This window comes from Dasypus novemcinctus, chromosome 17 (assembly GCF_030445035.2).
Source record: "Dasypus novemcinctus isolate mDasNov1 chromosome 17, mDasNov1.1.hap2, whole genome shotgun sequence".
In the NCBI taxonomy this organism is placed as follows: Eukaryota; Metazoa; Chordata; class Mammalia; order Cingulata; family Dasypodidae; genus Dasypus; species Dasypus novemcinctus.
Window position 1 is genome coordinate 55,939,479 of NC_080689.1, and position 72,089 is coordinate 56,011,567.

Sequence of the window (72,089 nt, forward strand, 5' to 3'; positions counted from 1 at the left end):
AGGGGAATCCCATATACCACATCCAGTCCCCCCCCCCCACTTTCCCCCATCAACAACATCCTTAATTAGTGTGGTACATCTGTTACAATTGATGAACACATATTGAAGCATTGCAACTAACCATGGTCTGTAGTTTCCATTATAGTCTATACTTTGTACTGCACAGTTTTATAGTTTTTGACAAAATGTATAATGGCCTGTATCCATCATTGCAGTGTCATGAAGGACAAGTCCCATGTCCCTAAAATGCCCCATGTTACGCCTATTATTCCCTCTCCCTCCCCTCAGAACCTCTGGTGGCCACTGCCTTTATAAAAATGATACAAGTTCTTCCATTGTTATAATAATAATAATAATTCTACTTTAGTTCATGTTTGTATTTCCCCATATGTTTGTTCATTCCTTAATCTTGAGAATTTGGGGATGGTAATGCCCACTCTCTTTCTGACTGAGAGGAGGTTTAGATCCCATGGGGTAGCTGGTTGGAACTGTCTTGCTTGCAGTTGTGGATACTCTCAGTTTTTAGGTATGGAAGTTGTCCATCATCATCCTATTGTTAGTTGTCCTGGGCAAGTCCAATGAACTGGAGAGTAAGTGTTGCAACCCTGCTGAGATTCAGGGCTCAATCAGCATATGAACAAATTGAAGATTTTAAATCTCTGGGACATATATTTCATGACTATAGTGCTAATTATAGGTTCAAATAAAAGGGGCAGAAGAACCCTGTGTAGGGAAATATAAATGACTCTAACTCTGTTACATTGGGGAGCATATATTCCAAGGTAAGGCCCACTGACAGAGTAACGAATTCTTGAGATTGCCTGCCCTGCCTATAATGTCTAGATGTCTCTAGGGCCCTGAGGAGCTCCACTGTTTGAGGCACTGTTTACTGTGGCAGTCAATGAGTTCCTGCTAAGATGTGCATAAGCATAACCTCTGGAATGACTTCTTGACTCACTTTGAAATTTCTTAGCCATAAAAATTCATTTGTATTTAATAATTCCCCTATTTGGTCAAGGTCTTTTTCCAAATGCATTGCTAGTTGGCACTTGATAATAATCCCTCAGTTGGTGCCAGGTAGGCTCATTCTCAGGAGTTGTCCCACACTGGAGGGAAGGCAGTGCATTTATATGCTGAGTTCGGCTTAGAGAGAGGCTTCATTTGAGCAACAAGGAGGCTTTCAGGAGGTAACGCTTAGGTAATACTAGGTTAAGTTTCAATTTCACAGGAACTAGGTTCATAAGTATAACTGTCAATATCAAGGGCTTGGCATAATGATCTGTCCTCCTTTGTTAGGCACCGCCCATGTACTTGGGGGATTCTTGCTGCTCTATTAGAGAATGTAGCAGGACTTCCTAGGATGGGAATTCAATATTCTTTTGGTTATTGTGTGGGTCTTCACCCACCAAGGCAGTGCTTCGTGACTGCTTGGACATATTCATATGCCAAAGAGGCATGCCCCAGATGCACCCTTCCCCACACATTCCCCCGTTACTGACACCCCACACCAGTGATCCTTGCCTACCACAGTTGTGACCCTTCTGTGATCCAAAACCTCCCCCCAAACAAGGCCAAAATAAACAAAATCATAAGAAATTAAAATAATGAAAATATTACATAATATACAAAAAATAAAATGAAATAATTTTGTGTGTGTGTCTTTCATCACCATAAGATCTGTTGTCTTTTATGTACAGTGACAATTTGTTCTATATGTTCCCCCAGTGTCTTATTTTTTCACTTTATCTTCAAAGAAGCTTTAGGTTACAGAAAAGTCACATAGGAAATATAGGAGATTCTCCTATACCCAATCTTCTCTCCCCTTTGACTCTCCCCTATTAATAACATTTTACATGTGTATGGTACCTTCGTTACAATTGATGTACAAATATTGAAGCATTGCTACTAACTGTGGTCAATGGTCTACATTATGGTTTGCTTTTTTTTTTTAAGGTAGACACTCAGGACCTCATATGTGGAAGGCAGGCTGTCAACCACCGAGCTACATCTGCTCCCCACTTTTATCAGTTTTGGCAAAATTTAAAAGAGCCTATATTTGTCATTGCAGGATCATGCAGAACAATTCCAATGCCCTACAAATGCCCTCCCTGACCTCTCAGAACCTATGGTAACCACTAAGTTTCAATTTTTGAAGAATAAGGTTCATTTTACATGCAGTAATACTGAGGGCTTGACATACTGGTCTGTTTTCTTTTATTAGGTATGTTCTTGAGAGATTCTTGATCCTCTAATTGAGAACATAGCAGGACACCCCAGGTTGGGAGTTTAATATATCCTTTTTAAAAAAATATTTATTTCATTTATTTCCCACCTCCCCCCCCCCATTCCCCCATTGTCTGCTCTCTGTCTGTTCATAGTGTGTTCTTCTGTGTTTGCTTGTATTCTCATTAGGTGGCTCTGGGAACTGATCCTGGGACCTTCCAGAGTGGGAGAGAGGCAATTACTCTCTTGCACCACCTCAACTCCCTGTTCTGCTACGTATTCTTATTTTCTCTTCCCTGTGTCTCTTGTTGTGTCATCTTGCTGCCCCAGCTCTCCATGTTGTCTGGCACTCCTGTGGGGGGTGGCTTTCCTGTTCTGAGTCGCATTCCCCTGCAGGGCACCACTCCTGCGTGGGATGGCATTTCTATGTGGGCCTGTGCTCTCTGTGGTCCAGCTCACCACTTGGGCCAGCTTGCCCTCACCAGGAGGCCCTGGGCATCAAATCCTGGACCTTCTATATGGTAGGTGGGAGCCCAATTGGTTGAGCCACATCCGTTTCCCTAATATTTTCTTGTATATTGTGTAGGTCTCCACCCACTGTGATAGCACACTATGACAAGATAAATTTCATATTCCATAGAAGCATACCCCAGGTGTGCCCTATCCTGCATATCCCCCCACCCCTGACACCCTGCATCTTATTTGCCAACAGTTACCTTCCCCTGCCATATTTGCCAAAAGAACATTCCCACCATTGTAGTTTTAACCATAGACCTCCAAACCTCAAGAGTTCGCTTGTTCCATCTTCCAGTCCTCCCCCCACTTCCATTGATAGTCCAACTCAACTGTCCCACCCTACTCCCCCTCACATACCAGCACTGTTGAACCCAATCACATCACTGCACCACTATCACCCCATCCCCTGCCCAACCACACCTTTCCACCTTATCATAGATTTTGCACATATTGAACATCAGCTCACCACCCTCTACTCCTTTTCTGTTTCTTGATAACCTATCTTCCAGGCTCTAGCTCTGTTAGTCTACTCAGTTTGCTTAAGTCATATCAGTGAGGTCATGTAATATTTGTCCTTCAGTGACTGGCTTACTTCACTCAACATAAAGTCTTGAAGATTCATCCATGTTATCCCATGTGTTAATACTGCATCCCTTCTTAGAGCTGAGTAATATTCCATTGCATTTATATACAATTTACTTATCCATTCACCTGTTGGTGGACACTTATTTTGCTTCCAATTTTTGACAATAGTGAATAATGCCACTATGAACATTGGTGTGCATATATCTGTTTGTGTCCCTGCTTTCAATTATTCTCAGTATATACCTAGAAGTGGGGTTGCTGGATCATATGGCAGTTTGTAGTTGGATTCCTAAGGAACCTCCAAACTGTCCTCCACAATGGCTGCCCCATTCCGCATTCTCACCAACAAAGAAGGATGTTACTATTTCTTCATAGCCTCTCCAACACTTGTAGTTCTGTTTTTTTTTTTTTAATTGCCACCAGTCTAAGGTGTAAGATGAATTCTCATTGTAGTTTTGATTTTCATTTCCATAATAGCTAATGATTGTGAACATCTTTTCATGTGCATTTTAGCCATTTGCATTTCTTCTTTTGAGAAGCATCTATTCAAATCTCTTGACTATGTTGTTAAGTGATGTGCTTGTATTTTTATTTTTGAAATGTAAGATTTCTTTATATATGCTAGATATTAAGCCCTTATTGGATAAATGGTTACCAAATATTTTCTCCCATTGAGTAGTCTGCCTTTTCACTTTCTTGACAAACTCCTTTGAAATGCAGAAGTTTTTAATTCTGAGGAAGTTCCATTTATCTATTTTATCTTTTATTGCTTGCACTTTGGGTGTAAAGTTTATGAAACCATTTTCTACTACAAGAGCTCATAGATGCTTCCCTACATTATATTCTAGGAACTTTATGGTCTTGGCTCTTACATTTAGGTCTTTGATCCATCTTGAGTTAATTTTTGTATAGGGTGTGAAATGGTGATCCTTTCTCATTCTTTTGGATATGGCTATCCAATTCTCCAAGCACCATTTGTTGAAGAGGCCATTTTTCTCCTGGTTGAGTGGGCTTAGTAGCCTTGTCAAATATTAGTTGACTGTATATGTGAGGATCTCAGAACTCTCAGTTCAGTTCCATTGTTCAGTATCTGTCTATCCTGTTGCCAATATCATGCAGTTTTGACCCCTGTAGTTTTGTAGTATGCTTTAAAGTCAGGTAGTGTGATTCCTCCAATTTCATTTTTTCTTTTTCAATGTTTTTGGCTATTTTGGGCCCCTTGTCCACCCAAATAAATTTCATAATTAGCTTTTCCTAGTCAGTAAAAAATGCTGTTGTAATTTTTATTGGGATTATGTTAACTCTGTAAATCAATTTGGGTAGGACAGACATCTTAATGATGTTTAATCTTCCAACCCATGAACATGGAATATTCTTCCATTTTTTAGGTCTTTGATTTCCTTTAACAATGTTGTATAGTTTTCTGTGTACAAATCCTTTACATCTTTAGTTAAGTTTTTTCCTAGGTATTTGAATCTTTTAGTTGCTGTTGTAAATGGAATTTTTTTCTTGATTTCCTCCTCAGATTTCTCATTATTGGTATACAGATATGCTACTGATTTTTGCACATTGATCTTATAACCTGCCACTTTGTCAAACTAATTTATAAGCTCTAGAAGCTTTGATGTAGATTTCTCAGGGCTTTTGAGGTATAGGATCATATCATCTGAAAATAGTGAATTTTTTTTACCTCTTCCTTTCCAATTTGGATGCCTTTTTAATCTTTTCTTGCCTAAGTGCTTGAGCAAGTACTACTAAAACAATGATAAATAAGAGTGGTGACAGTGGGCATCCTTGTCTTGTTCCAGATCTTAGAGGTAAAACTTTTAGCATTTCACCATTGAATATGATGTTGGCTGTGGATTTTTCATATATACCCTTTATCATATTGAGGAAGTTTCCTTTTAGTTCTATCTTTTGAAGTGTTTTTATCAAGTAAGGATGCTGTTTGTCAAATGTTTTTTCTGTATCAATAGAGATGATCATGTGATATTTTTCTTTCAATCTGTTAATGTGATGTATTATTACATTGATTTTCTTATGCTGAACCATCTTTGTATACCAGGGATACATCCCATTTGGTCATGATGTAAAATTCATTTGATGTGTTGTTGAATGTAATTAGCAATTAGCATCCAAGTTCATTAGAGAGATTGGTCTGTAGTTTTCTTTTCTTGTGGCATCTTTTTTTAAAAAAAAGATTTATTTATTTATTTATTTATTCTTCTCCCTTCCCCCCCCCGCTCCCCCCCCACTCCGGTTGTCTGTTCCCTGTGTCCATTTGCTGTGTCTTCTTCTTTGTCCACTTCTGTTTTTGTCAGCAGCACAGGAATCTGTGTTTCCTTTGTTGCCATTCCTAGGCAGGCTGAACTTTCCTTCGTGATGGGTGGCTCTCCTTACAGGACAAACTCCCTATGCGTGGGGCTCCCCTATGTGGGGACACCCCTGCGTGGCATGGTACTCTTTGCGCGCATCAGCACAGTGCGTGGGCCAGCTGCACACAGGTCAAGGAGGCCCGGGGTTTGAACCGCGGACCTCCCATGTGGTAGACAGATGCCCTAACCACTGTGCCAAGTCCACTTCACTCTTTTGATGTCTTTATATGGCTTTGGTATTAGGGTGATGTTAGCATAGAATGAGTTTGGCAATGTCCCCTCCACTTCTATTTTTTGGATGAGTTTAAGCAGGATTGCTGTTAATTCTTTCTGAACTCATTGGTAGAATTCATCTGTGAAGCCATCTGGTCCTGGGCTCTTCTTAATTGGGAGGTTTTAGATGACCAATTCAATCTTGTTACTTGTTATGGTCTGTTGAGTTCATCAATTTCTTTTTTATCAATGTAGGCTGCTTGTGTGTTTCTAGAAATTTGTCCATTTCATCTAAGTTATCCATTTTGTTGACATGCAATTTTTCAAAGTAACCTTTTATAATACTCTTTATTTCCATGTAATCAGTCGTAATATCCCCTCCCTCATTTTTTATTTTATGTATTCACATCTTCTCTCTTTTTTTCTTTGTTAGTCTAACAAGGGTTTGTCAATTTTATTAATCTTCTGAAGGAATCAGCTTTTGGTTTTGTTAATTTCTTCTAGTGTTATTTATTTATTTATTGTATTTTTTTGAAGAGAAACAAAAATGTTACATTTAAAAATATATAAGAGGTTCCCATACACCCCACATCCCCCCTTCACTCCTCCCACGTCAACAACTTCTTTCATCATTGTGGCACATTCATTGCATTTGGTGAATCCATTTTGGAGCACTGCTGCACCACATGGATAATAGTTTACATTGTAGTTTACACTCTCTTCCAATACATTCGGTGGGTTATTGCAGGATATATAATGTCCAGCATCTGTCCCTGCAATATCAGATGTGACATCTCTACACATGCCTCTTCTGTCACTTTTACTGAACCTGTGGTTGGCACTTTTACTGAACCTGTGGTTGGTGTATACTCAGGAGACTTGAATCTCTGGACTGGCTATGTGCCAGCTGGGCTCTGAGTCTCAGCAGAGTTGCAACTCCTACTCTCTGGTTTGTTGGACTTACTAACAAGGAGGTGAAGATGGTCAACCACCACACCAGGAACTGAGTACCTACAACTGTGAGCAGAAGAATTGTATCCATCAACCATGTGGGATCTAAGCCCCATCTCAATATAGAGGTGGAATGGACATCACCATCCCAGGGCTCACAGGATGGAGGAATAAAATATGCATTAGAGTAGACTTACTGGTATTCTACTATAGAACTGTTGTGACTAGTAATGGAAGAAATTGTAGTATTGATGTGGAGACAGTGGCCTTGGTAGTTGCTGAGGCCAGGAGAGGGAAGAAGAGATGTGATGTGGGGGCTTTTTTGGGACTTTGTGGGAGAATTTTTAAACTCTCAATTTTATTTAGCTCTGCTCTAATCTTTGTTACTTCCTTCTTTCTGCTTGCTTTGAGATTAACTTGTTCTTTATCTTCTTCTTCAAGGTGTACAATTAGGTTTTTGATTTTAGCTCTGTCTTCTTTTTTTAATATAGGCATTTATGAGTATAAATTTCCTTCTCAGCACTGCTTTTGCTGCATCCCATAGGTTTGTTTGTTTGCTTTTAGGTACTAGGTCTGGGGATTGAACGTGGGCTCTTGTATGTGGGAAATCTGATGCTTAACCACTGAACCACAATCACTCCCCTAAGTTGTTTTTTTGTTATTGTTGTTTGCTTGTTTTCTGTTGTATTTTTAGGAGGAACCAGGGACTGAACCTGGGACCACCCATGTGGGAAGCAGATGCTTACCTGCTTGAGCCACATCCACTCCCATCTCATAGGTTTTGATATGTTGTGTTCTCATTTTCATTCATTTAAATGTAGTTACTGATTTGCAATTTCTGCCTTGATCCACTGATTTTCTAAGAGTGTGTTGCTTAACTTCCATATCTTTGTGCCTATTCTGGTTCTCTGCCCTGTATTGATTTGTGGTCACAGAAATTACTTTGTATAATTTCAATCTTTCTGAATTTGTTGAGAGTTGCTCTGTGACCTAGCATGTGTTCTATCCTAAAGAATGATCCATGTGCACATTAGAAGAATGTATATCCCACTCTATTTAGGTGTAATGTTCTGTATATGTTTATTAGGTGTATGTCCTCTACTGTGTTATTTAAGGACTCTGTTTCTTTATTGACCCTCTGTCAAGATGTTTTGTCTAATGGTGATAGTGGTCTATTACAGTCCCCCACCATAATTGTAGAGACATTTTTTTCTCCACTTAGTTTTTCCAATGTTTGTCTCATGTATTTTGGGGCACCTTGTTTAGGTGTAAATATCAAAAATATTTATGATTGTTCTTTCTTCTTGATATATCATCCGTTTTATTACTATATAGTGTCCTTTGTCTCATACAATACTTTTGCATTTAAACTCTATTTTGCCTGCCCTTTTTTGTTTATTGTTTGCATGTAAAATAATTTTCCAGTCATTCACTTGCAAACTCCTTGCATGCCTGGGTTTAAGGTGAGTTTCTTGTAAACAGTATATAGATGGGTCATATTTCCTTATCCATTCTGCCAATCTGTGTCTTTTGATTGGAGAGTTTAATCTATTATCATTTATGGTTATTACTGTCAAGGCAGTAACTAAGTTTGCTGTATTTTCTTTAGGTTTATATATATCATATTTTGTTTTCATTTATCTTTTTTCTCTTTTTAGTTATTCTTACTAATAGTCTTCCTTTATACTCTCTCTTCCAACCCTCTCTTTCTTGTATTTTCCTTTTAACTTGCAAAACTCCATTTAGTATTTCTTGAAGGGCAGGTTTCTTGTTGACAAACTTTTAATTTCTGTTTATCTGTAAATATTTTGAACTCTTCTTAATTTTTGAATGCCAGATTTGCTGGATACATAATTCTTGGCTGACAGGTTTTTTTTTCTTTTTTTTAGCTTAACTATTTCATACTACTGCCTTCTCACCTCCATGGTTTCAGATGAGAAATCAGTGCTTAATCTTCCCTTGTATGTTATGGATCTCTTTTTCTCTTGTAGCTTTCAGTATTCTTTTTTTGTCTTGAGTGTTTGAGGATTTGATAGTATATGTCTCGGGGTAGGCCTATTAAGATTTATACTGTTTGGAGTGTGCTGCACTTCCTGGATATGTACATCCATGTCCCCTCAAAAGAGTTGGGAAGTTTTCAGCCATTATTTTCTCCAGCACTCCTTCTTCTCCCTTTCCCTTCTTTTCTCCCTCTGGGATGCCTATAATGTGTATGTTTGTGTGTTTCATGTTGTCATTCAATTCTCTGAGTCCCTGCTGAGTTTTTTCTCTTTTTATCTATCTGTTGTACTATCTGTCTGATTTCAGATGTACTATCTTCGATGTCATTAATTCTTTCCTCTGCCTGTTCAAATCTGCTGTTATGTGCTTCCAGTCTTCTTTTGTATGTTTACAATTTCTTCAGTACATTACTTCAGTGTTTTCTTAATATCATTTATCTCTTCCTTCATTTCATTAAGTTGATTCATGATATTTGTTTGAACATCCTTGATTAGTTGTTCTGCATTCTGCATTTCCTCCTGTTTTTCAGTGTGTTCTTTAGACTGGACCATGTCTTCCTGTTTCTTAGAATGGCCCATAATTTTTTTTTGGGTCCAGGCATCTGTTTAACTTAATGGGTTTATTCAGATGGTTAGCTTCTCTCTCTATTCTAGGGTTTTATTTTGTTTTGTGTTAATGTTCCTTTTGACACTTCATTCCATTTATACCATATCCTTGTATTGGTTTGTGTTCCCTTTAAAAAATATTAAGACCATAGAAAAGGAAGAGTGAAGAAGAGAAAAAGAATAGTAATAAAAAATGATAGAAATGGAACCATAAATGAGCCAGAAAAATAAAGAAGTAGTAAGAGTGAGAAACCATTTAAAAAAATACTAAGGAATAGGAATAAAAAAGTGCAATAAAAAATGAAACAATAAAAAATAGAATAAAAGACCAGAAAACTGAGAAAAAAGAAATGAAAAGAAAAATGAAGACCATACAATAAAACATGGAATGAAAGAAAAGTCATAGAAGAGGGAAAAATGAAAGAAAGAAAAGAAATAAAGAAGCTAAGGAGAAAAAAATACAGAAGAGAAAAAAAAAGGGGAAAAAAAGAAAGCAAAAAAAAAAAAACAACAAACAAAAATTTAAAAAACAACCCAGGAAAACAAGCTTCCTCTTAGGCCCCTAGGTATCATCTCAGGCTGCTATTGCTCATGAATTACCATGAAGCCTGCCCTCCACAAGTAAGGTACCCAGGTATAGTGACTAAAATAAAGAATAATGAAAAAATAAAAAATAACATCAAAAAACCTGAAACAAAAAAAAAATCTCCGTCTATAAATTCCTTGTCATAAGGTGATGGCTGGGTGCCTGACAACCCAGTGGATGACTCTCTGGGTCCCTCCTCTTAGGATTTACCAGAAATTGAACGAGGGACCTAGTGTATGCCAGGCAGGCTTTCCTACACTGAGCTGTACCCACTCCGCAGGTTAGATAGGCTTCTGAAAGCTTACATGGCTCTCTCTGCCCCTTTTCCTTCAGGTGAGTTGGGTTTCTAACAGTTTGCAGGCTATCTCTTGTGGCTTCCTTCTTTCCCAGTTTGGTTAGGCACCTAGCTCCCCCTATCCCATAGCTGATTTAATCCCTCTCTCCCAGGGTGGTTGGGCATGACTGCCTGCCTGATCTGATCCCCCCTCCCCTCTCCCTGGAGCCCCTTCAGTGCTGGCTGGGGTCTTTTTTGAGATTCAAAAAGGGGCTCATCTGGCCAAACCCCCTGAAGAGAACTCACTCTCCACCCTCCACCAGACCCCTTTTCTTCCCAGGGACAAGAATGATCTTTCCCACTCAGTTGGCTGCAGTGAGCCAGGGGTTTTACCAAGGCTTTTTCTTGAGGGTGGGGTATATGTGCCCTTTCCAGCAACTGGGGGAGTAACTCACAGTTTTTATTTGGCCTCTTTGTCTCTCTGTCCTTCTTCCTCCTGAATGATGTGCAGCTCTCTTGGATAGCTTTTTGCACTTCCTCCATTGTTTTTGTGAGAATTGAGCCCTGCCTACCTACTTTGATACTATCTTCCAAGAAGTCTCTTTATTTTATTAATTTGGCATATCAAATTGATTAATTTTCATATGTTGAACCACTCTTGCATTCTGGAATTAATCCCACTTTGTCATGGTGTATAATCCTTTTTATATGTTGCCAGATTTGACTTGCTGGCATTTTGTTGAAGATTTTTGCATTATAAATAAGAAATATTGGTCTGTAGTTTTATTTTCTTGTGATGTCATTACCTGATTTTGGTATCAGGGAAATACTGGCCTCATAGAATGAATTGAAAACTGCTCCTCCTCTTATATTTTTTTGGAAGAATTTGGAAGGATTAGTTCAGTTCTTTCTTAGGTAGATCACTGTTACAGAAGTGGAGGAAGGTCTGAAAGTGCTTATATGGCATTTATTACTCATGCCAGACTTTTGGGTATTTGTATAACTATCTTATTTTCCTATCATACTATAGAGTCATTCATCTATTAAACAAATACTTAATGAACATCTACTATGTACTAGGAATGGTGGAAGAAGCTGTGGGTACAACATTGAGCAATATGATCTACCCTTCTGGAGTTTACAGTCTAGTAAAAATGAAGGACGTTAATCAAGTAGATAGAAAACAAAGGCTTATTGTTGGCAGGGGTGATTTCTTATACATGTCTTTAATATCCTTTCCTTAATATCTAATAAAATATACTAAATGTATTCAGAAAACAATAAAAGTGGCACAATATATTTTGGTATGGTTGTTGCCTTATAACTTCGTTGGGAAGATTAGGTTTTACAAATGGAGTAATGTGAGAAAAACAATAGACAAAAAATAATTTTATACTTCTACTGTTAAAAAAGAAATATATGAAAGTTTGAAAACCTAGCCCTAAATTCAGTACTTATATGGTAGAAGAAAGAAACAATGCATCTTATCCGAAAATAACGCCTATTATACAAATTCATGTCTCTTACTCCAGGAATGCTTTTACTGCAATGCGTAGAAAAATCAACCACCTGGGGATCTTCTTAAAATGCAGATTCTGATTCCATAGTTCTGAGGGTACCCAAGATTCTGCATTTCTAACAAGGTCCCAGGTTATGCCTATGCTGCTGTTCCACAGATCATATTTTGAGTAGTGAGGCTTTCCGCCCTCTCCTCCCTGCCTCAAAGCAAAACACCAAGAGATATCTAATAAATTAGATAGGAAAAACATCCTGCAGGTTTTCAGAGGTAGCTGGGTTTCTACAGGACTGCCCATTGATGAGAAAACCTAGAAAAATCATCTGGGTCTGCATATCACTCACAGTATCAGATGAGAAAACCAGCAGACAGGGAATAAGGGAACTCTTATCCTACTGAATGATGTCATTTATGCTGAAACTTAATTATAAGTGAACATCCATCTTTCCTGTCAAACAAAGAAGTGTACATAGGCCAAATCATTTTTAATGTAAATATAAATGGTTCTCATGTGTAGCCACTGGGAGATGGTTAGTGGGGGGAGGGAGAAGGAGAATAGATAGCTAATTCTGCTTTGTGAAGGGAAAATTGCCTTAGTGCCTTGAGATTCTGTACCAGCTAGAAAAAGAAAAAAAAAAACGTTGGTGATAGGGAATTAGTTTCTAATATTCACAAAGCAGAGCTTTTCCTTGAAGAATTTTCCTTTATTTCTTGCCTTTCAGTCAGATATTTAACAGAAAATATGTGCTTTTCCTATCAGTATGATGACATGTTTTTCTTAATTTATAATGTTGAGTTTTCTGGTATACTTCTGTTCCCACAAACAGTTCTCTGGGGTTTTATATATAAAGAAGCTTTATTTATTTATTTATTTTTTAAAGATTTATTTATTTATTCATTTCTCTCCCCTTCCCCCACCCCCCACCCTGGTTGTCTGTTCTCTGTGTCTTTTCGCTGTGTCTTCTTCTTTGTCCACTTCTGTTGTTGTCAGTGGCATGGAATCTGTGCTTCTTTTTGTTGTGTCTTCTTGTTGTGTCAGCTCTCCGTGTGTGCGGGCCATTCCTGGGCAGGCTGCACTTTCTTTCGCGCTGGGTGGCTCTCCTTACAGGGTGCACTCCTTGCGCGTGGGGCTCCCCTATGCGGGGGACACCCCTGTGTGGCATGGCACTCGTTGCATGCATCAGTGCTGTGCATGGGCCAGCTCCACACGGGTCAAGGAGGCCCCGGGGTTTGAACTGCAGACCTCCCATGTGGTAGATGGATGCCCTAACCACTGGGCCAAGTCCGCCACCTAAAAAAGCTTTAAATGAAAGACCAATCTGGTGAAAACAAAAAATTACTCATTGAAACCAGCATACTCTGCTATGAAACCAGAAAATATAGACACTGTAAGCACTTCTATTGGTACATATACTTATGTATTTGGGGCTGTTGCAAAATGGAAATCACCCAATTTCAATTGCTCTTAAAGTACAGATTTCTATATGTGAATCTTTGTAGTCACATGGTATATTGAACATGGGTCCAGCAGGGAGATGATTCCAGGGAAATAATGGTATTATACTAATCAAACCAATGTAATTGGGTGCAAAGTATTTGTAGTCATCTTTATATGCATGCATATAATACAGTTTTTATACATTATAGGCACAAATATGCTAGGCAATTTTGGAACAGAATCATAAAACTCTGCATTTTTTATGCCTGTTAATGCGTTTTGTACCATATTTGGTAATGGAAAGGATACAGGAAAATACTGGGCATTGCTTTACAATCAAGGTACACACAAGCCTGTTCTGGTAAGTACAGTCACACATATATATGCCAAAAATTACTAACATTGTAAGGTGATGTTCTTCTGGAAGGGGAAAGAGAGAGAGAGTGAGTCAGTGAGCTTATCACTTCTGTCTGTGATGCTTAGAGAACTTCCTAGAGAAAATAGTGCTTAGGTCAGACATTAAAGAGGGTTGAATTGATCATCCCCCTTAAACCAGGGCTGGACAGGCCTCTGTCCTAAGCCCCACATTTAGAGCATCCTAATTTGGCTATCCTCTGTTGTGCTCTTCCCATGCCCCAGTGTATGTGCCCTCATAGAGTCCATATTCTCCCTTCTAAACTGTGCTCTGGGTACCTGGGATTCTAGAACTCCCTAGTCCATTGCTCTGTGCCACTTCGAGGGCCGTATGGGTATGGACACCTCACTGCTTCAGTGAACACCTAGGTCTGAGGGGTGGCCCTTGGGCTGGGCATCCACCTCTATGTGAGTGAGATCCTTCAAGGTACAGGACAGAGAAAGGGATAGGAAGACATGGGTCAGATGGATAGTAGTAGGTGAGGGCAGAAGCCAGGGGCTGGCTGTCTCTGTGCTGCCCTGGTTCTGTGTGCAAATCTTAGGATGCCAATAATTCTCAGTAAAGTATCTTTCTACTCATTATGAAGATAGTCATCAAAGTAGGAGGAGATAACACATTTTGTGATTTTGTTAGCTTGATTTATAAAGGTATGTGGATCTCTTGAACTATTGTCCTACAAGCTACAGAGGTAAGGAGTGGTAAACATCTGAATATTTCCTCACACATGGGAGGGGAAGCTTGATTTCCCAGTGTTCACCTAGTTTGACCTGCCCTACTCTGAAGGACCATACAGAGGCAGAGCTTCTCTGAAGGACCATACAGAGGCAGAGCTTCTCTGCTTAGGATCAGGAGGTCTCACCTGTTAAAGGGAAGACATCCACCAGAGAGCTGGAATAAGCCAGGAGTCCACTGGAAAGCCTGGAAAGGAGCACCCACTTGGCAAAAGGACTGCCTGGATGAGTGCACATGTGGAAGGGGCTAGGGGCAGGATGAGAAATTTGTGACTAAGGTTTTGGAATTAAGGAGTCAATTGAAACCACTGAAGGTGAGATGAGTTTCAGACTTTGAGGCTGGGGGGGAAAGAGATGAGTCCAGCCATTGCTTCGGCCACAGTTCTCTTCCAGTTGATGCTGTATTCCAGGGCTAATTTGGGAATGTGGGTATGATTTTTCACAGTGACTGGGGAGAGTTGCTTGCATTTAGAGGATAGCAGTCAGGAGTGCTAAACATCCTGTGATGCTGGGGGTCCCTCCTGAGGAAGTATTGTCCTCTGTAAAATGGCAGGGACCACTGAGAAATTGCCAGCCATGCTTGAACCACCTGACTACCAGAGCCAGTGGTGGGGCTGGAGAGACAGAATCTGGATAGACAAGGGCAACTGAAGAGTGGACATAAACTTGTTTTGGGGAAAGTGGAAGGGTGGGAACAAGAATATCTGGTTCCAATGGGAAAATGAAATGGTAATAACACAACATTTATGAATGGCATTGATGGGAGAACAACTGAAAATATAAAAATTGTTAACATTATAAGCTTGGTGGTACTTATCTTGAAGGAGGGATGTAGAAAGAGAATGAGAAAGAGAGAGTGAGCTTATCATTTGTCTGAGATCCTGGAGCATGTGTTGTTTAGGTTGGGCATTACAGGAGGTGAATAGTCCCCTTAGAACTTGTCTTATGCCATGGGCTTTATGACTATATGACTCCAGATTAATTAAAATTAAAATTAAAATTTAGTTCCTCAGTGACAGAGGCACATTTCATTTTGTCAATAGTCATATGTGGTTAGTACCTACTGTATTGGGCAGCACAAAGATAGAACATTTTCATCATCGTGGAAAGTCCTTTTGGACAACACTGGATTAGAGCAACTGACTGCCTAGTGTTGAGGTTTAAAGCAATCATGTCATTAAAAATTTCAAACTAACTGTGCTGCAGTATTTTAAGCAAAATGATAATGATGGACAAGTCCAATCCCCAAAACAAGAAGTATCTACAATTGCAAGCAAAACGATTCCTTCCCTCTGCCCCATAATATCTAAGTCTTCTTAGCCTGAGGCAGAGTGGATATCATCCCAAATCCCTCAAGACTGAGGAATGAACAAACATAAGGGTGGAGTGTAGCCATGGACCAAAGCAGATTTATTTTTCTTGTAGTTACTATCTTGTACTAAGGGAGTAACTTGTAATATTGATACAAAGATAATGGTTACCAGGGACTGGGGGAGGGATGGATGAATAAGTGAAACACAGGGCATTTTTAGGGCAGTGAAACTTTAATATATGATATTGTAATGACAGGTACATGACACTATACATTTGTCAAATCCTATGAAACTGAACAGCACAAAGTGTAAACCATAATGTAAACTATAAACTTTGGTTAGTAGCAATGCTTGAATATTGGTTCATCAATTGTAGCAAATGTGCCACATTAATGTAAGATGTTATTAATAGGGGAACTGTTTGTGTGTGTGTGTGTATGGTGTTATATGGGAACTCTCTGTATTTGACATGTAGTTTTTCTGTAAATCTAAAACTTCTTTAAAAAAAAAAATAGGTAAAAAAAGGAAACAAAACCAAATTAAACCAGAAACTGAGGTGGTGCAATTGACAGGGAGCCTCTCTCCACATCAGAGGTCTCCAGGATCAAATCCTGGTGAATCCTAGAGAAAAGTAAATGAGAAAAGAAGACAACACAGACAGCCAAAAAACAGCAGGATGGGAGGAGGAGAAAGGGGGAGAACAAATAAACAAATAAATCTTAAAAAAAAAAGGGAAGTGGATGTGGTTCAACTGATAAGAGTACCACCATATAGGAGGTCCAGGGTTCAAACCCAGGGCCTCCTGGCCTGTGTGGTGAGCTGGCTCACACACAGTGCTGATGCACGCAAGGAGTGCCATGCCACGCAGGGGTGTTCCCTGCATAGGGGAGCCCCACACACAGGGAGTGCGCCCTGTAAGGAGAGACGCCCTGCTCAAAGAAAGCGCAGCCTGCCCAGGAGTGGGGGCGCACACACGGAGAGCTGACACAGCAAGATGATGCAACAAAAAAGATGATGCAACAAAAAGAGACACAGATTCCCAGTGCTGCTGACAAGAATGCAAGTGGAGCAGACAATGGGGGAGGGGGGTGGGAAAGGGTGAAGGGGAGAGAAATAAATAAAATAAATCTTTAAAAACAAACAAACAAAAAACTAAATTAAACCAAACCAAAAAACAAATCTATGGGGTTTGAATAAATCAGATTTAACTGTTTGTCCTATGCCACACATAAGTTTGTCTGTACCAGGATCTGGGAGGCTTCTGTTGAGGAGGCGGTGTGGCTGGGTGGGTGGGGCAGCCTCCGAGGCCGGTGCAAGTTCTCCTACCTTGGGGCACACTCCTTTTGTGACCTCTGCACAAAAATTTGACCATTCTCTGGTACGGCCACTTCAATCTACAAAATCCTGTCCTAACCCTAACCTGACCCCAGACAGGCCTTTTAGATTCTCCTGCCTGGTCGTTTATTATTGTGACTCAGGGATTCTTATGTGGCCATTTTAATTCCTGATGTAGGAGGACAGGAAAACTTGGTGGCTGAGGCCACCATTGTTAATCAGCTATTTTCCATAAAGACACATAAAAGCAGAAAATACCATTCCCCAAAGAGTAGAATGAAGAAAAGATGAGAGAACATATGACCATGAGGGAGAAAATGTGAGGCCAAGATAACAGAGACTGTGTTCCCTCTCTTTCCAGTTCTTGTATCCCAAGAAACCCAACTGTTTTTCCTGTCTACTTTCCATATAATTATGGCTGATCCTTAACTGGTACACACTGGAATAACTTACTAATTTTTAAAATATTGAATTACTTATGAACAGTTGATAAATAGTGTAGCCCTAAGACTCTGCTTGTTCCCCTCCCACTCTGTACCTTCCATTCCCCACTTCTCTCCTCTCATCCCATCCTCAGCCACCCTGGCTATTCCCTTAGGATTCTTGAGGCCAAAGTCTATTTCCTTTGTTCAGTGCCTGGGTCATAAAAATTTGAATAGTGTCACTACTTGCTAGGAAGTCTCCTTTTATGATTCCACTGGCTTGAGGGGCATTTTGGTTACAGTAGGCAGGACCACCTACTCAAACATGACTCTCCTGCTAGCCCCCTTCCTCACCGTATTTCATCTGTAGGGCCATCATCGGTGAGTATGCCCAGGCCACCCTAGGCTTAGCACACCCAGAAGGATTTCTGGAAGGAGGCCACACAGATGGAAATATATCTTATGGCAAACTGGTATCTTGATGCCTTTGGCTCTTATATCAGCCCACTTCTGAGTTTTGATTGAAAATTGGCATTGGAAATCGAACTTACCTTATCCTCTATCTTTTCTAAGTTTCACATTTTCTTTATTATATTCAACCTGTAGGTTTTTCTTGGAACAGGCACTAGAGTAAGAAGAAGAAGAAGAAAAAGGAACCAGAATAATTGTGTGTTCACCAATTCTGTCCATTTCTCTTAAGCTTTCATCATCATGTCTTCCTCTGCTTTTCTAGGGTTTGGAGAGAATCAGAGCAGGGAGATGAGAGGAGGGGAAGAGTAGGGAAAGCGGGACAAAGAGAAAAGGTTCTTCTGGAGCTGTTTGTATCTGCCAAGGGGTTAGAATTAGAGCTGCTTGATGACAGAAAGAGACAAAGAGACAGAGATAGAGAGAGGGATCGAGATGTTCATCCTTGCTTCCTCCAAGCTCTGGAGTGATTTGGAATTAAGATGATTTCCTGTTTTACCCAGTTCCTGGAACATAAACTAGTGAACAATTGTCCATTTTCATACCGGGTAGGTATTGTCTGACCTGGTTTTGTTGTTTGGGAAAAGGCTTCTTCTTTAATGGCTTTCTAAAATAAAAAGCTTCAGTTGTTTCCACAGTGGCCCTGTCACTGTGTCCATGCTGCTGCCAGTTGCTAATGAGCTTGGTGAGTAGGTGTAGAGGTGATGGGGATCAGCTCTCCTATGAGCTCTACTTGTTACGATTTTACATTTATGACCTGTGTGTTAGAAGCTTACCATTTTGTTTTATTATCCTTTTCTTTTGTAACTATTAGGTCTATATTTGAAATGGCTTTCTCCTTCTTATGTCATGAATTCACAAAATCTGAACTAAATATCCTCTCCATAAAGAAGGTTTTTCTCTAGCATCATCAAGTTGGCCTTGTGATGGGAGTCATATGTTGGACCAAATGACCAGGCCCTATTCAAGAATTTATTAGCCTAGATCTTTTACACTCTAGAACAACATAACATTAAGAAATTTCTAAAAGAAAGAAGTTATAGCTGACCTACATTTCTAATACACCCTTTAAAGAGTAATCTCAATGACAAAATAATTGCATCAATTAGCCAGTAAATATTGACTGCCTTTAACTGCTAAGACCCAGGTGAATTAAAATAGACATGTAGGATCCATGCCCAAAGTGGGTTGCGAGAAGCAGTGAGAGCTGTCCTAGATAAACAACTAAAAGTGTTTCTAGCTGTGTGTCCTTGGTTGAATAGTGTAGAGGGCTTTTTATGTTTGAGGTCAAATTCAGACCGTAAACACAATACTCTGGGACTGTTATTCCCTAGAGCTGGAGGATAAAATTTGGTTGAAGGAAATGTTCGACCAAACAAATAACAGGGAATCCTTTTTCCTCTAACTAGTATAGAATTACGCTGGCTTATTATTGACTCCTCCTTCCTAACAAATAAGCAAGCAAACAAATCAACACAGACTTCAATGCTGCACATACCAACAAAACTCAACAAAAACCCAATCCTGAAGGCAAATGGAAATGTGCTTTTTATTCAAGTGGAGAGATGATATCTCCGTTAGAGGAATTCTGAGAGATTTTGAAAGCATATGTGGAATCTGTAAATTTATTCAAATATTAAATTTCTTGAGCTGGTGTTATTCAGAAAATAGTTCTGAGAGCCATTAATCTGTGTGGTATGAGAAAAATTTAGTGGCAGATGGATGGGAGAGGAAAGCATATTATTATTATTATTTAAGATATATTTTTTATTTATTTCTCTCCCCTCCCCCTCCCAGTTGTCTGTTCTCTGTGTCTCTTTTGCTGTGTGTTCTTCTTTTTGTCAGCTTCTGTTGTCAGTGGCATGGGAATCTGTGTTTCTTTTTGTTGCGTCATCTTTGCTGCATCAACTCTCCGTGTGTGTGGCACCATTCCTGGGCAGGTCTCCTTACAGTGTGCACTCCTTGAGCGTGGGACTCCCCTATGCAGGGACACCCCTGCGTGGTACAGCACTCTTTGCGCACATCAGCATTGCACAGGGGCCAGCTCTACATGGGTCAAGGAGGCCTGGGGTTTGAACTGCAGACCTCCCATGTGGTAGACGGACGCCCTATCCACTGGGTCAAGTCCGCTTCCCAGCATATTATTGTATTTTATAAATCTAAGAAATCTTTGATTGTAAAATGCATCTTTATTTTATGTACTACTAAGGAAGGAAAAACACTTTTACTTAAACTATGTCATGTCATTTTGTAGCATGGAATGCATTTACTGGGCAGTCTTTTTGAACTCATTCACTGAAATATATCTGGTGGGTTTCACACCATTAAAATTCTAATATTGAACCTCAAATCATTGCAAGTTTGGCAATGGGAGTCTCTTCCAATTGTGTTCTGACTCATTTGATACGTACTTATTAATCTTTGAGAGGTTTCTTGTCTTTTAGTATAACAAGAAATTCTGACTTCATTTTCTGAATTTCCTGCCGATTCCTGGAATAAGCTACTTCTCCAAAATGCATTGGCTTCTTTTAGTGGGAAATGGTATTATAAGACTATAATCTGGGTTCTAGGGACACTCATTGGTACTGGATTGTTCATTTTTTGTTGGTCTTTTCATTTAACAGATTGAGAATTTATTATTATTAATGCTACCACTAATATTACTACATTACTATTGTTCCCTTCTCTTTCAAAACAAACAAATTTAGCAAAAAATATGTATTTGTACATAGCAATAAGACATGACAACAAAGCCAATAGATTTCCTGTATGTGTAATATGGAGTAAAGGTAATATATCTCAGGAGTTCCTACTGATATTTCCACTTCAAGACTAGTAGGATTCTAATTAACCTCTTCCCACATTTCATTTCTTTCTTCACATTTCCTTCTTCTCTGAGAAAAGTGGTTATTAAGGATATAGAGAGTCAAAGAATCAGAAAATCCCATAATTACTCAGTTTCTTTATTTACAATATACATACCATAGTCTTAGAATGCCAATACTAATATTACTATCACAAATTGTGATTACTTATTTATTTATTGTTTTGTATTTGCTATCCCCATTCTACTCTTATTTAAAAAAATGGTTCTATTTTATCTGTCTTTGTCAGGTAATATAGCTATGTATTCCATTATCTCTTTTTATTTTATTATCTTTTTTTAAAAGATACATAGATCACACAAAATATTACATTAAAAAATATAAGAGGTTCCCTTATACCCCACTTAGCATACCCCCCACTTCTCCCACATTGACAACATCTTTCATTAGTGTGGTACATTCATTGCATTTGTTGTGTACATTTTGGAGCATTGCTACACAGCATGGATAATAGTTTATGTTGTAGTTTACACTCTCTCCCAGTCCATTCAGTGGGTTATGGCAGGATATATAAGATCCTGTATCTGTTCCTGCAATATCGTTGAGGACAACTCCAAGTCCTGAAAATGCCCCAATATCACACCTCTTTTTCCCTCTCCCTGCCTTTGGCAACTCCCATGTCCACTGTCTCCACATCAATCATATAATTTCTTTCATTGCTAGAGTCACAATAATTCTATAGTAGAATGCCAGGTAGTCCACTCTAATCCATATTTTATTCCTTCATCCTGAGGACCCTGGGATGGTGATGTCCACTCCACCTCTAAACTGAGAGGGAGCTTAGATCCTACATGACTGATGGATAGAATTTTCCTACTTGCAGCTGTAGACTCTCTCAGTTCCCTGATATGGTGGTTGACTATCCTCACCTCCCTGTTAGCTGGCCACTCTCTAAGCCAAACTCAGCAAGTAAATGCATTACTTTCTCCCCAGCATGGGACATGACTCCCAGGGATGAGCCTCCCTGGTGCTGAGGGATTACTACCAAGCACCAGCTGGTGATGCAACTAGAAAAAGACCTTGAATAAAAGGGGGAAATGGTAAAGACAAATGAGTTTATATGGCTAAGAGACTTCAAAGTGAATCAGAAGGTCATCAGAGGGGTCATGCTTACGCACATCTCAGCAGGATCTCAGAGACAGCCAAAGTAGATACAACACCAGATAGTGATGCTCCTGAGGGCTATGAAGACACCCAGGAGCTACAGTCATGACAGATGGCTCTGGAATTCAGTGCCTTTCCAGTGGGCCTTACTTTGGAATTTGTGCTCCTGAGTGTGATGGAGTTGGACTCAGATGTTACCTCTCTACACATGCCTCTTCTGTCACTTTTACTGAACGTGTGGTTGGCACTGGGGTTGGTGTATACTTAGGAATTGAATCTCTGGACTGCCTATGTGCCAGTTGGGCCCTGAGCCTCGGGAGAGTTGCAACACCTATTATCTCTTTTTAAACCTCCTTTAGTCTTATTCTCTAATTAACTATACAGTTAGTGCTTATCAGCAAACATAGTAATTTTGGTTGTTTGATGCTTATTATCTAGTATATATTTCAGGAAAGGGTCCTGGTAACAATAGTCCCTGAGTTATTATTCATTTGTCTATGCTTTTATACTGGAAAGTAAATTTTGCTGAATATGAAATCCTTGGTTCATGGTTTCCTTTCTTAGGTACTTAAAAAAATTCTCTATTTTTTTCTGGCATAGAGCATTACTGTTGAATAGGCTGATGATAACACAATTTATTGTACCTTATTAGTCAAATACTCTTTTTGTCTAGATGCACATCAACTTTTTTTTCTTTTTTGTTTAAGTCAAATGATATTACTAGAATATGTCTTGATGTCATTCTGAGTCATTCTGGGTTTACACTAGAGGTTCAATACTGAATTTCACATATTGTTTTTTGAGACATACTTTTCAGGAAAATTTTCTTGAATTTTTAATATATTGAGTTTTTAGTATTTCTTTTGTTCTCTTGCTTTACTTTTCTTCTTCAGGGACTTCTGTTATTTGTATGTTATATATTCCTTATCTATCTTCAATAATTGCAATTTTCTCATTTTATCTAGATTTTTAAAACTTTCTTCCTTTTAGCTTGCTTTTCTTAAAGAATTATTCTTTAGTTTAGTCTTCATGATTTTTTAAAAAATAATTCTAATTCTTTTTTGACTTCTGTCACTTCATTTCTGAGTTTTTGTTATTTTGGTTTATGTTTTTCTTTCATGATTTATATAATTTCCTTAATGTTTTATAACCAATTCTGGAATAGTAAGTTACAGTTTTGATCTATTAACTTGTCTTTCTGGCATGATTTTATTTTTTGTATGAATAATATTCTCTTCCTTATTCTCTTTTATCTTATAATAATTTTGTATGGGATTTCTTATATTTCTGTGAATCATTTTACATATTGTATTTTGAGTTTTGTGGGAATACTTTGTTACCTAGTTTTGTAGGATGAATTATGTACTCTCTAAAACACATGTTCTTAATCTTAAACTGCATTCCTGTGGGTGTGAAGCCACTGTAAATATGGTCTTTTGAAGATAAGCCAGCTCTCAACCACTGAACCACACTGGCTTCCCTGAGTTGGTGTTTTGTTTGTTTTGCTTGCTTGTTTTTGTTTTCTCAGGAGGCACCAAAACTGAGCCCGAGACCTCCCATGTGAAAGGTGGGTGCTCAATGGCTTGAGCCACATCCACTCCCCAAAGATGTTATTTTAATTAAGGTGTGGCCCAACTGAATGACAGTGGGCCTCAATCTGATTATTAGAGTCCTTTATAAACAGAAGAAATTTAGTCATAGAGAAGGCCACAGAGAGAAACTGGAAGTCAGCAGGAACCTGGAAGATAAAGGAGAGGACATTGCCATGTAATAGAAAAATAAAGGAACTCAAGGTTTGCCAGCCAGCCAGAATACTACTGACTTCAGAAGGAAGCAAGCCCTCCAGACTCTAAAACTGTGACAATACATTCCTGTTACTTATGCCACCCCACTGTGTGGTATTTATCATAGCAGCCTGAAAATTAAGCCCAGAATCCCCTGGACTACCATTTTTAAAGGCGTTACTATAAAAGTCTTACAGAACAGTGACCTGCAGAAGATTTGTTTGAGAAATTTTCTCCTAACCTATTAGGTGTATTATTAAACTGTTTTTGGGATATTCTACTCAGTGCTTGAAGTAAAAAGGTTATCTCCATTCTTGCCCTTCACTCCTACCCCCTACTTCAAGCTGGGACACAATAGTGTTATTGGTTTGGATCCACATCTGGCTTTCTCCTCTTTGGAACTGGGACGGAAGGGGGAGGTGTAGTGGGAAGTTGGGGATGGATTGGATGGAGGGAAGCTTGAAGTTGACTTTTGCCTATTATCAAAAGGAATAATTATCACTCATTATGTTGCGTGAAATAAGCCAGACACAAAAGGACAAAAAATTGTATGGTCTCAATGATATGAAGTAAATATAATGAGTAGATTTATGGAATTAGACTATGGAGTATAGGTTGGTGGGAGACAGAATGTGGGTTGAGAAGGGGGAGCTGATGCTGGATGTATGTAGAATGTTTAATAAGGTTGATTGTAAATATGTGGTTATGGATGGAGTTGATGGTAGCACATTATAACGAGTGTAACAAACCGTTGATTTATGGATGTGATTTTGGCTGAAACAAGTAGTCTAGGGAGGTTAATGTTAGTTGGAGGACAGCTGGAGGATAATAGGGACTGTGTAACAGCGATTTTGACAGTAGATGAGGGTTGTGGGAAATAATATAAATACGGGAATGTTTTTCTACTACAGGGTGTTAAGAATATGGTGATACATGGGAAAAATGTAAGTACTGTAACTCATAGATTATAGTTAACAGTACTATTTTTGTAGGAAAAGCAAGAAGGTACAATATTAATGCTAAAGGTAAATAATATGGCGTTTGGTTTCATGAGATATGCATATAATTAAGCATTTTTTTCTCTTCTTCATTAACAAAGAGACCTTGATTATGTTATTTAACTAATCTGTCTTCATCTGTGTATCTTTCTGAACCCTGGGGGAATAATTGAGTTTGGTTTTGAGACTAGATGAGGTAAAAGTGCCTGAACAGAACATTTATGGAATAATGCTTCCGTATATTGTTGATCTGCCTTTTGTCTATTTTATTTTTTGAATTTTACATAAAGTTTAAATTAAAAAAAGGAAGTCAGACTAATTGAATAATACAGTGGGAAGGAAGGAGCATTGTCCTCCTCTTTCTTCAAAAGTCTGTGCTGTTTCTCCATACAACTCCACTCCCTCCAGGTGTTTTAATAACCTGTCCTGCCTTTGGACTTTCCTGCTGCTTTGAATTTTAAGCTAGCACGGGCTACATTTCTAGCCCCAAATACCTATTTGTCATTAGTCTTCTTTTATCTGTTCTTATACACATATTCATGCTTATATCAAATAAATGCAAAGTTACCTCTTTACCTGAGACTTCTAATAAACATTTTAGCTGCTTGAGGCAAAGGCTAGTTGCTACTTCCTTTTTTTACTGCTTCAGGACCTAGTACACAGCATTCCACAAATTACTAGGTAATAAATGATGCTGATTGATGGGCTTTACAGGTAAATATGCATCAGTTTCTAGACAATAAAGGGAAATTTTTTCTCTTTCCTGAAATTTCATCTATAGGACTCAACAGAAATCATGATTTTGAAATGAGTGAAGTATTTGAATTGAGAAACAAGGTGCATTTGATTTTTCAAAAAGCGTATGTGTGTGTGATAGTAGTGTCGATATAATAAAACATGGGCATCCAGGAAGATTGGGAAGCATATCTAAGACTCAAGGACTAAGCTGTATTTCTTTTCCAGAGCAGGGATCAGCAAACTATCGCTCTTGGGCCAAATAGACTCCTGTTTTTATAAAATAATGTTCTGGTGAAACACAGTCATTCATTTGTTTACATAGACATATGGCTGTTTTCGTGCTAAAACAGCAGAATTGAGTCACTGAGACAGAGACCTTGTAGCCTGCAAAGCCTAAAATATTTACTATCTGGGTCTTTATAGGAAAATTTTGCTTATTTCTGCCCTAGAGCAAGGACATGTTTAGTGCTAGTGCTGGAGGGAGTTTTCACTGTTGGGAGTTTACTGCTTCTTCCCTCTACCTGCTGGCTACTTTCAATGCCAAGGGGAGATTATAGTGATACTTCATGGACCTTAGTCTTCTCATTTCACTCCTGGTCCGCAGTTCAAACCCTGGGCCTCCTTGACCCGTGTGGAGCTGGCCCATGCGCAGTGCTGATGCACGCAAGGAGTGCCGTGCCATGCAGGGTGTCCTTCGCATAGGGGAGCCCCACACACAAGGAGTGCACCCTGCAAGGAGTGCGCCCCGTAAGGAGAGCCGCCCAGTGTGAAAGAAAGAGTAGCCTGCCCAAGAATGGCCCTGCACACACGGAGAGCTGACACAAAAAGATGATGCAACAAAAAGAAACACAGGTTCCCGGTGCTGCTGATAAGAATAGAAGCGGTCTTAGAGCAACACACAGCGAATGGACACAGAGAACAGACAACTGGGGGAGGGGGGGTTGAGAAATAAGTTAAAAAAAATAAATCTTAAAAAAAAAAAAGCTAAGTATTTAGTAAAAGAAAGAAGAAGGAAGGGGGAAGGATGACTTTCACAGCAGGGATACCCACTCCTCAAGTTCCCTAGAAATTGGAATGTGAAGGTGATGCTAGAATAAGAGCATATTTTCCTTTCCTGGGGAAACAGATTTCCTGGTATATCACTGCTCATATCCTTTGTACATGTGTCTCATTAAGGGCTATATTGCTCTAAAATGAGCTTTTGAATGAGATAATGGTACTGGATAAAGATTTAGTTGATATTGCAACAGTTTGATTGGAATATCATAGTAAGAGGAAGCAAGGAAAAGACCAAATGTGCTTATATTAGATATGATTTAGTAAAAATGGAAAGTTCAGGCATTTCTGGCATATAGAGAACATTTATAGATTTTGACTTTTCACATTTATCTTTTCAAGTTCCCAGTTACAACATTTTCTCTTCTTGGTCCCTTAAAAATAATGAATAATTTTGTTCTGTACCCACAGCTTGAGGTTTTTTGGTATATGTTAATTCAGAAGATAAAATTTCCTTTGAAAATGTTCACTTTAGAATGCAGATTAGAAATGAAAAGATTACTAGCTAAAATTCTAAAATTACCAATATTTTTGGGTTTACATCATTAAATTGTTTTGAGTACCTTTGAAAGTCTGGATATGGTAGCCATCTATTCAGAATGTCAGCTCCAGAGTTGGGTTTTGATATAATGAGTCTCTCCATCTGCCCATACATTTTCATCTGCACAAAAGGTGTATTTTAGTAAGCATTACAAGCCAACCTGTTTGAAAAGTCATGCTTGCCTTCCATCTTGGGAGGATTAAACTTCAGGGGACTTTTAAAAAGCTCAATTTCAAATTCCTTTCAAAATACAGGGTATTCTTAGTGTTGTCCTTTAATTTTTAATTTTTTTCATTTATAGGTGTTTGGTAGGATATTTCCTCATTTCCGCTATTTTAGGTGTGGGTATTGCCCTAACCATTGAAATGTGAGAGGAAGTTTTGAGTGTCACTTCTTGGAAGCTTTAAGAACCTGCATGTAAATGATCACTGCCATTACCTCTTTTCCTCAGCAACACTGCATATAGTGGGGACTCTGCAAATCTGGGTCCCAGAACTGAGCCTTAGGTCAATCTGCACAAGATTTGTATGTAACAAGAGCAAGAAATAAATGTTAGTGTTTTAAGTCACTGTGATATGGAGTTTCTTTTGTTACTGCAGCATGATCTAGCCCTTCATGACTGATTCAGAATCTCTAGGATGGCTTCTTAACTGCTTTTTAAAATTGTTTGAATTCTCCATAGTGAGAGTGGGTTCTATTGGCAAGCAGTCAACTATTTTCCAAAGAGACTTGCATGTTTGCCACAGTGATTGAGTCTGTGATTTTATGTCAGTATTCCTCTGGGATATAAGACGCACTCTGCATTTTCTGCTCACTTTGTGTTGTTGTTATTGTTGTTCCCTATTTATTTTATTCCCAAGGAAGAAAGCATTTGAAGATATACTTTAGAAATTGAATATGTGAAAGGCAGTCCAGCTCTGAGTCTGCATCCCTTGGAGAAAGCAAGCCCAAGAAGGATTTGAATGGTATTAAGCCTGGGGGAAATGCAACTAGAGAGTAACAAGCTATTAGCAAACTGGGTTGCTTTCAGCATAACATAACAGGATAATATAAATATGGATTAGTGCTCCAGCCCAAGTTTTTATTGCACGAGGTACAGTGGATGTGAGTGGAAGAGTAGCTGAGACAAAGATTTAGCCAGAAAAAAACACATTTTGTGTGTGTGTCAGACCACTTAATCCATTTCTGGACTCAATTTAAGCCCAGGCATTATAATTGTTAACAATTTATCACCTTTTAAAACTCAGCATGACTAAGGCTCTTCCAACACTTTTGCAAATCATACTTTAACCATTTTAGTTGCAGTAGCCTTAGACAGATATTTTTCCTTTCTCTTTTGTTCAGTGGGGGAATAAACCTCTTCCATAGGTCTTCTGTTAGGCCTAGACATCTCCTGACCTTTGAGAAGGCAGCTGCCAGAGGAAAGAAGTCACTTAAACCGGTCAACACACGTTTGTGCCTGCAAAGGGCAAAGAAATGTTCTTTGCCTATTGTTCCATCTGTAGTCACATGCACATATTAGAAGCCATAATAAAATATTGCTGCATTATCTCCAAAGCATGGAGCTCTGATAAGATAAAAGCTTTTTTTCCCAGAGAGATTAGTTAGTGAAGAGCTTGGGAGATTGGAAAGGAAGGAAATACATTAACCCCATGGTTCTGATAGAAATGGCCTCTTCTGTTATGAAGAAAATGCATGTGTTAAACATGTGTGACTCACAAAATCATACGAGGCCAGTTACCTTCTCACTTCACTTATCTCAGTTTATAGAATTAGTAAGTGGTAAAATGCTACAGATTGCTCCCAATGGGAAGTGGCCCATGAAAGACATACAATGAATTAGATTTTTAAAAAAGAGTCAGAATAAGAGAAGTTATTAGATGAGTGGCAACTCATATAAAACCCCAGCATCCAAAGTGTTCCTTGTGAAATCCATACACTAGTCTCTTCTTGTCATATCCTGGAATGAAGCTATCATTTCTGGCTTGTCTTTATTAAGTTTTTCAAATATAAGAATATATGTAACATACATGTAAGTAATGAGGCAGAATAATAAAAAGAACAGCTGTGAATATACCACCCAATTTTAGAACCATACGTTCCATGCCCCTGCATCCCTCCCCAGTCTGGGGATGAATTTTGCATTTAACGTTGCTTGCTTTATTAAAAACTCAATCACACACACACACACACTCTTTCTCTCTCTCTCTCATACACCACGTACACACACACACATACATCTCATACACACACATACATATATTCCATACATGGCATCCCTTATGTTGCTTGATTTTTAGTTTTTTGAGCTTTATAAAATGATATGCCTTGTGTAGTCTGCATGGACTTGCTATTTTTATCCATTATTCTATTTCTAAGATTCAACCATGTTGTTTTGTGAGTTCTAGTCTATTTATTTTTCCTGCTCCATAATTTTCCATTTTGTGACCAAAGTACAGCTTCTTCATCTGTTTTCCTGTTGATGGTCATTTGAGTTGTTTGCAGGTTTTTGCTGCTGTGAAGAGAATAACTGTTAATATTCTTTCTCGGGAAACGGACTTGGCCCAGTGGTTAGGGCATCCGTCTACCACATGGGAGGTCCGCGGTTCAAACCCCGGGCCTCCTTGACCCGTGTGGAGCTGGCCCACACGCAGTGCTGATACGCGCAAGAAGTGCCGTGCCACGCGGGGTGTCCCCCGCGTAGGGGAGCCCCATGCGCAAGGAGTGCGCCCCATAAGGAGAGCCGCCCAGCGCGAAGAAAGTGCAGCCTGCCCAGGAATGGTGCTGCCCATACTTCCCGTGCCACTGACGACAACCGAAGCGGACAAAGAAACAAGACGCAGCAAATAGACACAGAGAACAGACAACCGGGGGAGGGGGGAAATTTAAATAAATAAATAAATCTTAAAAAATATATATATATATTCTTTCTCAAGTCTCCTGGGTTGGGAGGACAAAAATTTCTCTAGAGTACTACTGTGGGTTATAGTTTACTTGAATATTTAACTTACAACATAATGACACATTTGTTTCCAAAGTGGTTGTACCATTTTGTTTTCCTACCAACAGTATACGTGAAAAAATTTCTCATAGATTGACATCTTTCAACCCTTGATAAGACTTCTTAATTTATGCCAATCAGTGTATAAAATGGGATTTGCATCTCCATGATTAATAATCAGTTTGGGCAACTTTGTAAATATTTATTAGCAATTTGTGTCATCTTGGTTTTTGTTTTTTTTTTAACTAGCAAGCTAACTACCTATTCAGCTATCATTAGAAGGAGAAGAACGGTCAGTTAATTATAGTCTTTTCTAATTAAGCCCAACTGGTAGATGACAGATGACCAGAAACTGAGATGAGTACAGTAGTTTCTCTTTGTGAAAGCAGAACAGTGCACTAGACTGTAACTTTGTAATAATTTGTACATAATAAGCACCAATGACATGTATATATAAATAGTGATACATGATATTAGGAGATTTCCTGTATGCCCACATAGTGGGCAAGCAACAGAAATCCACTTTAGCTACCTTAAGCCAAAAGGGAATATTCTTAGCAGTTCTGGTCACAATAACCCAAAACTGGAAAATCTGAACTGTCCATCAACAGAAGAATGGAAGAGGCAGTTGCTAGAGGACATGGCACCTTGAGTGATGGCCCCACCAAGACTATGCATGGTTGGGGAGGAGGTGATTACTCAAAAGGAAATCTGGCTGTTGTTATCAAAAGAGATGTGATATTGGGGCATTTTCAGGACTTGGAGTTGTCCTCAATGATATTGCAGGGACAGATGCAGGACATTATATATTCTGCCATAATCCACTGAATGGACTGGGAGAGAGTGTAAACTACAATGTAAACTACAATCCATGCTGTGTAGCAATGCTCCAAAATATACTCATCAAATGCAATGAATGTACCAAACTAATGGAAGACGTTATTGATGTGGGAGGACTGGTGGTTGTGGGAGTGGGGTATAAGGGAACCTCTTATATTTTTTAATATAACATTTTGTGTGATCTATGTATCTTTAACAAAAAAGAAAGAAAAAAAGAAAGAAAGCGGTCCTGCCTGCTGGGTAGAAAAACAACAGATTCCAAATATTATAACTCACTAGACTATTTCTTTGGTAGAAAGACTTGAGAGGAATAGTTGGTTTCCCAAGAAGACCAATAGGAATTTGAGTGTTAAAAAAACATTTTTAACATAATCCATCCTGAAAAAATATTTTTGAATTACTTATCTAACTACACTGATGTTCCTTTTGGCTGAAATTTTCTAGTCTAAACTAATAACTAAGATAAATTAACTTGTGCTAGGAGGTGAGGATGATAATGACTTGGTTCAGTGAAGGAGTGAGCCTCAACTCCAGTGCCAGCTCTGACTCATTGGTATTGGTGGTCTGTGTGTTCACAAGAACATTCATACCCCATCCTAGTTAATTGTGAACTACTGGGAGAGGACCACCCACCAAAATGTTAGGGGTTGCTCTCATAATCCAGGGGAAGGGTTGGCTGCTAGGATTTCTTTGGGACTGAGGCTGGTACCAATTTTAGATAAAATAGAAATCCTAAATCTGGGCAAATTTAATGTAGATTGTCTCATTTCCTGCCAGGACACAAGGAGCCTGGGAAGTATTAATAGGAGGGGTTAAGTTTCTGAACTCCAAATTACTTACACAGATAACAATAAGAGGTAAGGGCAGCACCGTTTGAAACCCAAAGGAGGTGAGATGTAATGAGATTCATTTTGCTCTAAATTTTATGTTTAGAAGGAGACATTATCTTATGAACACAGGTGACAAAAATAATTCAGATACATGAGTAATAATGTATTTTAAATATGAATAGTTTCAATAATGATGATGATAGCAAACATTTATTTTCTTCTCTGTCTTGTCAAGTGCATTATGTGTCTTAATTTCTGACCCTCATAATAACCTCAGTAGGTTTCTTATTGCTATTTTACAGGTAAAAACTTGAAGTTCAGATCAGATAAAAGCTCATATAAGGTAGTAAGTGATATTGCTAGGATGATGTCACTTTGAAATTAGAATTATATATAAAATGAATTTTAGTGCATATTTGACTTTCTCCTGCAAAGAGAGATACAGAAGTTGGTAATAAACAGTATTTTATAACTATCCTGGGAATTTCTGTGCAGGATTACATCAATATACTCTGATGGTAATTATATATGAGACAAGATCAGAACACTTTTTATTTATGTTTAGATCTGTTGTGATCTCTAAAGTCTTGAGTAAGGAGAAAATATGACTTAATTGGCTAGTAGCATCATAACAAAGTTATATTACAACTCTTTTTTTTTTTCACTTAGGCAGAACGCCTTGGTTTAATAAAATATTAATCCTTTCATATAGGCGACAGTTTCAGAAGGTTCAATAGAGCCATGATACTTAAAGTATATATATATATGTATATATGTATATGTGTATATATATAAAATTTGTTGGCCAAGGACACTCCCATCTGAGTCAAGAGGCCTGTGTTGTACTGCTTCTGTGGTATATACACCCTGGATTGGAACTCAGTGTTTGTGCAGCCATTATCTTTCAGCTCTTGCTCTAATCAGCAGTTGTGCACAGCTTGATCTCTCCTTTAATTTAGCATTTATCTTCTTTCTTGGCTGCTGGCTGCCTTCAGAAAGGAATGAGCATTCTCAGTGAATAAATGTAACCAACTCCTCAACCCTCACCCTCTTCCCACCCCAGCAATCATTAGTCAGAACATCTGTTCACCCTGCGTTTAGAATATGCTGAAGCTCACACTAGGATTTTGGTTAGAATCTTTTCAATATCAATTATTTACTTGACTGAAAGCTCCTTAAAAGGAAGAACTGTGTCCTATAATCAGCTGTATCTCTGAACCTGAGCATAAGGCCTGGTACCTATTAGGGCCAAAGAAATATTTGTTCAGTTTCATCAAATATTTATGTCTGAAGTATTAATTCAAATACGTTGGTAGAAGAGGGGAACCAGAGCCACATTTTGTGAGACAGATTTATGTTATGATATTTCCTTCATTGGAGAAGAATCACATTAATGACCTTATTCTTATTGCACCATGCTTCTTACACAATTGTCTTAATTCTGAGAGGTACTAGTGAGAGTTTGTCTCTGGAGCCAAACAGACTTGGGACTGAATTCCAGCTCTGCTGCTATCTGACTTGGAACCCTTGAGCAAGTGATAAAATAATCTTCAGTATTCTCATCTGTAAAATGGGGGTAAATAACAGCAATTGCCTTAGTGTAATAATATTAGTAAAGTACATATAGTAAATACTCTGTGAATGATAGCTATAATGATTACTATTTTTGACCCAATAGCAGAATTGATATTTCTACTATAGTAAACGAATAGCCAACATTTCCATTCAACTTCAAAGATAAGAATTTTGAAGAATTGAAAATAGTTATTTAGAACAAATGATTGTATGCTTTATTTTTATATCCAACTATAGACATTAAATGATGGTTGTAGAAGCATTATTATTTTGTAGCATGAAATGAACCTTTTATCCTAGCAACTGACTTCAAATACTTTTTAAATTGGCCCTAAAAGGTGAATTTCCACACCAGTTTTTCTCTGTGAGTTTTTTATTCAGTACCAGATCTTGCGGTGTGTATCAGTCAGTTATTGCTGTGTAACAAACCATCCCAAACATAAAGCACCTTAAAATAAATCATTTATTCTTACACAATTGTGGGTTGTCTTGGAATTGGCTAATACAGGCTGGATTTAGCTGGGATGTTCTATTTCCAGTTGCAGGCCTGGCTAGTCCCAGTTCCTCATTGAGGTTTGGGTTCAGGTCTGATACATGTGGTCATTCATTCAAGGCTTAAGCTCTTCTCATGTTGATATAAGAGGCACTCTCTGTAACAAATTTTAAGGTTTTCTTTGCCTCATATCTCCTACCATCTCATTGGCAAAGTAAGTCATGTGACTGGGTCCAGAGTCAAAAGGAAGGGAAATATATTTCTAGGGAGATAGAACACCAGGAGTAAATATTTTCAAGCAACAATCAGTGTGCCACAAACTGTAATAACAGGAAAAGTTCTAAATTGTAGCCAGTGGATTAGTGAATAGTTTCTTCCCTAGGGAGCCACATAGCAGTCATAACTGATAAAGGGGCTCTTTTTTTCTGGGAGTGTACTTTTAACCAACCTTGCATCGCTAAGTGCTCAGAATTTGGAATGTTCAGTTCTGTATGTCATAGAGGGAGGTATGTAAAAGAGCTTTAAAAGTATAGCATTTAAAAAAATAGCCTGAAGTGAGTCCTAAGGGATATTTCTAAAGAGATTGCTGTTACTTCAAGCAATACAATTTATGCATCTTGTAAGACTACTATTTTGGGCTTTTTTTTTTTTAGAAAGAAAAACTAAGTTGCATTTGTGCTGTGTTTGATGACTTGGTTTCTGAAATATCAGTTTAGGTTTTGTTTATTTGACTTAGTTAACACATTCTACCTTCTAGATTTCCAGGTGTAGTTGTGGAGCAGTAGTAGAAGGAGGGGATGGGAAGGAAAAGAAGGCAAGAAAGTGTTCCTACTCACACCCTTGCTTACTTTCAGTGAAGTCTTATAAAGAAATACTGTCTTGGTGTCCACAGTTGGACTCAGCATGGATAGCTGTATTACCAAAATATGGTTACTGAAAACAGGTCATTTGTCGCAGTGTGGGCTCGCCCGGAGGGCCGCTGCAGGGGCGGTGTGGGCTCGGGCGGAGGGCTGCAACACACGGAGGGGCCTTCCGAGAAGGTGCTCCGGGGCCGGCAAGGTGCGGAGGACGCACGGTAGGAAGAAGACTACCGAGGAGACCAGGATCTGTGCGCAAGTCTGATTTATTCAGGAAGTACAGCGGTTAATATAGGGCGAAGACGGGGGAGGGGCAGGGGGCGTGGCCGGGGGGCGGCAGGCGGCTGATAGGTTCGTGCAGGGGTGCATCACTGGTTGCGGGCAGAAGACGGGGTAGCCAGGGTTCTCCGCGGCAGCGAGGCGGGGCTGTCATGGCGCGGCGGTGGCCCTCGGGGGAGAGGCGGGGTTAGGCCACCGAGGGGGAAGCGGGTGCAGCTGGGCAGAGGGGCGGGCAGTACGCCCGAACCCCAAGCGGAGGGCCTTAACGCCCGTTCCCGCCACCCGGGTCCGACTCGCACCGGCGCCTGGAGACGAGCCCACCCTTGCTGTCGCCGCGCTCCCACACAGTGCCACCCTACAGTCATTCAAGTGTTCACCAGTTGCATGTAAAGGAATGCACTTGGAAAAGGAATGTGTAGTTTTTGATTTTTGAATTTGTAGTTTTTGCTACAATAAATGAAACAGTCTGGAATCAAACATTCCTCTTCTTTACTTCTATCTTCAGGGTTAGTGAGCTGAGGGCTCCTCATTTTCTGCACTTTGGAAATAAGGCAGGGTTTCCCAAACTTGGCTGGAGTTTTCAATTACAAAGTTAGGGTTCCCATCTGAATACCTCTTAGTATCAAAGCCCTGGACCCTTTCTTAGTCTGAAATAAAACTGAGTAGGCACTGAACAGATACACCTGGACCTCCATGGTCCACTTTTTCATCACTGGTCTTCTCTAAGCGGGGGAGCCCCTTTAAGTTGCTTTAGGGTTTGGGGGAGCCGAGCCTAATCTGATATTCTAATAGTGTGTGATGTGGCAAGATCACTCTCTAAAGACCCAAGCCATCCTCCTTGTGAAGGCTTGGCCTCCCCTGGAAGTCTCACAGAGGAAGTCTCAGGAATCTGTTTCCAATTGTTTTCAACCCTTCTTTGTCCTGAAATCTTAAAACACAAACCTCAGAAATAAAGCAAGTGAGATAGATGTGAGGTGAAGAGAAGGGGGATCCCAGACAATAGAAGTCATAGACAATGACTTTTCTCTAAATGATTTTTTTCCCCATAGACCTAGAATATTCTCTAAAATGTTGTTAGGTTTAACAACACGGAAATGTTTTAATTTAATTGTGGGTTTATTCCCTCATAGCTGAAAGTGCTTTTGGGCACTGAGCTTTCCTGCTTATATACTTTGTTTCTTGTTAATGTTTCTGAATTGAATCTGGAGTTATATATTGTCAGCTGAGGGACACTGAACTTTCTTTTCTGTCTCTGAAAGCTGAAGACTGATATTTACTTTTATATTGTAAATTAATTAGAAAGCTGCATTTCTTTCTTAACCCACTAACTAAAAAGTCTTATGGTTTTATAATAATGTACTTTATATTATTTATAAAGTATTTCTTTGTACATACTCCCATTTTATGCTTATAAAATCCTTCTGAAATACTCAGAAGAGGCTTATTTTATTTTCTAGCTAGAGAAATCAAGGAGGATCAGAGTGGCTGTCTGATTTGACCTAGGGGGCTGATTGGCAAGTTAGTGATTCAGCACATGAATAGCTGCCATGATGGGGGCCACACATTATGTGCTTCACAGTGTGTTTCTGTCTAAGCCATGATTGGTCTCACGGGAACCCTGAATGATAGACGAGACAGGTATTATTACTCCCTTGTGGGAAAAGAAAGCTGGGCCCTAAGAGAAGAGGTAGTTTTTTCAAGGTCTTTGGGCTATGTACATACAGTTAAGTTCACCAGGAACCTTTGTCTTCACATCTGGATCCCCATCTTTTATGATCATTAAATAATGCTGGTGAAATATCCCTTCCTGAAAGAGAAGAAAGAAATAGAAGAAGAACAAGGACTGCTGCCACTGGGAATGAGAATTTTCTACATATTACCTACTTATTCTTTCCTGCATTCTGTTAGCATGGAGAGAGCATGTTGACTCCCATTCTTTTAGAATAATATTCTCACTTCCAATTAAATGGCAGGTTTTTATTATGATGACTTTAAATTTAGAATGTGCGTTTAAATACAAACTTTTACATTTTGTTATAATCCACATCTTTCATCTTCAGTCACCTTGTTTTCCCTTCCTCAATGCTTTTTTTTCTTTTTCTGTTTCACAGATTTAGATTCATCACCTTCACAGTTATTTAGGCAGTGGTCTTCAAAAGAGGGAGGAAAGATGATCCATCACAGGTAAGGGAACTAAGCATTGTCACAGCTAGCTAATATGTTTGGCCCATAATTTAAAAATTTATATTATTATGTTTGCTTTATAATGGATACAATATGTTAGAAGGTTAGTTTACAATATATGTTTATATACAACAAATAACATACAAGCACACACAGACATATTGAGGTTTTTTTTAATTGCTAAGCATGTGTGTTCATAAAAGTTTATAGTCCCTTAGTCTATACTGACAAAAAATAATGGGAAATATTTTAAGAAAACTTGACTAATGTAGGCTCTTTTAAGTAGTATACTCTATCAGTATGATCCTTTAGTTAGAAAACCTAAGTAGACATATTTGAAGTCTGAGGAGGATACTGGACTCAAGGAGAGAAAAAAATATCAACTGCTCTTGGAAGAAATCTCACTACCAGGGAAAAACCAGGAGTGTCTCCATAAGGAAAATGGGTCCAGAAAGACTTCTTGGGAGACTTGGAAATGCCACTGGACATTCAGAGCAAAAAGTTCAGTAGTCGAAGAAAGATATGAGGAACTTAAGAGAGAAATCAGAAAGGCCTGGGGCTAATTTTGCTGGGTTTTTCCCCCCTTCATTCATTTATTCACTACAAGTCAGATTTTGGAGCAATTAGCAAAATATCATGCAAATATTCCCAGTGTGACTACACATGAATAACTTTAATTCTGCTCAACATTTGTCTTGTTGGTACAAAATACATCTGCTATTTGCATTAACTTAATCTGTTAAGATATTGTGAACTAAACCACAGACTTCCAAAGACATTTAGGAGGCAACTTCCCTTATTTATTGGACACTTTTGACTAGTAAAATCTGCTTTTGTGATCACAGGACCCCACTCTACGAGCACCTCTTTTCCCAGTGCTCTTTCAGACAACATAGAAAGAATAATGGTGCCGCTTAAAAGGGGAAAGTTGGTTGAGCAGAAGGCATGCTTATCAGTAACAGAAGCAAATAGTGAAATAAAGAAAATGCTGTAACACATTAATGTGCACTCTGTGTGTTTGAGAAAAGGAAACGAAACAAACTCTTGTCATGTGCAAGGCAGGGTGTTATGTGCTTCACATAATTCATATCGTGTAGACCTCATGACCACTAAACAGGGTAGATTTAAGGTAGTTAAATCACATGTCCTTTCTGTAAATTAGGTTCACAGAAAATGAGGAGTGGGGCCAGTGTTTCTTTCAGTCAACAAACATTTATTGAACATCTTTTATATGCCAGGCACTGTTCTAGTTGCTATACGTAAAGAGGTAAAGAAAAAAATAAAAAAAGAAAGGTCACTGGAGTCAAGGAATTTATATTCTAGGTGGAAACCCAAACAGATGAAAGTAAAGAGACAAATAAGGAAGATGCCATCAGGTAGAGATGGAAATTACAGAGAAAATAAGACAGTATGATCTGAGAACAAGAACCTGGAAGAGTAGACAAGGTAATTATGGAGGGCTTCTCTGAGAGGTGACAGTAGCTGACACTTGAGTGTTGAGGAGCCAGTTATATAAAGAACATTCCAGGGAGAGAGAAGAGCAAGTACATAGAAGTAAGAGATGCCACTGGAGGGTTTTAAGTAAATGGTAATATGACATTTCAATTTGTGGAAGATTGCTTTGGCTACTATGTCAAGGATAAATTGTACAGGGTATGAAACAAGGATATAAGTCTGAAGGCTCTTGAGCAGTGATGGTACCTTAGACCTGAGTGGAGGCAATGGAGATGGTGAAGATTGGGCCTACTGGGGATATATTTTGCAGGTAGGACTGAGAGGACTTGCTGGTGGGTGGGATGGAAGAGGAGTAAAGGCAATAAAATAAAGAATGGTGGATCAAATTTTGCTTCTGCAATTGGTGAATTATATTGGCATTTACTCAGACTGAGAAGGCTGGGAAGGAGTTGGTTTGGAGTATGGGAGAAATCAAGAATTTTCTTTTGGGAATATTAAGTTTAAGATGCCCATAATGCATTTAAGTGACAGTATAAAATAATGGTCGAGGTCCTGAACTCTGGAGCCTTCACCATTTACCAGTTTTTTACCATGGGGCAGTCAATTGAGCTCTCTTTCTTTAAGTTCTCTCATCTATAGAATGAGGATAACATGGCTTCACTCACAGGGTTATTGTGAAGATCAAAAAAGGTAATACATACAAAAAATAAAATTGTCTATCTTATACTAGTTATCTGTCTACAAATATTATTCAAGTGGATGTGTCTAGTGTTTGAATCTAGATCTGAGTGACACCCAGGCACATGCTCATTATGTACAAATCTCAAAGGAAGGGAAAAGCCTTCAAAGGCTATTTCCAATGAGATCCTGGTCTGTCCTCACAGGAGCACTCCTTACTGGTTCCCTGGTTCCAAATTACACTGTGGCCAAGGCCCGTCTAAACTCACTAAACTTCAGAACCGCATGTCATTCCCTTGACCTACAGCCTTCACAGGGTCCCCTTTGTCTATAGGGCAAAACGTTTAAGCACCTTCACTTGGCACTTAGTGAATAACCTCCATGAACTGATACTCTATTTTTTGGCCTTACCTTCTCATGGTACTTTCATTTACCCAAATTAATTTTCTTGTTGTAGCAATGATATGCTATCTACTTTTCATATCCTCATGGCCATTTATTAATTCATTTATTTTATAGATGCCTGTTATGTGTTAACATTATGCTAAAAGTTTGAGCAATTAAAGAATAAATTATATATCCATTCTTCCCTTGAGATACTCTTGATCTAATGGCAAAGACATATGCAAAGCCCAATTTAAAATACAACATATTACAGCAGAAACCTTATAGATACAAGGTGAGAAGTCTCATAGGAGGAGTTTGGCATAGGGATAAAGGTAATGGAGTGACCACTTGCAAGAAGAAACAGGGATTGGGATAAAGAAAAGAGAATGGGTATTCCAGCTGAGAAATCAGCCTGCACAATAGCAGGGAGTCATGACAGCTATGGCATATTTGGGGACTTAGTCTTCCTTTTTCATACCAATCTGTCACCTAGGAGTGTGACCCCTTCTTCATTTTACTGCCACCACTCTAGTCTCACTGCAACCTAAGATCTCTTAAGTTCAGAGTGGTGTGATTGAAAGCATGGACTTTAGAGTCAGCCTAAATGGGCTATGATCTTGGCTCTACCACTTTATATCTACTTGACTTTGGGTGAGCTTTTTATCCTCCCTAAGACTTGGTTTCTTCATGTATAAAGTGGAGATAATGAAAGAACCTACTTTTAGTGGTTTTGGGAGAACTGAATGAGGTAATGCATGCAAGTCACTTAGCATGGTGCTTTTTTTGAATAACTGCTCCTTATGTATTTCTATTCCCTACCCTTCAGGCTCAGCACAACACCTAGGTGTAACATGTACCATGATACAGCTGTTCAGTACATTAAAACATGAGGACATGAATGAATTAATACATGAATAAATATGGCGTTATTAGTTTCCTGACCTCCTATTCTCAACCCATGGATAAGCTGTTAATTGCTTTTAGTAAATGACAAACTATAGAAACATAGTTTCCTCTTAGAGCAAGACTTTTTAACATTTTACAATTAAATTAATTAATTATTTTTTAACCTCTAAATCCTTACTCCTGGGAAATGTCCACTTTGAGGTAATTTATTACCCCAGTAGAGATCAGGTTATCAGCTTTTAGAAGATTACGATTCAGCAGGGAACCTGTTCAAGTTCATTTTGAGACAGTTTCCTCTGAGGTTTCATTACAAGGAAGACACTTTTAATTCCTTGTTAACAGAAGTGTGAATATTCCAAATTCACTCTTCAGTCTCTCTCTGACTCATTCCTCTTCTATAACCCTGTGATCTGTGTCACTTTATTAGCTGGAACCCAAGGGATTTTGCTGATAATTCACAAAACAAATAAATCTGCTCCTTGGCCCCACTTCCCCAATTAGTATCCCGATTTATCCAGGATCATTTTCTTCTTTTCCTTTGGCTCTGATTCTCTAAGCAATGATATGTGACTGGAGCAGAAACCCTGCTTCATCCACAGCAAGTGCTGCTCATGTAGTTTCCTGGAGGAGTTCTCCAACTTCAGGCAGCCCAGTGGGCCACACCTCCTCTTGTTCTCTTGACACTGGAGATAACCTTTGTAGACTGCCATTTAGCACAAGAATCATTTGGGTTTATTTCTTATGATATGATGTGGCAAGTATAAGAACATTGTATTATGCTCGAGTGGTTGCAGTTTACTGGCAACAGATACCAAACAAATGTATGAAAGTAGAACAGAGGGCATGACTGCATTCATAATTAGAGATGCAAATTAACATTTTTGAAATGAGGTCTTATTTCCTTAGCTGATTTCTCTCTTTTTTTGAACAAAGAGGCATCATATAGAATGAATTTATAATTACATAAAATATACATTTACATGTGTGTATATATACATATATACATATGTGTACACACATTATTGTATCCATGTATGCATTGTATACCTGTTCTTAGTTATTTCTTTTGAAGATTTGCAATATTTCATGTTGAAATTTCATAGGTACTTAATTTGGGTGCAGCACTTTTAAGTTTTATTTTATCACACCCTTACATGTGTTACACAGGTGATTAAGGCCATATGAGTTGATCTGCTATTTATGTATTAGATAGTGATTGAGACTGTAAGAGTTGAAAGAAGGGAGACTTTAATTTGGGCGACAGTTTTAGGCGAGGCTTTAGAGAGCGGGTGCCTGTCTCAAGGCTGAGGGATGGAGAAAATTTGACACAGAACAGAAAGGATTTTGCAGTTAGTGGGGTAAGTAAAACCACGAGGGGGACTAGGACTAATTTATGGACACGGGAAAGCAGAATGGTTTCCTGTGGTGGGATTTCAAGATGAACTCCAAGGATTCACACTCTTTGTAATCCCCTCTCTTTGAGTGTGAATAAGACTTGTGAATGTGATGGGATATCACTCCTATAATGATATAATATTGTATGACGAAGATAAAGATGTACTTAAGGTCCCTAATCAGTGAACTTCGAGCTAATAAAAGGGAAGATTATTCTGGGTGACCTAACCAGGTGAGCCTTTAGAAGAGAGATACCTTTCTGCTAACCTGGAAGAACTCAATCAGCCATTTGTAAATGGCCTATGGGGAAGCACTCTCTCTTGGAGCCGAGGGCCTCAGGTCCATGACCATAAATGAAATTGACTCTATCAACAACCTGAATGAGCTTAGGAGAGGACCCCGATCTTCAAATAAGACCCTAACCTTGGCCAGTACCTTGAATGCAGCCTTTTCAGACCCTGAGCAGAATGCCAGCCTATGGAACATGTGAGATAACAAAATTGTGTTTCAAGCTGCTAGCTTTGTCATAATTTGTTACATAGCAACAGCAAAATAATACACCCCTCGTCAGCATACTGTTTCAAGTTAAAGCCTGTTGAGAGACAAGGATACAAAAGGTAGTGAGAGGTCTAATTAGCTAAGATTTAGAATGTTAGATTTGATGGGAGTGTACTAGTGATTAAAGGCTTGGGTATGTTGGGTAAAAAAATATTATTGGTTTTTCTTACAGTACCTATGTGTCCTTTGGGGGAATTTTTTCTACATTTTCTTGACCCCAGGACCCAGGCTGAAGAGCACTTCTTTTGTGGCATTGCTGATAGCCACAGCAGAAGACACAAAGGAGAGCTTACCAAATTGCACAAAAGCATTTATGACTTCTGCTCACAAATGCCCCATTTCACTTTCAGTCACATTTCCCTGGCCAAAGCAAGTGTCACAGACACACCTAACTTAAAGGGTACAAAGGATGAACCAGAAATATTTGGTCAACTGTGTTAGCCAGTATGCAATAGTCATTTAGGTTCTTGAGCCAGAAAGTGATCTGATGACAGTCCTACCCTCCTAATTTATGTTCAAGCACCTTAATTTTCATTCCAAATTCTGAAAAGATATGTAAGTGGTCACTTTGTAACCATACAAAAATACAACTTATTGATGCCTGACATTAAATAGAACTGTGGACAACCTTAGGGAACAGGTGTCCTTTCTTGTGTTAACATCATGGTTCTCCTGTTCCAGTATTCTTACTGCAAGTGAAATGGATTTTGAACCCTTGCTTATACAGGAATTTCCATTTTCCTGCTTCTTCTGTACCTCCATATACTCCTTAACATCTCTCATGAGAGTCAGTTTGCTAGTGAATTTAAGGTTAGACAGAGAAGGTGTCAAAGTGAGATTTTGAGAGGTAGTCTAATCAAAATTGTTACACCATGTCTCAGAAAAGGGTGTAAGACTTGAAAGGTATGAAAGCTTTCCCAGGAAAAAAAAAACAGTGGTATATATGCCCATTAGTAATAATATTATACAGTTTTAAAAATTTCAAGGCACTTTCATCTCTCCGATGGCTAATATAGGGAGGACAATTATTATTTTCCCATTTGTGCTTAATGAAAATGTGAGGCATAGAGGATGTATAACTTGCTTCTCCTCTTTCTCTCCCTGTCGTATCAAACTGATATCTTCAGAAAGAATTTGCTTCTCTGAGGATTATCTGTTTCCTAAGCTTTAAAGTGAAATGGAATCATGCTCCTTTTGTAAATTATTTATGGCATAAACCAAGATGTTATAGAGATTAGTGTGAAATGGTAAATTTAAAAACAAGGAATTATCATTATGTTGGTAGTTGGGAGGGCCCAGCATGGAGGGGGGAGCCAGGAAAGGAAGAGGACAGTGAGAAAATGAGTGAAGTAAAAGGAGTGTGTCAAGCCTGTGCATGTGTGGATGGAAGAAGAGCTAGAGCAGAAGACTTTTCCCACAAGTAGCTAGAGACATAGGAGAAATTAGAGAGAAGGCATCATGCAATTCAAAGGAGAGAGTTCCCAAAGAAGGAAGGGTAAAGTATCAAACTCCACAGAGAAGACAGCTGGGAAAGAAGGAAGCTGAAGTGTTCCATGAGTGTGGTATCTTAACTCCACTGCTGACTCTAGCAAGAACTCTGTTAGTAGAGGAGGGAATGGAAGCTAGATTGCTGTGTGACACAGACCACTTTCCAAGAAACTGTAAAGGGTGACAGATATCTTTAGAAATACAATCTCAAGAGACTTCTTTTTAAAATTGTTAATATGGGAGGAATCTGCAGGTCAAAATATTCACGGAAAGGGTTAGTTGAAAGGGAAAGTCTCAATGCACAGTGGAGAGATGGAACTCTTGCAAGTTTCCTGCAGAGGCAGAATCTCAAGTGGGAGCATTAGTCCCCAGCAGTAGGAGGAAGTGCTCATCCTTAAGCAGGAGGGGAGGAGGGAAGAATGGGCTCTGTGCAGTTGAGGTATGGTGGGGCTAGACGGCAGGCCCATTCACTTGTAGAGACCTCAGTTTGCTCTATAACCTCTGAGGAAACTTATCTTCAGGGATAAGACAATAGAGAAGACCTGGATCACATGAAGTTTTACAAAAAGTGCTGCTGTCACTATACTAGCTTGCCAGGGCTTCCATAACAAAGTACCAGAGACTGGGTGGTTTATAGCAACAGAAATTCTCTCACAGTTCTGGAGGCCAGAAGTCTGAAATCAAGCTGTCAGCCAGGCTGGCTCCTTCCAGAAGTTCTGAGGGAAGTTCTGAGGGAAATATCTGTTCCATGCCTTTCTGGTGGCATGTTTCTCATGGTTGCCAGCAATCCTTGGCATTCTTTGGCTTGCAGCCACATCACTCCAATCTCTGCCTTCAGCATCACATGACATTTCCCAGTCTGTCTCTCTGTGTCTCTGTTTTCTTTTTTTTTTTTTAAGATTTATTTATTTATTTATTTCTCTCCCCCACCCCCACCCCCACCCTGGTTGTCTGTTCTCTGTGTCTGTTTGCTGTGTCTTCTTTGTCTACTTCTGTTGTTGTCAGCGGCATGGGAATCTGTGTTTCTTTTTGTTGCATCATCTTGTTGTGTCAGCTCTCTGTGTGGGCGGCACCATTCCTGGACAGGCTGCTCTTTCTTTCACGCTGGGCAGCTCTCCTTACTGGGTGCACTCCTTGCTCGTGGGGCTCCCCTATGTGGGGGACACCCCTGCATGGCAGGGCACTCCTTGCATGCATTAGCACTGCGCATGGGCCAGCTCCACACAGGTCAAGAAGGCCCGGGGTTTGAACCGTGGACCTCCCATGTGGTAGGATGCCCTAACCACTGGGCCAAGTCCACCACCTCTGTTTTCTTTTCTTATGAAAACACCAGTCATTGGGTTTAGGGCCTTCCCTAATCCAGTGTTACCTCTTCTTAACTAATTACATCTGTGAAGATGCTATGCTAAATAAGGTCACATTCTGAGGTTCTGGGTAGACAAGAATGTTGGGGAAACTGTTCAACTCTGTATAGTACCATTTTGGAGAAGTCAGGCAGCATGGGAAGATTTTCCAGAACTCTGTCCTATTTTTGGATAGGCAGCAGGGAGGGGGGCTCTGACCCTCAGGGATTTGCTTTGTGTCAGTTCTCCCTACACACATCTTCAGCCAGTCTTGAAATGCCCTGTAGGGAAAAAGGTAAGAGGGGACTAGAATTCCTCTTGTCTGAATGGAGCATGGCTTTGGATGGAGGAACTGGTCCTATGACTTTCATGAGTGTTGTCAGGACATGAATATAAAATGTGTAAGTTGACCTTACTTATCTCTGGACATCTAAATTATGATGAATACACTTTTGATGTCTCGTGATATTTGCATCTGTAAGAAAGTTATTGTGCATTCGTGAGGAAGAATCCTCTTCTTTTTTGAAACTTGTGAACATTTGGTGGTTCACTTTTAGTGCTTTTTCTTTTTGAGAAATGTGTTTTATGTTTGGAGAATTTGCCATTTGCTCTAGGAAAAAGTGTCTCATAAAAGACATTAGTTTTCCCAGCCCCCCCACCCCCAGCTGTTGTCAGTAGAAATGGAGGAGGAGTTGTCATCTACATGGGTTAGGTTGATGTACCAATCTCTTTCTTTCTTTTCTGGGGTTTTAAAGGAATCTTCCATGATTGGCTGAGCATGAGGAATCCCCCAGTGACAGCTCTATTAAGAAAGAAAGACAATAAAGACAATCTAATATGCAGTCAGTCAATGAAGATTTTTGTCTGGAATAAATTTAGCGCATCTCATAAATTTTTTATGGTTGCTACCTTTCAGATGCTTAGAATACTATCATCTAGCCCAACATTTCTCTGTTCTTGTTTCTTATCCTTGTCTGAAAAAAAAAAAACACTTTTAAGGTGTTTTTTGTATCTATTTTATGCTCTTAACAGAGTTGTTTAAATGACTGCTTTTACCCTTTCTACATGTTGTTGTTCTTTTCTTTTGGGATTTAATTAAATCCTTCCACAAAAATCTGACAATTAGTGGGTTTTGCAATGGAATTTGTGATTTGTATTTGTACTTGGCTTCAATAGATAAACCAGCCCAACAGGTCCTTCAAAGCATAAGGTTTAGTGCTTTTGTATTGAAATGGAAGAAAAATAAAATGTAGATAGAGAGAAAACAATTGATGATTCCTATTTAATAGTCAGAAAGTGACCATAAACCTAGCCTGCAACAACTATAAAGTCACTTAAAAATTTACCCTAGAAGTGAAAAGAAAACAAAACTAAACAAAATAAAGCCAGCTTAGGTTTCTACGTAACTCTTTTGTGCTGAGTTCTTTGTAGATATTACTCACCAGCCTCTTTTTCCTCTCTAGTCTTCATTAATGTTCCTTCCTCCCTTCCTCCCTCCCTCCTTTTCCACTTCCCTTTCTCTCTCCCTTCACCTTCCTTCCTTTTTATCTCTTTCTCCCTTCCCTTCCCTTTCTCTCATCCCACTTGCTCCCATTCTCCCTCCTTTCACTCCATCCACCCTCGGCCTCCCACCCCCTCACCTCCCCACCCCCCCACCCCCCACAATGTGATTTGGGAAGGATGAGTGTGAGTCCATAAGGAAGCAAGGGTTCTGCTTGCTGCAGGGCAAATATGTATGTGTCAGGTAAAAATATATTCACATTTTTCCACGTGGATGGTGCTTGATGAGCCCAGTTTAATGTTCCTTGGGTCTGATGACTTGTGAGACTCTACAGCATATTTTATTATTTAATGGAAAAGAGAGTGTATCCTAACAGTGAGGTACCCATGACATCCCATCCTGCCTAATACCCCTCTTATAGAAAGATAAATTGTTTTCTTCATTTTATGAAAGAAGAAAGGGAGGTGGTAAAAGAAATCTGAATTAATCTAGAATTTCCCTTTGAAAATCTCTTCCCTAAATCTTTGTAATGCTACAATTTCTGCTAGCAAAGTCCCCTTTTATGGCAAGGAAAGAACAGTGAGAAGATAATGTGCTTAAAAATTTTTTTCTCCTTCTGGAGAGACAAACATTGGGATCATGGAATTATAACTGTTTGTGGTTTTACCATCACTACTGCAGCCTCAACCAGAAGGAATCATGTATGCTAGGATTTGAGATTCATTTTTCTCATAACTATTTTTAAATATATATTTCAGAAAATATTCTATTGGGGAATACAAATCCTAAACCAACCTCTGTGCTAGAGGAGGGAAAGTTCAGCAGAGTCTCTGAGAGCAGGAATCACAGAGAAAGTAGCTGTGAGGAACAGGGTCTGGCAGCTTAACTTTGGTGTTCACTTATCTCCAAATAATGGAAAACACTAGGGAGAGGATCTAGACTTGGCATTTTATTCTGGGAACAGAGAGAGTTGACAAAAAAAAGTATTTCTCTGGGAGTCAGAAATTGTGGGCTTTCCTTACAGCACCACCATTTCCTCATAGTGTTATCTTGGGCAAGCTAAGCTACTTAATCTTACTACATCTCTGTTCTGTAAAATGTGGGTTATCATGCTTATCCTGCCTGTCTTATAGGAGGTATGCAAGAGAGAGTGCAACAGGATGGAGGAATAAAATATGGATTAGAGTGAACTTACTGGTATCTAACAATGGAAGAAACTGTAGCATTGATCTGGAGAAAGTGGCCAAGTGCTGAGGGCAGGGAGAGGGAAGCAGGTAAGAGATGTGGGGGCATTTTCGGGACTTGGAGATATCCTAAATGATATTTCAGGGAGAGATACTAGGCATTATATATCCTGCCATAACCCACTGAATGTACTGGGGGAGATTATAAACTACCATGTAAACTATAATCCATGAAGTTCAGCAGTGCTCCAAAATGTATTCACCAAATAAAATGAATGTGCCACAATGATGAGGGAGGCTGTTGATGTGGGAGGAGTGGGGGAATGGGGTGTGGGATATGTGGGACCTTCTTATATTTTTTAACGTAACATTTTTTTGTGATTTATGTATCTTAAAAAAAAGGACAATTTAATTAAAAATATATATATAAAGAGGGAGTGCAGAGAACATGGCTACTTTATGTCTATATTTAAAAGCATTTAGTAAAATGAACAAGACAATGACTGAATGCTTTCTCTGTGCCTAGCCCTGTGCTAAGTTCCCTGGGGAATGGCAAGAGCTGTAGATTAGGGGCCAACAGCCTAATTCAAAACCAAGAATAAATAGTGATGGTGTTATTTCTTGGCAGGCCTGTCCTAGTAAGTAATAGGCAGATATATGATTTAATAACTAGCTCCCAAACTCCCAACTGGTTATATGGGCTGCTGGGAAATTGCAATAAAGGACAAGGAGTAGCCATATTCCATTGTTTCTGAGACACACTATCTCTCCTTCCCACCCCACACACTTTTAAAACATCTGTAAAACCGGAATGCCTCTAATTGTTGGTGGTTTATATTTTAGAGGCAGCTCTTTTTTTCTTAATGGTACACAAAATCATGGTGCATCTTATAATTTATTAAGTCTCAAGTTCAATAAAATGCTGTACAAGAAGAGTAACACCATGCCAGTGATATCCAACACCAAGAAATCCAACATTGAGAAGAGGAGTTTTAACCAAGTGTTACCCGAATTTCTCAACTCAAAACAATTTACCAACAAAAGAATTCTATGAAATAGGAAAGAGGAAGCATGTCATATCAGTGTCTTCATCAAGACTATTTGATTTTGACTTTCAAAGTATCCAAATGTTTGATTCCTTATAGAAACCAGTTGACTTCTACAATTTTTTCAATTCTTGAAATCAGAATCTTCTCTGTCTAGGAGTGAAAAAAAATTGAGATAAGAGATTTGGTCAGACACAAAGGGAAACTATACATTTTGGATCCACTTTTATATGAGAATTGCTTTCAACTCCAGGAAGTCAGTTTTAAGTCAAAATGGTAATACTTCCTTTATTTTTTTTTTTTGGCTAACGTACCCCACTTTCTTCTTTATGTTGTATACACTGTGTTTGCATAGTCACATTAGAGACACTATCCCTTGGGACTCAAAGGGAGGCTGCAGTACACAGTGGAAGGAAATGTGGGAAGGAGGTTGTTCAAATCAATTGGACCTTATTATTTTAAAATACTCACTTAGTTTTGAATTGGGTTATCGCTGTAGGGCCATGGTATATGGTAGCCTCCTCAGTGCACCCCATTGTCTAGTCTGATTCCCATTAATTTCTGGCTTTGGGGTTATAGTCTCCTTCCTGGCTTTTTTCTTTTGATGTTTGTGCCTTGACCTCTTTGGCTGTGGCCCTGAACTGTCCTGACTTCCATCCTGACTTCTCCCTCCTGCTTGTTCCAGCAGATGAATCAAGCCCTTCCATTCTGTCAGCTCTGTAACTCTATCACTCCTTGGCATCTTTCTCAGGCTAGTTGATTTCTTTTCTCTGCTGTCAGTTAAGAATCAGACACTTTATGGATTCAAACATGATCTTTACCAGTTAGTTTTTTTTATCATTTCCTCAGTTGTCCGATGGAATAATAATAAAAATGCTCACCTCATACTGCTGTTGTGTTCTTTAAATGTGCATGTGGATTTTAAATACTCAGAACAGTGACTAGTACTTAGTTAGCACTCAACACATTGAATTATTCTTAGTCTTCTTACTAGTAGTGGTAGTTGAGGTCATTGCCATCATAGTGATAGACATGCAAGAAATATTTGGGGACCGACAGGGGTTTTTAACATTACTAGCTTTGGTTTGTAATAACATACCTAGGCTCTTTGAAAAGCCCAGTAACCCTTCTCAAGATTTGCTAAAGAATTAAGTCCTAAAGCTCTAATGCTACCATTGCATGTGATGAATTATTTCCTTTGCATCTCAAATCACTAGCTAAGAACCTTTCTTGAGATAATTGAGAAGAGAACCACTGAAGTCATTTTCTGTGGGGTTTAATTCTCTCTCCAGGAACCCTGGTAAGGAAAAGCTGATGAAGAATATATTTCCATAATTCACAAAGGTGTTTGTTTTTGAAAGCTATTTGATTTAGAAAAATGAGTGTGACTCAAAAGGGAATGAAGCTCATACATGAATACCAAATATAACATGCTTGCAAAGTGTTCTGAAGACACTATCTCCAAGAGGATTTTTTCTGTTGTTTATAGTTATACTCTGTAGACCTGATCCTGAAACCTATTTCCCAACTAATAATTTTCATTTTTACATTATTGAGCCTGAACGCTGACCATAGACTTTTCTTGCAGGTGGTGCTAAATAAGAATGTTGATGCATTTATTTTGGAATCCATTAGGGAATGCTGTCCAGAGTTTTAGCCAATTTTGCTGTTGCTGCACATTTCTTATTAAAAATTTTAAAAAAATGCTTTTGGTTGACATTCAAAAAGACAAAGGACAGATATCTGGAATAATACCATGACATCTCATTTTCCCTTTCATGTGCCATTTCATGACAAGCAAAACATTGGTAGGAGACATGGGAAGACTACCAAAGTCATTTGAATTGTGAAGGCCACAAAACACAAGGGTTCATAAATAGTGCTGGGTATTCTGTACTGTGTTGGAGGCATTTAGATCATAATTGCCACTTATACTGAAAGAGAAGGTGGCTGGGTCACTTTCTCTTTGGCAACATCTGGACCTAAGGAGTTGAAATGAACAGAGTGATGAAATCGGAAGGAAATTGGATAAATTAATTTTCTCCAAATGATTCATGTGGTTAAAGAAGGAGGAATAAGGAGAGGAGGAAGAAGAGAAGGAGGAGGAGGAGGGAAAGGAGGAGGAAGAGGAGCAGGAGGTTTACTAGAACTCAGATTGTACTACTTGGCTATAATGCATTAGTGATTGGAAATAAAAAGTTATTTCCTGTCATCTTTTTGGAAGCTGTGAAATATCAGTGGATTTTCAAGCTTCTTGAAATATTCTCTGACTGTACTATCACAGACTCATTTTGATTCAGGGCAGTTACAAGAAGAGTGAACATCAGTTGGTCTGTTAGCAAGAAAGGTAGCACCATTACATTCACAATAAGCCCCAAATTCACATCACCAATGCATTCTATCACACAGTAGGCTAATGCAGCATCACAATGACTGTTGTAGCCATACCTTAATTGTGTCTAGAAACTGGCAGTTATTCCACCTTCCACAACCTTGTATTTAGTCTCTTTCAATGGACATTAATATTTAGGAAATGAGCTAAATGAACATTATTTTCATAGAAATGTTCAGCTATTTATAGCTTATATTAAAGGGACATTTAGAGTTTTCTGTAGAGATTTATCTCCACTTTAAAGATTAAAAATGAAATAAGCCATGGAAAGAAGAGAGAAAAAGCAAGACTGGAATGGCAGATCAGAAGAATTCCATTTACAACATTTTTTTTTAAAGATTTATTTATTTATTTATTTATTTCTCTCCCCTTCCCCCCACCCCAGTTGTCTGTTCTCTGTGTCTATTCACTGCGTGTTCTTCTTTGTCCACTTCTGTTGGTGTCAGTGGCACGGGAATCTGTGTTTCTTTTTGTTGCATCATCTTGTTGTGTCAGCTCTCCATGTGTGCGGCGCCATTCTTGGGCAGGCTGCACTTTCTTTTGCGCTGGGCAGGTTTGATGATGTATATATATGCATGTATGTATATATGTGTGTATACACGCACACACAAAGACATACACAAAATTCCTGGTAAATTTTTAAAATAGGCTTCAAAAGAAAACGTTTTCTAATTAAAAAATTTTTTTTTTATTGCTAGGCATCATATCCTCCAGCTTCTTCTGTACCTTTCCCATCCCCATCTACAGAGCAGCAATTATATATTCTGGGCAAAACCTTGGAACAAATAACACACCAGTATTATGTGCTGTTTGAAGATCCATAGGCTTGAAAATATCTCCTTGAAGGCATCCTAAAATAGGGGAACTCAGTGTGAAGATACTTCAGAGTGCCTCCAATAAATGAAGTTATTCCCTTGTAATCTAAGCAGAGTTAAGGAGGGATGAATGGTATGCTGTCATAGGAGGCAAAAATTGAGGGGAGAAACTAATGATAACTTGAATACAAACCAGTAGCATTGGGCTTGGGGCTGACATTTCTTTGCCTTGACCTTCAATGTGTTATGAGATGTCCTGTGCATCCTGTTTTGAGAACCAGATGAAAGCCTTGATGGCTGGTTGGGTTTAACAGTATCCAAGTAGGTGTCTTCTTTCTGGATGTAGCTAAACCCTGGGTGTGACAGACTTTGTACCATTAGCCTCTATCCTAAGGGTTTGGCTAGAAAGTTAGCCTTATAGTGATCCCTGAAAACTGCACTCATAAGCTTTTGGGAGACTTCTAATGAGAACCATATAATAACACTAAAGACAGATCTGAATGAACATGCCATGCCAGTTGACTGCTTTTGTGCTTACTGGATTGGGTATAAAATTTATTAATTGAGTTGGGGCTGCCTTCACAGCTAGCCTCTTACAAAAACTTGGTTGTAGCCCCTATTTAAATAAAATGGAAGATAAAAGTCGTTTCAAAAGTATGATGAAATGATTATGTTATTGAAATGCTAATTTAGGAATGGCATCTGTCTAAAATATGGTTCTGCCTAAGATATGGCAGCCTTGTGAGTACCTACACTTCTGAAATACATGCCCATTGAAAGCTCCTTTCCTCGAATGTTGTGTTTGTGCATGAGTGCAAGTGCATATCTTAAAATTTGATAAGCCCTTCTGTGAGTGTTGATCTTGGCATTTTTCTACCAAGGAGATTTCTCTGTGGTCACTTTGAAACATATTTTAAAATTATCATTGGATGAACACATACCCTCTCTTTATCAAATAGCACTGCATGCTTGACAAGACTTGGAACCTTCAAGAAAAGGGTCCTTGGCTCAGTGGCTCTGATCATGAATCAGTAATTTGCTTAACTAGAGCATTCACCTAAGGCAGGGGTTCTTAGCCTTTTTTGTTCCACAGATCCCTTTGCCTATCAGGTGAAATGAATACTACTATAATTTATTTATTGCATGTATTAATAAGTGAAGGAAATGCTAGATTTCAGCTAGAGGTCAAAGAAAATAAGGATAATAAGGATTTTTTCAATTCAAGCTCCCGGACATCCTGAAATCTTTCCATGGACCCCTGGTTAAGAACTGCTTACCTAAGGCAAGAAAAAGAAAGAACCAGGTTAGTGGAGAGGCTATTTTCATAGAACTTTAATCTGGATATCCCTCAGGTGAAATGACTGTCCAAGCACCTCAGTTAATCTCAGCCAAATGATAAGCCTTTTGGGAACAGAGCAGTACCTGAAGCACTGTTGTCACTGTGGATAAACAAATGGAAAATAACTGAACTGTAGGCTCTTTGCACAGCAATGAAGATAGAAAAGTAAATGAATTTTGAAACAAACCAAAGCCATTAATTGTTTACACGCAGCATGTGATAAAAATGTACAACAAATCTGTCGTTGTATGTGACATCTGAGAGAGAACTCATCAGGGCTTGAGTTTGTGTGTAAATAATATAACCACAAAAAACTGTCAATATAACACTAAATCGTAGGGAATATTTTATTCTATTCAAGTTTCTCCATCCATTAGCACAATTGCTAAAAGGTACCATTTCACCTCTGGAGTAATTAAACTTTCCTTTTGATAATTATAAATATGGAGGTTGCCGAAACATAATACCTGGGAAGTAAAAAAGATCCAAAGAGAAATGGGAAAAAAACAAAACAAGACAGAAATGACAGAGATGAAAAATACCACATTGGAACTTGCAACCCCAGGCTTAGCAAGGGCTTTCAGGTCATTCATCTTGCCTTTGATTTGTCTGCCTTTTCACTTCAAATAGGTTTACAGGTTTTTAGCTGAAACCAATTAAAGAGAGCCAATTGGCTGGGTTAGCACTTGTGGTGTTTATGGCGCGTTGTATTGATTTATGCCGCTCAGCAGCTATAGTGAAAAGCAAACTAGAGGAAGAGGAAGGGAAACCTCAGATGAGGGAGCATTACAGTGCACAGGATTATTTCGAGGATGGCAACGAATGATGCCATAAAAGAAAACTGTTGAGTATGCAAGATTGGGCAATGAGGAGGGTTTCTTTCTTTCTTTTTTTTTAAAAAGACAAAACAATGTCTACAGTTTAGTAACAAATACTTATACCACATACATAGTATCATTTGACAATACAAGTCCCTTTCATTTGAAAGAGAAAAATGACTGCAGAGAATGGGAACACACTTGCTGGTTGTTGTTATAGCTCCTTTAGCATTGCATTAACATTCTGGTCAAAGCCCTAATTTGGCAGGTCCAAGGAATTGTATGGAAGTTGTCAAGTGGTAAGACAAAAAGAGTTTTTTTTTTTTTTTTTTTTTTAAGGACTTGCAATAGAAATAGCCAGTCTTTATCCTGGCATGGCCAGAATATTGAGTGGGGGAATCTGGAGAATGGGAAGCCTTGGGTATTGTGATGGTCAGGCTAATGTGTCAACTCAGCCAGGTAATTGTGCTCAGTTGTTTGGTCAAGCAAGCACTGGGCTATTTGTAATACTAGGGCATTTATGGACTTTAGTCACCAGTGATTTTACTGCATCAGTAGCTGATTACATCTACATCAATCAGGGAGATTGCTGTCAGCAATGAGTGACACTTTATCCAGTCAGTTGAATGCCTTAAAAGGGGAAGTGATTTCAGCATTCAGAGAGAATTTCCCAGCTTTGGACAGCCAATATCTCCTGGAAATTCCTCAAGGACCTTCATTGGACTTTCATCAGAACTCCTGGTTTGCAGCCTGCCTGTGGAACCGGACTTGTGCTTCCCTGTGGTCATGAGAGAGACTCTTCGAAAATCACATAGTATTGACAGATATCTCCTGTTGATTCTGTTTCCCTAGAGAACCCTGACTAATACAGGTATGAACCCCCAAAATGAGGACAGTGGTTTAGAAACACAACCTTTGTGGTTACTTCCTGTCTTCCAATTGAATGGCTGTTCCAAAACTCTTGGTCTTGAGAACTTGTTGGCCAGGAGTAGAAGGTGAACACAGCGTTGATAAGACTAAATGACTCTACTTTGGGGGTGGGGTAACTGTAATCTTTTTGTTTATAGCCACCTATAGCTCAGGCTTATGAAATTCAGGAAAGGTAACCAAAAGCTCTTTGACATGTCTTTTAGATTTTTGGAGACTAAACACTTTGAAAAAATAAATGTCAAAGCAAGTAAATGACTAGTTTGGTTCAGAAAATAAATCAGGGTGGATTTTTGTGTAAGACTTCTATGAGTTAGTGTTAAACTTCATAAGGACAGATGAATCAGGTGCAACCTTGAATATTTGTAATAATAATAATTATGATGATGCTAATATTCTTACCTTGCCTTTGTTTCATAATTTATCCTTTTTTTTAAAGTGCCATAAAATGAATGACTCTTTGATTATCAAGAGTCCTGTCCATTTCTAAGGTAAGGCATCATTGTCCTCATAAGAAAGATGAAATAGCCTCAGGAAGATTAAGGGATTTATTGTAGCAACTGATAAGGAGAAGGGAAAAGGAACTAACAATTTTTGAAGACTTAGGACTCACCGATCTTGGACTAGATACATATATGTGTTGTGCTTCCAATGCAGGAATCAACATCCCTCTTATACAGGAAGGGAGGCTGGGCTCAAACCCGGGGGTTAACTTGCCCATAGTTTAGTAACAATCAATAGGTGATCTGGGGTTTTGTATTCAGGTATTAAGCCCTGGCTACTCAACCACATTTTCTCTGTCTCTTGATCATGATGGCCATTTGTTAAAAAGAAAGATCCACATAAGACTCAGGAGAATTGCATTCTGTTTATAGTTCTAGTCTTTAAAAAAAATCCAGTGTAGATAAACTTTCTTTCAGCTGACATGTCCCTTTCTCTAAAAAACTTTTCCTGTTTTCCCCAACACATAAGAGAGGTCATAGCCTCCTCTTGCAGGCTTTCAGGTTCCCAGGCGAATGGAGGCTGTCCTGTGTGCAATGCAGCCTTCCAGAGTACCCTGGGTACCAACATGTGACCAGATAAAAGCAAAGAGCACAGATAATTGTATGTAGGCTTTTAGGGGCCAAGCCTAGTCATGGCACTGAATGTTTTGCTCACATTTATTGGCTAGAACTCACTGGGCCACACCTCAACGAACCTTAATTCCCTTAAATTCCCAATAGGCTGGGAAATATAGTATAGCTCTGTGTCAAGAAGAACAATTAGATTTTAGTGAACTGCAAAAAGCCTTTGCCATTTTGTTTTATGCTCAACCACGTGGTGAAATGACTCCTTGCATCTTGCTTTTTATTAAATTATTACATGAATTCCTATTGAGATTTGCTTAAGTTCATGGACGTGGATCTCATAGATTATTAAATAGGCATGTTCATCTTTTTCGAAAGTCAGTTTGCTTGCCCTTTTCTATGGTGTTTGCCAGATTCCTTTAGAATTCTGCAAACAAACAAATTAAAATATTCAATATTGTTGTTTAAGAATTAAACATGGAGTATGTATTATAAAATTTTGTCTCAAGGTTTCACTAGAATTTCTTTTTCTCCCTGAACAATAACATAATTACACAACATCTAAAACAGTTTATGTAATATCCCTTATTCAAACAAACAAATACAAATCAAAACAAAACTATAAGAAATGCTGCCTTACCATAGTGACATTTCTGAGGGTAAACGAAGAGAGCATTAATTACATATGTTTTAAAAAATCTTCTAAAGTATTGAGAAATAATTTCTGCTTCATGAGAGTAATTTATTTGTATAAATAATAGAAATGTGATTTTACCTATCATTAACAAATCAATATTAGTAAATTTCTTAACATACAAGTAATCTGTTTCAGTAACTTAAATGACTAACCATTAAATTTAAAATGTGCAGGCTTGATAATGACATAGATTTGAGTGCAAGGCAAGATTACCAAGATGCTTCAAAGAAGCCTTAAAAAGAATCCTGGACTGAGATCTTCATGGGGGTCACACAAATTTAATTTTAATTTAAAGTGCCCCCTCAAACAGTAAGAACAATTTCCCTAGATTTCCACCTGGATCACTCCTGCACTTTACTCTGCATAAATATCTCCTTTTCAGTGAGGACTTCTCTCAATACCCCATCAAAATCATTTCCCCTGTTACTCTTTATCCTGTTTCCCTGCTTTGTTTTGATTTTCATAGTGCTTCTTGCTATCTCATGTTATATATTTACCTATTTACATGTTATTGCCTCTGAGTCAGTAGAATGTAAACTCAGAAAGGTGGAACTTGGTCTGTCTTATTCACTATTATATTCCCAGCACCTTGAACAAATAGTACCTGAATTAGTCTAGGTGTTCAGTAAACTTTGGACAAATAAATGAAATGCTTGTTTCCTGTAGAAACAAGGTTGCTCTCTGGTCACATGACTGAGACATTGGTAATTGGTTATAACTCACAATACTATTCAGGATGGTTGAATGCCCCAGAACCATCGAAAGCCTGGTCCAGTTAGTTTTTGTTCCTGAAATAACTGTCCCAAAACTTGGTGACTTAAAGCAACAATTATTTATTTAGCTCATGATTTCATAGGATTGTACTTTAGGCTGGCTGTGGTGATGGGGTGATTATGTTGTGGACTTTCATCACCCAACAGGACAGCCCAGTCTGTACACATAGCAGATGTGTAGGATTTCAAGAGCGAAAGCAGGGTCATGGGCTTTGGGGCATATGAACCTCTGACTTATTCCATTGGCCAAAACAAGCTGTAATGGCAGCCCAAGTTCAATGGATGAAGAAATAGACTCTACCTCTTAAAGGAAAGAGCTGCAATGTCCACTTCCAAGAACATAGGTCTCCTTAAAGGAAGAGTTTGTGGCTACTTATGGTATCTATCACTTCACCTTCTATGTTTGCTCTGGAGGGCCTGCTGATCCTGGACAAGTGACATCATCGTAAAATGGAGGTGACCAAGTGCAGAGAGTTCAAATGCACATCTAGAACCAACGTCCTCATTTGCGTATTAAAAAAGCTTTCCCTGTGAGGGAGGACTGATTGTCAGGCATCTAACAACCATATCTTTTTCTTTCTCCCCACAATCTTAATTATGTTCCATGCTGCACACATCTCTGCTCAGCTATTTACCTTGCCTCTCAATAAAAAGAGACGGTGTTTCAAAACAAATAGCCTAATATACTGTAAAGAAGCTGTAGATACTGAGAAACAATATTTTCTAAATATTTATAAGCATATTTCAAAATCTGTTACATTTAGAGGACTGTGTAAATAAATATCAGGTTGGCAAGTCAGCATCCCACAGATCTGGTGCATCAAGTACAGCAAGTCCAGTGACTCATCTATAAATAGACAAGTCATCATTTAAAACTCTGGAAGGAAAGATCAACCAGATATGAGTGCTTAGGGCACAGTTCTGGAATAGTGCTTTGGGTCACTTACATGGCTGCAGTGAAGGAGGCAGGAAGCTCCACAAGTAATTCCAATAATGTACCCTGGTAAAGCATCCACACTGGGCTTAGGCCTATATTGGTGATGATGGTCTAGCAAGAAACTGTATCCAGATCTAGACAGAGATGAGACATGTACAGTGAAAGCCTGGGTGTAGGGACATTAACATAGGGTGTTTAATCACAAGTCTGGCAGGGTTTGGGGAAGGGATTGGTCAGTGTGGTGTGGACTTTTGGGGAATCTTATTGGAGTCTTTAAGAGTAGGTAGCAGATTGATCTACAAAAAGTATCTCTGGCAAGATGAGCAAAAACAAGAGATTGAAATGAGTGTGGGGTAGTTATAAACTGTGAGAAAATGGTGTTTTATGCAGAGGGGTTTGTATTGGGGAGTGGTGAAAAATGTGAAGGTAGAGAAGAGTAGGGAATTTGGGATTTATTCTCATTGTCATGGGAAACCAATGAAATCTTTAAATCTAAAAGGCTTAAATATTGAAAAATGAGTGTGTGAGAAGAAGTGGGCAGGAGAGTTGTGTGACACCTTCTAGCAGAATTTAGAGTCCAAGAAGAGTTTTAGCATATAGGTGGAATAAAACATGACCAGACTATTTAACCACCTAAAGATTGAAAGTTTGTGCATCAGTGGTAGATACTGACTAACAAAGGAAAGAGACTGAGTTAGTCTCTTTTTTGAGAAGTTATATTCAAAATCACAGTTCTGTGGAGAAGGCATCCTCTCTAGGAGTAATAGTTAATTTTAAGGTTTTGTGTCATCACCACAGAAAATGAATGTCCTTGGAGTCATCGCTCTCCCTTAGTCTCTCCACAACCCTTGGTATCACTGTTGGTATTGTACTGTAAATCCCTATGGGTAGCGTCTTCAAACAAACAAATAAGTGAATAAACAAACATGCCTCCTGAACTAATGATATATCCTCACTATTATTCCTCACATTAACCTCATTGCTCTTAATACGTTTTTTGTTTGTTTCTGGTTATTTATATTGGCAGTTGCTATTCCAGCTTCTCTAAGGCAGACTCCTATCTATCTTTCATCTTTACTTTTTAATTTTGACCAGATAAACCCATCTGTTCCCATTGTCCCAAAGGCAGATATAATTTCTACATAAAAGATAATATTTTCTATTTTGTAAAGAGATTTCAAAATGCCTTTTAAATCATTTTGCAAATTATCCTAGAATATTGGCACCAAATCTTAAAAAAACATTAATAACATTCCTTATTATAAAAATAACAGTTCTTTAGTGTAGAAGATTTTAAATCACAATAAATTATAAGACAAAATAAAATCATTCAGAATTCTAATTCAGAGATGTATCTATTATTAATATATGGATATATAGCATCTGCTCTTGTTTTATGTCTTTACACATACACACACAGAGCAATATTACCACAGATTTTAATTTAGGAGACAGAGAGAGAAAAGAACCCAACACATAGCTTTGTTTTTCTAAGCATTTTTAGGAAAAAACCTGCCTTATAGTCACTGTTACTCAAGAATAGGGAAAAAGCTAGATATCCAAGATGGTGTTAGAATAGCTCAGGCAGGGCACAGCTCCCTCACAAAATAGGGAAAGAGGCATAGAAGTCATCCAAGGGAGCCTCTTTGGGGACCCCTGCAGGCCAGGAGAGTGCCACTTGCATCGACTGGGAAGGACCGGGGAAGGAGAGAAGAGGCCAAAGGGAAAGTTCAAGGATTCATCTCCATGGAAGGGTTTGCCGAGGCCCCCTATTTGCTGGCTAACCAGGAAAGAGGAGGAAGACAGGCTGGTCTCTCCTGATTCTTTCCCAGGCGCAGTAGGCATTGTTGGCTCCCGTTAGCAGCTCCCTGCCCTCTTTTGACTACTTAAACAGTACAATATTAAAGTTTTAGAAAAAATTAAACTAAAAATCAAAGAAGAGCTGTGAAATTAAACCTCTAGGCAAGCGATAGTAATCAGTCAACAGAGGAAAATCACCAACATGATCAGATGCCTAGGTATCAACAAAAAAAAAAAGATAACAACCCATACCAAGAAACATGAAGATATGGCCCACCAGAGGAACAAACCAAGAATCCAGGTGGCACACAGATTTAAGACAACTAATAAATAATGTTCACACCAACCTCGTTAATCAATTTAAGGAAATGACGGGAAATATGACTAAAAAGAGAAAGGATATTAAGATGATTCTGTGTGAGCATGAAGAAAAATTTGAAAGTAAGAGAGCTAATGGGAATGAACAACACAATGGATGAGATTAAAAATACTTTAGAGGCATATAATAGCAGATTTGAAGTGTCAGAAGAATGAATAAGTGAATTTGAAGACAGAACATTTGAACTTGAAAAGATAGGAGAACAGGTGATGAAAAGAAAGCAAAAAACTGAACAGGTCTCAAGGAATTGAATGACAACATGAAATGCACAAACATATGCACTATAGGTGTCCAAGAGGAGAAGAGAACAGAAAAGGGATAGAAAGAATATTTGAGGAAATGCTGGTTGAAAAATTTTCAACCTTTATGAAAGACATAAATATCAATATTCAAGAAGGACAACGGACCCCAAACAGAATAAATCCAAATAGAGACATCTCTACTCAGAATGTCAAAGTCCAATGATAAAGAGGATTTTGAGAGCTGCAAGAGAAAAGCAATGTGCTACTTATAAGGGAGCCTCAATAAGACTAAATGCTGATCTCTCATCAGAATCTGTGGAGGCAAGAAGGCAGTGGTATGATATTTTAAGGTACTGAAAGAGAAAAACTGCCAGCTAAGAATGCTCTATCTGGCAAAACTTTCCTTCAGAAATGAAGGTGAGTTTAAAATTTTTATAGACAAAAACTGAGAGAGTATGTTACAAGAGACTGAATCTACAAGAGATATTAAAGGTTTTGTTACTGCCTGAAAGGAAAAGACAAGGGCAAAAATCCTAGCGAAGAGTGTAGAAATGAAGAACATAAGTAAGAGAAACTGAAAGGGTTAAAAGACAGACAATAATAAGAAATGACAACTGAAAGCCAAGGGATAAAATGGATGAAGTAAATAACACCTTTATAGTTGTAATACTGAATGTTAATGGATTGAACTCCCCAATTAAAAGACATAGCCTGATAGAATAGATTTTAAAAATGAAACACAATGGCAAAACTGAAAAGGGAAATAGACATCTCTACAATAATAGTTGGATCCTTCAACACTCCATTCTCAGCATTAGATAGAACATCTGGGCAAACAATAAGTAAGGAAACTGAGAGCTTGAATAATATGATAAATGAACTTGACCTAATAGACATTTATAGAGCATTATACACCAAAACAGCAGGATATACGTTCTTCTCAAGTGCTCATGAATTTTTCTCCAGGATAGACCATATGCAGGGATGTAATTCAGATATCAGTAAATTTTAAAACAATGAAATTATACAAAACACTTTCTCTCATCATAATGGAATAAAGTTGTAAAGTAATAACAGGTGGAAACTGAAAAATCACAAATAGATGGAGATTAAACAATACACTCTTAAATAACCAGAAGAAGAAATTGCAAGAGATATCTGAAAATACAACACAAATGAAAATGATAAGACAGCATATCAAAGTGTATGAGATACAGTAAACGCAGTGCTGAGAGGAAAATGTATAGCCCTCAATGCTTATATTAAAAAAGAAGAAGGAGCTAAAATAAAATACCTAAACTGCACACCTGGAAGACCTGGAAAAAAAAACAGCAAACCAGTCCCAAAGCAAGCAGAAGGAAAGAAATAATAAAGATTAGAGCATAAATGAATGAAATGAAGAGTATAAAAACAACAGAGAAAATCAACAGAACTGAAAGTTGGTTCTTCAAGATCAAGAAAATCGATAAACTCTAAGATAGATTAGCAAAGAAAAAAAGAGAGAATATGCAAATACATATAATCAGAAATGAGAGGGGTGACATTAGCACTGACCCAGTAGAAATAAAAGAGATTATAAGACAATACTATGAATAACTATATGCCAACAAACTAGACAATGTTGATGAAATAGACAAAGTTCTGGAAACATTAACAAGCCATACTGACCCTGGAAGAAATAGAAAATCTCAACAAACCAGTCACAATTAAAGAAACTGAAACAGTCATCAGAAACCTCCTCAAAATGGAAACTCCAAGATCAGATGGCTTGACGGGAAATTCTGCCAATAATTTAAAGAAAGTCTAATACCAGTCTTCCTAAAATTCTTCCAAAAAATTGAACAGGAAGGAAGCTACCAAACTCATTCTAGGAAGCTAATATTACCCTGCCATATACCATAATCATATACAAAACCCAAATAAAGATATTATTTAAAAAATTACAAACAAAATTTTGTGAATGGATATAGATGCAAAAATCCTTGACAAAGTACTTTTTAACCGAATCCAAAAACACATTAAAAAATTATACATCACTATTAAGTGTGCTTCACACCAGGTATGCAAGAGTGGTCCAACATAAGAAAATCAATAAGTATAATATATCACATTAGCAAATTGAAGAAGAAAAATCACATGATCATTTCAATAGATGCAGAAAAGGCATTTGACAAAATACAACTTCCTTTCTAGATAAAACCACTCTGAAAGATAGGAATAGAAGGAAACTTTTTCAACATCATAAAGTGCATATATATATATATAAACACAGCTAACATTGTACTCAATAGAGAAAGACTGAAAGTTTTCCCACTGAGATTGAGAGCAAGACAAGGATACTTACTCTTTCCCGTTATTCAATATGGTGCTAGAAGTACTAGCTACAACAATTAGTCAAGAAAAAGAAATAAAACGCACCCAAATAGGAAAGGAAGAGGTAGAACTTTTGCTGTTTTCTGATGATATGATCCTATACTCAGAAAATCCTGAAAAATCTACCACAAAACTATTAGAACCTATAGACTGTGTCAGCAAAGTGACAGGATACAAGATTAATATGCAAAATTAGTAGTGTCTGAGGAGAAAGTCAGAAAAATTCCATTTATAATAGCACTAAAAGAATAAAATATTTAGGAATAACTTTAACCAAGGACATAAAGGGCCTGTATTCAGAAAACTATAAAACACTGTTAAAAGAAACCAAAGATGATCTAACTAAATAGAAGGATATTCTGTGTTCACGGATTGGAAGACTAAGTATCATTAAGATGTCAGTTCTACCCAAACTCATCTATAGATTTAGTGCAATCATGATAAAAATTCCAATAGTCTTTGTAGAACTGAAAAAACCAGTCATCAAATCTATCTGGAAGAGGAAGCATCCCCAAATAGCCAAAAATGTCTTTAAAAAGAAGAATGAAGTTGGAGGACTCTCATGTCCAGACTTTAAAGCATATTATCTAGCTACAGTGGTAAAAACAGCATGATACTAGCATAAAGATAGACAGATTGACCAGTGGAATCGAATTGAGAGTTCAGAAATAGATCCTCACATCTATGGTCAAGTGATTTTTGACAAAGCTGTCAGACTCGCTCAGCTGGGTCAGAACAGCATATTCAATAAATGATACTTGGAAAGCATGCCTTGGATATCCATATCTAAAAGAAAGAGGACCTTTACACAAAATTTATTTGAACAGGGATCAAAGACCTAAATATAAAATATAAAAACTAGAACAACAAAACTCCTAGAAGAAAATATAGGGAAACATCTTCAAGATCTTGTGGTTGGTGGTGGTTTCTTGGACCTTACACCCCAAGCACAGCCAACAAAAGAAAAATTGATAAATGGGACTGCCTCAAAATTAAACACTTTTATGTTTTAAACAATTTTGTTAAGAAGGTGAAAAGACAGGCAACTCAGTGGGAAAAAAGCTTCAGAAACCATATTTCTGATAAGGGATTGATGTCCATGTTATATAAAGAGATCACACAACTTAAAAAATGGCAAGCAACCCAGTTAAAAAAATGGGTAAAATAATTGAATAAACATTTTTCCAAAGTAGAAATCAAATGGCCAAAAGACACATGAAAAGTTGTTCAATATCACTAGTTATTATGGAAATGTAGATCAAAACTATAATGAAATATTATCTCATACTACACAGAATGGCCATTATTAAAAAACAGAAAACTAAGCTGGAGAGAATGTATAGAAATAGGAAGAATCCTTCACTGTTGGTGGGAGTATAAAGTTGTACAGCCTCTGTGGAATACAATTAGGTGATTCCTCGGGAAGCTAAATATAGAACTGCCATATGATCTGGCAGTCCTGCTAGTAGGAACATATTCAGAAGAACTGAAAGCAAGGATGCAAACATATATTTTCACACAAATATTCATAACAGCATTATTCACAATTGCTGAAAGATGGAAAAAACCTAAGTGGCCATCAACCCAACTGATGAGTGGATAAACAAGATGTAGTATATTCACATGATGGAATATTATTTAGCTGTAAGAAGATATCAGTTGGGGAAGCAACTTACAACATGGAGGAACCTTGAGGATGTTATGTTGTGTGAAATGCAACAGGCCAAGAGGATGAATATTGTATGGTCTCATTGATAAGAACTAAATGCAATAAATAGACTTCAGGCATTATACTGTGAAGTATAGGTTGATAGGAGATAGAATGTGGTATGAAAAGGGGGAGATGATGCTGGATGTATGTAGAATGTTTAATAAGGTCATATGTAAATATGTGGTAATGGTTAGACTTGATGGTAACACATTATAATGAATATAACAAACACTGTTGATTTATGGATGTGATTGTCGCTGAGATGAGTAGGCTAGGGAGATTAATGTTGGTTGGAGGACAGCTGGAGGATAATGTAGGTAATGTTTAACAATGATTTTGGCAGTAGATGAGGATTTTGGTTAATAATATAAATACAGGAAAGTTTTTCTACTACAAGGTGTTTAGAATGGGATGATACATGGGAAAATATAACTAAGGTTGACTATAGTTAACATCATTGTAATGTTTTTGTAGCAAGAGCAAAGTTGGTACTATATTAATGTGAAAGGTAATAATCAGTCTATTCTTTCAACAAAATGCAGAGCAAAGTATCAATATGGGGGTAGGACATGTTTTTGTCTTAACTAGTTCTAACTCAATAAAAGTGTGTTTTTTTTTCCCCCAAAACATCACAAGAACATAATTTTAAAAGTTTCTGAAAATATTTATTGTATACAGCCTTGAAGATGAAAAGAATGTAACTATTACTCTCGCTTTGTTTTGAGGTTATTTACTTAGGGCTAAGCACCTCATTTTTCATGTGTACAAAAAGTAATTATGCAGTCAAAAGAAATATAGCTTATATACTTCAAAACATATGAAAAATGTAAAACTTTATTACACACATTAATTTCTATGAAAGGACATCTCTAGCATCAGTGTAACTGGGATAAGCCAGATAACTGATGTATATATACGAGTGTTTCTCCCAAATGGGTTTTATAAAGGCAAACAAACAAATAAACAATTTCTTCTTTTATGTCTGCTTCTCTTTTATAAATTTTCCCTTTCCAATATAGGCAATAGTTTTGAGGATTTTTGGGCATATGTTCATTAATATATTCTGTTCAAGTTAGTCTTGCTTGCCCTTCATCCTACATTTTATTGTTTCAAGCTGCTTAGGTGGAATCCATTTCTACATAAAGCAAAAGAAAGATATGAAAACTTATAAATGATGAACTAAATATGTTCATGGTTTTTCCAACTTGAATCTTGCCCATTCTGCCTTCTGTAAATGTCAGCATATTCTTGGGTATTCAGCATGAGCCAGGCCTGATCTGTTTGCCCTCATTCTTTTGCTCCCTGAGCAGCAGCTCCTGTATAACAAGATCTGGATGCTTGCCACTCTAGGCAATAAGATTTGTGGTTCACACTGGGTACACAGTGCTGATAATATGGTGTGTGACTAATGTAAAGAGTGGGAGGGGCAAGGGTGGCACTCAGTTTGTATACACTGCCTAATAGCAGGGAAAAAAGCCCCACTTTAATCAAAGAAAGGAAAATAACTGCAATAAAAGCAAAACAACAACCCTTATTTCATATGGGGTAACAGAACTTGACATTTTAAGCTGTCAAGCCAGAAGCAGCGGTGGAATTTCCTGATCTTGGCTAAATATGCAAGAATTATATGATGTTTGAAGGCTTTTGCTTCTTTTAATAAGTAAAAGGAAATCTGTGTTTGTGAGTAGATAGACATGTATAGTGTGTGTGTATGTATTTGAGAGTTGGTGAAGGGTCAGAGAGTAGCTTATAACCGTAAGAAATATCTCAAGGAAAAGTAATGAAGTATCCCCTTATTGGAAAAGGACAATTTATGACAATTTATAATTTTTCAGAAGTAAAAAGCATAGCACTGGTGGAGAACCAGCAAAATGGTGGTGGACTAAGGAGCTTGTAGAGTTGGTTCCTGCTACAGGGCAGTTAGTAAACACCCAGAGCTACCAGAAATACCTGTTTGGGGGCTTCAGGAGGCCAGAAGAGCATCCTGCAACATCCTTGAAGGGAATGGATGGAGGAGACTGTCCATCTGCAGAGAAGACTTGTAAGTGTAGTGCTCCACACTATGGAGGCTGGCGCCCATCCTCCAGTGGAGGCACAAGCCACCTCAGGAGCTGTTCTGCAGCTGGAATAGAAAGCTCCACTTCCCAAAAATGGGGGAGGAAGAGACGGTTGGGCACCAATTTCAGCTACTGCTGAGTAAATTCAGCAGGCTAAAGTATATCCTGAGAATAGCTAAAGTTTGAGCCTGTCCAAGCCAGAAAGAGGCCAGGAGCCACCATTTTAGCTCCACGCCTGGCATGAGGGGAAGTGGGGCAGACTGAGAATCACCGTGCTGGTGGGGACCGGCTTCTTTCCATCCAGATCAGATGGCAGTTCCAGCCTAGGCCCCAGTACCACCTCCAGCAGGGAGGAAGCTCAGGGACCTGCACCAGCCTCTCTGGGAAATTACCTGCTAAGCCACAGAAGCTGATGATTATCCTACTCTGGCAACACGAGCTGCCCCAGGAGCTATTCTGTGGCTGGAATTGGAAGCTCCATTTCCAAAAAACTGCAGAGAAGGAGACCGTTGGCTGCTAATTTTGGCTACTGATTGGTAGACTCGGCTGGCTAAGATATAACCCTGGGAACAGTTGGGATATGAATCAGCCCAAGTTGGAAAGAGGCCAGTGGGTGCAGTTTTGACTCCACCCCCAGCCTGAGGGGAAGCCAGGACTGAAAATCACAGTGATGGTAGGAACTGGTTTTTTTCACCCAGATCTGCCTGCAGCTGTAGCCAAGGCTTCAGCCCCACCTCTGGCAGGGAAGAGGTTGGTGAGCCCTGCATCAGCCTATCCAGGTAACTGCAGGTAATTTTGGCTGGCACAGACTGAAAATTGGAAGTCTACTGGGGTAACTGTGGTCATCTTGGACCCACACTGCATAGATTGCTGCCCACACCTGCAGCTCCATCCATGCCCCAGGCAGGGGAGAAAGGGGTGTGAAGCTTCATCAGTGTTTCTGAACAACTACAGTCTAGGCCTGCACAACTTGCATTATTCCACACAGCTGTGACTCTGTCCCTACCCCTGGCAAGGGAGAAAGTGGAAGAAGCTTTATTGGTCCCTGGTGCAATGATGGCAGCTTGAGCCTCCACAGCTTATAGCACCACCTACATGCTTGGCTCCTACTGCACAACCAGCAAGAAAGAAAGGGCAGGAAGCCCTAAACTAAAGAGAAAAACTCCACTCAGAATAAATACTCTAGTGAGCCAAATGCCAAGACACCAACCAAAAATTACAATCCACACCAAGAAACAGGAAGCTATGGCCCAATAAAAGGAACAAGATGAGCCTCCAGATGACGTAAAGGAGCTGAGACAACTAATCATAGATGTTCAAATGAATCTCCTTAATAAATTCAATGAGATGGCTAAAGAGATTAAGAATATTAAGAAGACACTGGATGAGCACAAAGAAGAATTTGAAAGCATGCCTAGAAAAATAGCAGATCTTATGGGAATGAAAGGTAAAATAAATGAAATTTAAAAAACTTTGGAATCATATAATAGCAAATTTGAGGAGGCAGAAGAAAGGATTGGGGAGCTTGAAAAAATGGCCTCTGAAAGTGAACATACAAAAGAACAGATGAAGAAAAGAATGGAAAAAATTGAACAAGGTCTCAGGGAACTAAATGACAGCCAGAGATATACATGTCATGGGTGTCCCAGAAAGGTCAGAAGGAATATTTAAAGAAATAATGTTAGAAAATTTCCCAACCCTATTGAAGGACATACATATCCATGTCCAAGAAGCACAACTTTTCCCATCCAAAAAAATCTGATGGGACACATTCTCATCGGAATGTCAAATGCCAAAGACAAAGAGATAATTCTGAGAACAGCAAGAGAAAAACAATGCATAACATATAAGGGATATCCAATATGATTAAAAGCTGATTTCTCACCAGAAATTATGGAGGCGAGAAGACAATGGTCTGATATGTTTAAGATACTACAAAAGAAAAACTTCCAACCAAGAATCTTATATCCAGTAAGACTGTCTTTCAATGAGGGTGAGATTAGAATATTCATAGATAAACAGAAACTGAGAGAATTTCAAAGCAACAGACCAGATTTTCAAGAAATACTAAAGGATGTGCTGGAGCCTGAAAAGAAAAGACAGGAGAGAGAGGCCTGAAAGAGAGTCTAAAAATGAAGGTTATATCAATAAAAGTAACTAAAAGTGTCAAAAGAGTGGTGAAAATAAAATACGACAGATAAAACTCAAATAGTCAGTAATAAACTTAACTAATGATGTAAAACACTTGTATTCAGAAAACCGCAACTCAATGTTAAAAGAAATAAAGGCCTAAATAACTGGAAGAACATTCCATGCTCATGGATTAGAAGACTAAATATCATTGAGATGTCAATTCTACTCAAATTGATACACAGATTCAATGCAATCCCAATAAAAATTCCACCAGCATTAAAAAAAATTGAAAACATGATAATGAAATTTATTTGGAAGGATAAGGGGTCCTGAATAGCCAGAAACATCATAAAAAGGAAGAGCGAACCCTCATCTCCAGACTTTAAATCATATTGCCTAGTTATAGTGGTAAAAACAACATGGTACTGGCATAAAGACAGACACATAGGCCAATGGAACCAAACTTATGGTTCAGAAACAGACCCTCACATGTATAGTCAAGCGATTTTTGACTAGCCTCTCAAACCCACACAGCTCAGGCAGGACAGTCCATTCAACAGATAGTGCTGAAAGAATTAGATATCCATAGCTGAAAGAAGGAGAGAGGACCCCTGTCTCACACCTCATCCACAAATTAACTCAAAATGGATCAAAAACCTAAAAATAAAAGCAAAAACCATGAAACTTCTACAAGAAATTGTTGGAAAATATCTTCAAGACCTGGTGGGTAGGTGGTGGATTCTTAAAGGAGGTAAGAGGAGGACTGAGATGGATTGCTGACGTTGAATGTATGTAGAAGTTTTAATTAGGTTTACTGTTAAAATGTGGAAATGTATAGAGTGGATGGTAACACATAGTGAGTAACAGCTAGTTTATAAATGGGGATGTAACTGAAAATGGTAGTCTAGGTATGTAAACGGCAATTGACAGAGTGCTAGAGAATAACCTAGGAACTGAATAGCATGGTAAACCAAGAGGCGGATGAGAATTGTGGTTGATGGTACAGATGCAAGAGTGTCCTTTGTGAGCTAGAGCAAACGTTCATCACTACTGCAGGGTGTTGGGAATGTGGAGGAACGTGGGAAAAATACAGCTGGAATGATCTATGGACTGTGGTTAGTAGTAATAATATAATATTCTTGCATTTATGCCAAAGATGTACTGTGTTGATAATGAGGCAGTATGGAAAATGTGAGCAAAGTACACTATGGACATGGTAACAATCAGATGATATTATCTGTAGCAAATGTTCCACCACAGTTTGGTGTATTGATAGAAGGGTGTTGTTTGGGAATTCTGCACATGTGCATGATTGTTTCATAAGTTTACAACTTCTGTCATAAAAATTATATTTAGAAAATAATAATAGGGTGGGTTGGGGGTAAAACACACCAAATGTAAGATAAGGACTATGAATAGTAGTAAGATTTTGACAATATTCTTTCATAATTTGTAACAAATGTCTCGTCACAATGCAAGGTGTTGGTGGAGGGTTGATGTATGGGACCCCTGTATGATGTTATGCATGTTTGCTTTGTAAGTTCACAATTTTTACTATACACTTAATTGTTTATGTATGTTCATATATAACTGACATAAAGATAATAATAATAGGGTTTGTTGGGGAAAAATGGTTAGTAATATTTTGACAATGCTCTTCAATCATTAGTTAAAAATATTTAACAACAATGCAAGTTATTGATGGTAGGGTGAGTTGTGAGAGTCCTGTATGATGTTATATATGTTTGTGTTGTAAGTTCACAACTATTATTATACACTTATTGTTTATGTATGTTTATGTATGAGTAAATTAAATTAAAAAAAGCATAGCACTGGTTGAGTTCAGTCAAGCAATGTGATAGTTTGAACATCTAAACAAAATAATATTGATAGTCCAATTTGATGAGTAGTTGATTTGACAATGCAATGATTTAACTTTGCAGAATATTTTGAAGAGAACAACTGATATAGTATTCAAAATGTTACTGAACTAAAATATATGTTCTCATTCTTTGTTCTTTCTTTATTTTCTCACTTCAGTGGTACTAAGTAGGGAAAATTTTCAGAAAGAGAGAATTGACAAGGAATGATGTTTGAGAACTTTCTGAATGAAATTTTAGGAATACCAGTTAGATACTAGACTGGATGTCAGTACCCCAGCATTGGCTTGCCATAGAATATCAAGGTTTAAGTTTGACATCCCCCGTTTTATACTTTTCTTTCTTGCATGTGTTGTGCAATGTATAATTGGGTGGTTGGAAAGGGAGTTGTTATGAAGAACTTGCTGAAATAGATGCCGTGCAAATAAGAAAGAAAAGAATTTGTCACCCTGACATCCAAAAATTAAACTTAAAGTTGTAGGCTATTGAATGAGAATGATTACTGTAGTCTAGAAAATTACACTGACATAACTATCACAAAGACATATATCTCTTTAAAAAATTTTATTAGAGAAGTTGTGAATTTACTGAACAATCATGCATAAACTACAGGATTCTCAGATGAACACCTCACACAATACCTGGCATTGGTGTGGAACATTTGTTACAATTGATGATA

The 72,089-nt window shown here is 38.4% G+C and overlaps 1 long non-coding RNA gene across 1 annotated transcript; it reads left to right on the forward strand.

The window, feature by feature from the left end:
- The first annotated feature begins 34,365 nt into the window (after positions 1 to 34,365).
- Positions 34,366 to 48,101, forward strand: LOC131273865 (uncharacterized). The gene is made up of 3 exons (XR_009181033.2): positions 34,366 to 34,428; positions 37,057 to 37,129; positions 47,974 to 48,101. It is a non-coding gene; the product is annotated as an uncharacterized lncRNA (long non-coding RNA).
- The last annotated feature ends 23,988 nt before the right edge of the window (positions 48,102 to 72,089 follow it).